This window comes from Eumetopias jubatus, unplaced genomic scaffold (assembly GCF_037043125.1).
Source record: "Eumetopias jubatus isolate StellerSeaLion01/CBP00866 unplaced genomic scaffold, mEumJub1_p1.0 scaffold_1, whole genome shotgun sequence".
Taxonomy (NCBI): domain Eukaryota; kingdom Metazoa; phylum Chordata; class Mammalia; order Carnivora; family Otariidae; genus Eumetopias; species Eumetopias jubatus.
Window position 1 is genome coordinate 118,895,818 of NW_028274807.1, and position 72,089 is coordinate 118,967,906.

General features: G+C 41.2%; 3 protein-coding genes across 4 annotated transcripts in view; all 3 read right to left on the reverse strand.

Moving 5' to 3' along the window:
• Positions 1-2,976: 2,976 nt before the first annotated feature.
• Positions 2,977-32,092, reverse strand: GRK7 (G protein-coupled receptor kinase 7). The gene is made up of 4 exons (XM_028099222.1): positions 31,338-32,092; positions 29,522-29,959; positions 10,947-11,221; positions 2,977-3,460 (listed from the first exon to the last, which is right to left on the reverse strand). Exons 1-4 carry the CDS (start codon positions 31,947-31,949, stop codon positions 3,124-3,126), a joined length of 1,662 nt encoding a protein of 553 aa, XP_027955023.1. The 5' UTR covers positions 31,950-32,092; the 3' UTR covers positions 2,977-3,123.
• Positions 32,093-57,906: 25,814 nt separating this feature from the next.
• Positions 57,907-64,642, reverse strand: RNF7 (ring finger protein 7). 2 transcript variants are annotated; one of them, XM_088025985.1, is made up of 3 exons: positions 64,426-64,642; positions 60,404-60,451; positions 57,907-58,857 (listed from the first exon to the last, which is right to left on the reverse strand). In XM_088025985.1, exons 1-3 carry the CDS (start codon positions 64,591-64,593, stop codon positions 58,801-58,803), a joined length of 273 nt encoding a protein of 90 aa, XP_087882111.1. In that variant the 5' UTR covers positions 64,594-64,642; the 3' UTR covers positions 57,907-58,800. The 2 variants fall into 2 exon arrangements, with proteins under 2 accessions (XP_087882111.1, XP_087882109.1); XM_088025983.1 differs by having other exon boundaries at positions 64,419-64,642.
• Positions 64,643-69,048: 4,406 nt separating this feature from the next.
• Positions 69,049-72,089, reverse strand: part of LOC148165050 (uncharacterized) — a 39,758-nt gene continuing 36,717 nt past the window's right edge. The window contains exon 9 of the mRNA XM_088021058.1: positions 69,049-69,173. Coding sequence (XP_087877184.1) covers positions 69,049-69,173 — 125 coding nt within the window. The remainder of the gene's footprint in view (positions 69,174-72,089) is intronic.

Genomic DNA, 72,089 nt, shown 5'->3' on the forward strand with positions numbered 1-72,089 from the left:
TAAAAACTTTCCTTTTAAACTGCTCCCTGGGATGCAGCTCTCTTCTCTCACCTCCTTTGGACCTTTTAATTAAGGTGGCCAAGTTTAGCTCTTACTAGTGTGTTCCCTGACCTAGAATCATTTGACCTGCTGCTACTTACTCACTATAGTCTTCAATTTATTATGCCCCTACAGTACGCAAGTCATGTGCTATGTGCTTCATATACATTATTTCTAGTCTTTGCTACACCCCTCCCTGAAAAGCTGTGTGACCTTGGACAAGCTACAGAACATCTCTGAGCTTCAGTTTCTCATTTGTTTAAGAAGATTTATTTATTTATTTCAGAGAGAGAGGGAGTGGGGGAGGAGGGCAGAGGGAGAGGGAGAGAGAGAATCCCAAGCCGACTCCCCACAGACCGCAGAGCCTGATGCTGGGCTTGATCCCATGATCCTGAGATCACGACCTGAGCTGAAATCAAAAGTCATACCCTCAACTGACTGAGCCACCCAGGTGCCCCAGTTTCTCATTTAAAATGTGAATAATACGGCACCTGGGTGGCTCAGAAGGTTAAGCGTCTGCCTTCGGCTCAGGTCATGATCCCAGGGCCCTGGGATCAAGTCCCGCATTGGGCTCCCTGCTCCTTGGGAGCCTGCTTCTCCCTCTGCTTCTCATTCTCTCTCTCTCTCCCTCTGTCTCTCATGAATAAATAAATAAAATCTTTAAAAAATAATAAAATAAAATGTGAATAATAACAATGACAGGAGTCTGCATTCTACCCTACACCATATAGCCTCTCTTAGACAGTTGTCTTATTTCTCAGTGGTGTCCTCCAAATGTCCAGGATGGGGCTCAATGTGTAACTTAGCTCAATACGTATTTACTTGGTGATTGTTTGAATATAGTTATCTTACTCAATTACTTTCCTGAGTTAGTTCTAAGAAATGAAACACAGATTTGTATTAAAGTTTATCAAAAGCAATAGACATTCACATTAAGGAACCAATGCAATAAGACATTACTTTGAAATGTCTAATTATAAAACTAAATACTAAGACCTCTACTCTTGGAATGCTCTGGTTAGTTGGATTTCTGTTAACTGTGAATTTGTTTTTTGTTACAAGAGACGTGTTACGAATTTCATCAAATTTTAATCTATTTCCTTGCTTAGGAAAAGAATCTGCTGGACACACCTGTATCTGCTTTGATGACCCAGGACTCTGCAGTATCTCCAGGGCAGGATTTGGAGTATCAAGAGCTTGCTGGGGATAGAGAATGAGCAGGAAGGTGAGTAGCAGGTGCACTAACCCAGGACTCAAGTCTGAGATGATTTCGTACTTCTTACTTACTGTGCAGGATATGGCTAATGCTGTCTTGTAGTTGAGGATTAATGTTGGCTGGGTTCCAGTTAACCAAATATTTTTTGACTAGTGTTTTTGCAACTCTTGGCTCCTGTACTCAAGAGATAAAACTTTTAAAATGATTTCAGCCAGGTTTGTCACCACTGGCACGAGTGAGATTTCCTTATGCACACATATATCGTTTTTTATCCTTTCTTAAAATTTCATTTTATTATTATTATTTTTTCATAAGCTCTGTGCCCAACATGGGGCTTGAACTCAGGACCCCAGATCAAGGGTCACATGCTCTACCAGCCGAGCCAGCCAGGTGCCCCCCCCTTTTTTCTTTAAGTATAATCATCTCAGATTTATAATTGTGTCCAGAATATTTTTTTTCACCCTTAGAATTTTCACTTTGGCTGTGCTCTTGAGAAGTGCTAATTCTACAGGAAAGTGCTGGCTGGGCAGCCACTTGAACTGAGGACTACCATTTGTTCAAATCAGCTGCCAAAGGCCATATTTCTCCTTCAGGTCTTGAAATAGCCAAGAGTCTACTTCACAAGATATGTGGGAAGAACTAACGTGTACAAGGACAGGAAAGTCTACAAGATGAATATAGATGATGTTCAGTTTCATATATACTGCAATTGCCAAAATTACATGTTTTTTGGGTATTTGAAAAGTTGCTGTCAAATGTATAATTGAAACTTTGAGCAACCAAGATAGGAACCCATACATAACAGCATTTCAGCCTACATGGCTCTGGTTCTCAAACGTGCCACACATCAGAAGTACCTGGGGAGCTTCTGAAAATCTAGATGCCCAGGCTGCCTCCCCCAGATCAATTAAAATATGGGGGTAGGAGTCAGATATTGGTATTTTTAAAAGATCCCTAGGTGATTCTAAAGTTCAGCAAAGTTTGGGAACCAATGGCATGTGGAAAAATACATGTAGCATGTAGCTACATTAAAATTTGTGGCATGTTACCTAAAGGACTCAACTTACAGAATACCTTAATTCACAGATCTCATGAATGTTTCCATTTAAAATACTTCAACATTATAATGGTAAAATATTTCAAAAATATGAAAAAGAGACTCTCGGTAAATTAAAAATTATTCTGTAATTTAAAATACTGCCAGTATATTACAATCCACTCCTTTTTAGGGGGAGAATATCAGGAACATTTATTTCCAGCTTCCAAATCCTTTTTATAAGTACAGAAGCAGAAGAAATACTGAAAGATGAAGGGAAGAAAGGATATAAACAAAGAAAAACTAAAATGATTATTTACCAAGAATTGCAAATGCTCATTTTCTGAGTATACCACAACGTTCCATTCTCTATTCCTAGGACTTTGTGTAATTTTCAGGGACGTGATGGTGGAGGGCTCATGCTTTTAGTTTATCAAAATAAACCTGAGTGTTCCTTTTCCCAGGCCTCAGTGAAAACTGAGACTTTACTCATCTTTATGAAAAAAGAGAGAAAGAAGAAAGAAGTAGGGGGAAAGAGAGAGAGAGAAAGAAGGAAGGAAAGAAGGAGAGGAGAGGAAAGGAGAGAAGAGGAAGGGAAGGAGAGAGGGGAAAGGAGGGGAGGGGGGAGGAAGAGGAGGGGAGGGGGGAGGAGGGGAGGGGGAGGGGAGAAAAATGTGTCCTAGTGGTGAGCTCACCTGTCCTTTGAATTGTTCTATGGTTGAAATGCCCCTCCTGATTGATCAGTCCTCATTCAACAGATTTTCATGTGTTAGGAACATTCGAGGATTATGTCAGCTGAGATTCCTGCTGCCTATCTGGTGGAGAGAACAACTTATAATAACAAACACACACCAGACTTGGATGAATTACCATCACCACAACCTGCAGGCCTGTTGGGGTCGTTCAATTCTTCAAACAGTCCCGTTTCTATAATCTCTTCCTGCCATGCTATAGGGACAGCACCTGTTGCAAATCTTTGGAAGAACATCTTATCTTTATCATCAAATTCGATTCCCCGAACCTCAGAGAAATCTTCAATTTCAGCGATGTCTTTGGCATAAACCACTGAAGGGTCTGGCACAAATGGGGGCTCAACTAGGCCAGCTTCCAGGCGAGCAAAATTGATGGTTTTGAAGAAAGGGTGTTGCCTGGGATCATCAGACTTTTCTCTGTGAAGAAAGGAGATGGTCAGCCTGAGACACAGTAACAAACCAAAACAGGAAATGTTCTAACAATACAAAGTGTCTAGCATTCTTTTCCTGTAATACATTTCATTTTAATTGCAAAGACAATATAACGACGTAAAGAATAATTTGGAAAAATAATAACTTTAAATTTCACCCATAATTTAAAAAAATCATTCCATCTTATGCAGACAGTAGCATTTTCATTGTTTGCAGATAACCTTCACATGTCTAATTTTTGGAGTCAAGTAGTTGACATGACTTTTATTCTTAGTGTTTTGTGGAAATACAAGCAAAATTCAGTGGGGCCAGAACCTGCTTCCCTGCAACTTCCAGTCATTGCATTTTGCTAGACCCTTCAGGGTCACATAGAACAAGGGAAGCATGTCTATCCACACACAGCCCCACTCACATCCTAAAAAACAGCACCCATATTGTCTCAGTCTTCATATGACATGATTATTAGGAGCTCCACCTACCTCCCCCAACAGCCACAATACTTTCAAAGACTTTAAAAAAATCCATTAGTAATTTTTAGCAGCATGAATGAGCATACATTCAATGCTCAAGACTATGGTTATTGGTTACCAAGCCCTCTTTCCTTGTGCTAGAAATTATGCCAGTATTTGCCTTAGAATAAGAGGGGGGAAAATGTATGTTCCCAATTGTGTAACCTCTTGTATTAGTTATCTATTGCTGTGTAACAAACTGCCCCAACATTCAGCGGCTTAAAACAACAAACATTTATTATCTCAGTTTCTGTGGGTCAAGAATCTAGAAATGGCTTAACTGGGTGCCTCTGGCTTAAGGTCTTTCATGAGGTTGTTCATCAGTGCTGTGGTCTCATCTGAAGGTTCAACTGGGACTAGGGGAGGAAATCTGCTTCCAAGCTCACTCACATAGTTATTGGCAGGTCTCCATCCCTCACCACATGAGCCTCTCCACAAAGCTACCTTATAACTTTATACCTGGTTTTCCCCTGAGCCCAAGATAAAAGGCACAGTCTTTTTACTACCTAATCTTGGAAATGACATCTCATCACTTCTGCCATATTGTTAGAAGCAAATGAATAAGTCCATCCCACCCTTAAGGGAAGGGATTACACAAGAGTGTGGATAACAGGAGATGGGGATATTTGGGGACCACACTAGGGACAGCCTACCACACATTTCTCTTGGTTCCTCTTAAGTCCAGGTTTTTAAAGAAATAAAAGGGGGCTGTATTGTGGCATCAGATTCAAATGATTTTTTCCTTTTTATGTGAGTAGATATGTTGGTCTGACAAAAAAAAATGTCTACCTTTAGGGGGGCACCTGGGTGGCTCAGTTGGTTAAGCATCTGACTTTTGATTTTGGCATGGGTCATGATCTCAGTGTTGTGGGACTGAATCCCACCTTGGGCTCTACACTCAGCAGGGAGTCTGCTTGAGATTCTCTCTCTTCCTCTCTCTCTGCCCCTCCCCCTGTATACTCTCTAAAATATATAAATAAATCTTAAAAAAAAAAAAAGAGGGGTACCTGGGTGGCTCAGTCGGTTAAGCATCTGCCTTCGGCTCGGGTCATGTTCCCAGGGTCCTGGGACTGAGCACCGCATCGGGCTTCCTGCTCAGCGGGGAGCAGTGCTTCTCCCTTTCCCTCTGCCCCTCCCCCTACTCCTGCTCTCTCTCACTCTCTCGCTCTCTGAATTAAATAAATAAAATCTTAAAAAAAAAAGAAAAAGAAAGAAATGTCTCCCCTTAGGGAAAAGTCAATTTCTGTCATAAATCAACCTTGATAAAAATTAATCACATTCATAGGTTTCCTTTACTTTTATTCCAGTTATCAAAAACTTTTAGGAAAAGAATTGAGGATTTCTCCCATATGCCCCCTTACAGATTCCCTACTATGTCAGATAATTACTGCAGTGGACTCTATCTAACAGTTCTAAACACAGTAATGACATTACTAATAATAACAGTGGGAATAACTGGCATTTATCCAGAACCTACTCTCAGCTAACACAAAGTTAAGCTCTGCACTTATGTTATCACATTTAACCATCACAATAATGCCTGTCTGTCTTTTCATTGTATTTTTAACCTCTTCACTTGCTTCTGTATTCATAAATGGCTGTGCATCTGAAAAAGCCAAACATGGGTGAATTTTTCAAAGGAAAATTGTAATCAAATATTATTATGGAAAAGAGAAATCCAGCTGTAGGCTTCTGATGTCCAGCCATTCCCTGGGTTGTTCTGTGGTTCAGGCCTAGCCCCATCCAGAATGATGCAGGACTCCTTGGACTTATCTCATTATGACCCAGCTGAAAAACAGAAATGGAGAACTGTATCATGAGATACTACAAGTTGTCTCTTTTTTCCCCAAAGCCACCAAGTCTCCATCAATTTAAAGGAAGGAAAATGCAGGCTTGCTATCTACTAGAACCTACTGACCGATGTCGGAGTGGTTTACATCCTGTAGAGTCAGAGCCTCGAGGGAGGGTTACTGAGATAGCTTCAAAGCTTCAGAGATGAATTTTTCTCTTAAGTTAGGTTTATTCAGGTATAATTTTCACAGCAACATTCACCATTTTAAGGTATCAGATTTTGGTCGTAGGGAGGGTATCAGATAGAATTTAAATGTGGCAGAACAAGGATAGAGGGGTGCCTGGGTGGCTCAGTCGGTTAAGCGTCTGCCTTCGGCTTAGGTCATGGTCCCAGGGTCCTGGGATGGAGCCCCTTGTTGGGCTCCCTGCTCAGTGGGGAGCCTGCTTCTCCCTCTCCTCCCTGCTCCTGCTCTCTTTCTTTCTCGCTATCTCTGTCTCTTTCTCTCTCTCGCCAATAAATAATTAAAAAATTTTTAAAAAAGAATTTAAATGTGGCAGAACAAGGACAGAGCTAGAATTCCATCTATGTAAATCAGGAATAACCCCAAGACTCTGTGTCTCAAAGAAAACAAAGGAGCTGGAATGGGACCAGGTGCCATGAGGAAGGAGCTTGTACCACCCTGATGGCCACCAGCAGGCATGAACACAGTATCCCACAGGTCAAGAGAGCAACCTAAACTCACTCTGAGCAGCTTTAACTTGGATAAACAAAGAGTGCCCAGGGGCTCAGTAACCTTGAGAAACTTGCCAAGCCAGTCTTGACATCAGTATGAACAGTTCTCAAGGAACACCTCAAGCAACAGGCCCAAATGGCATTGGTTTGCCCAACAGGGATGGCCACTTCAGCCCTTTTGCAACGAGCTGCAAAGGATAAGGGAACAACAGGCCACTAAAGGTTTTCTTTATGTTCCTCAGCACCCTGACTAGATGACCCTGGAGGACAGGGCCTATGCTTTAATGCCCTTTCTCACTAAGTGTCTGTGGTTGCTGATGCTAACAACAAAAGATTAGGCTTTCCCCTATTCCTTTTACTCAGTGTCTGGACCACGACAAATTTGATCACTTTATCTTTTGCACTAATGACTCTTACCTCAGTTCCATAATTAAAAATAGCCTGGATGTTATTTTACTCTTGGATCTTGCCGGGCTGCTTCATGCGGGGATCTTTTGGCCCATCCTTAGGCAGTGCACTTTGGACAAATAAGAGAGGCTATTGATGGGGGCAACATCTTCTGCCCTAGCCAAACTGGCAGCTGCAGGAAGACTTCTCCTGCTGATTGGAGTAGGTTCTATTTCAGAGCATTTATAGGAGCTTTTGTGTTACTGAACCCTACATAGAGATTACAATGGATTTTCTTATAATAGTCAATGAAGTAAAGATATCACCGGACCATACATGAAGACCACTCTGTGGGGTTTGGTCTGCCAAGAACAGTATCTTTAGTATTGGTATGAAATTATGTGTTGGAGAAGCACTTAAGTCAGAGACTTGCATGATTAGTTGATCTTGTTCTGCTGCACTGACTGATCAGAAGAAAACCTGCAAAATGCTTAAGTGATCTTCAGCTTTTATTTTATTAGAAAACATCATAAACTCTATCTGGAGCCCTTGTGAGATGCTCAGAAAAGCTTGCAATTTATTTTTTTTTTAAAGCTTTCAACTTCTCTGCAAAACAAAATTAATTCACAGACCTATGAAAACAAAGGAGGAGATCCTTCCATTGATGTCTAAAGAGGGAAAAGGGTTTTAAAATTTATTTCAAATGTTTGTGAATGCAAGAGGGAGGGGGCACTTGACCTCTCTGCTGTGTAACATGTTGAGTAGGCATTGCTTGGCTTTGAAGGACACCACTAGATTATCTCATCTGAATTAAAAAAAAAAATACAGAGAGTTGAAATGAAAATGTTGGAAGGTTTTCTCTTTCACCGAACAGCTGGTTTTTATATGCCTTTTCCCTAATGTTGTAAACAGTTTTATTCAAAACAGTCACAACAACAGATGCTTTATAAAAAGGTTTTGCTTGATGGAACAACCTCAGGCAATGATCCAGTGCTTTAAGGTGGCATTTTCCTGAAGAGGTTTGTCAATATTTCATTTTCTATACCCAAAGTGTGTTTACAGAGTGTCAAGATAGATTTTTCAATCAAACATACCAAGCGGGCAAGTTGTCTCTTTTCCCCAAAGCCACCTTCAGGGAGGTCATCTGAAGAGACGGTTCTCTTTCTTTGCGGCCTCTGCCTCTGTTGGGATGCCCTCTTAGACTCCCTGCACTTGAGAACCCCGGCAGTAGAGATGGTCAGGGGTCACCATTTCCGGTTCTCCTCTCCTCCCTGGGCACAATGAAGACAGCACTAGCCAGACCCTTGGACCTTGCGCAGGGCAAACACAAGTGAGTGTAAGTGATGCGCGAGTGGGTCACTTCCGGCCAGTGGCAGTACGAAGCTCCCCGAGGTTGTCTATGCTCTCGTCTGCTACAGCGACTGGAAGCCACGAGTTCCAGTGGAGCTGTCAGATGGATGCAGCCTCGCTCTCTGAGTCTCTGCTCCGAAGGGAGGTACCCGAAGGGAGTGCTGCTGCACCCATAAGGCACTTTGTGCGAGGGAGAAAAAAATTCTCTTCATTGCAAGCCTCAGAGACTTTGTGATTTGCTTGTTATCATGACGCGGCCTATTCTGACCACACTAATGCAACAACGTTGGAATCTACACAGGAAAATCAGTTCCACGTTTTCCTTCGCTTAAATGTAGAGTTTCTGTTAAATTTCAAAATACTCATTTCTTAGTTTGGTGTCTGTCATGCTTTGAAAGTCATTACAAATGGATCTTGTTTCGCTATTTAAAATAATGAGGTCGAAAATTAAAAGCTTACCTCCATACTCTAATATTTTTAATTAAGGCAGCCTTGTTCTAGAGCCTTCACTAGCAGCTACTTGGAAGATTGAGGGTAATTTTACTGCCCATGTTCTGGGGTAATAGTAAAAATCAGTCATATTACTTCATGTTGTAGCTTTCATATTTGTATATATTTTTAAATTTTGAAAATTCAATCTAAGAATTTAAGACATTCAAGCTCATAGTTCAGTCAAAATATTATCTGGTATCTCTCTTAGAACAAATTAGTAATAATTGCTATCACTTACTTTATATATATTATATCTAAACCTCAAAGTTTCCCACTGTATAAGTCAGGGTTCTCTAGAGAAACAGAACTAACAGGATGTTGAAAGGGTCCAGAATGTACCACGGTAGCATAAAAATTATTTTGAGCTGAAGGCATTTGCGAGTCAACCGATACAGGTTTTGAACTCCCCTTATCTGCCTAGAAGCAGAGACTCCCCCCAAAACTCAACTCATAAATCTTCTCTCTGGGAGTTTTAGAACCGGGAAAGATTGACTCTTATCACCAGTGACAGAAGTCTGCTCCACACCTAAACAGCCACTGCCACAAAACTATCGTACCTCCCATCTCTTCTCCTAAGGGCCCGTCTCTCTCTCCTAAACGTCATTGGTTCTCCTATAAGTGCCGTTCCCCCCCAGCAATTCTAAGAAATTATTTGTTTTCATGCAAGTACCCTTCTCCTCCTCCCCTTCCCCTGTTAAGATGGTCTATAATTCTAACTGATCCCAGTCACATTTTTTCTGTGAACTCTTGTATAGGTGCATAAATAAAAGCCTGTCTTTTCTCTTACTAATCTGTGTTTTGTTAGTTTCGTTTGCAGGCCTCTAAGAGGGTAGAGGAGAAGTTTTTTCTCCCTGACAATATGTGTGCATGTATATGAGAGAGACATGGAGAGAGAGAGAAAGAGAGATTGAGGGAGGGAGGGAGGGAGGGAGGATGGATGGATTATTTTAAGGAATTGATTTGCACAAGTGTAGAGGTTTGGCAAGTCCAAATCCTGCAAGGTAGGCCGTCAAGCTGGAGACCCAGGGAAGAGTTGCAGTTCAAGTCCAAAGGTGGTTTGCCTGCAGAATTCCCTCTTCTCCCAGGGAAGTCAGTCTTTTTCTGTGAAGGCCTTCAACTGACTGGATGAGACCCATCCATGTTATGAACAATAATCTCCTTTACTCAAAGGCTACTGATTTATATATTAAGACTATCTAAAAAATACTTGCACAGAAGCATCTAGAATAATTGATCAAAAATCTGAGTATGGTGGCCTAGTCAAGTTGTCATAAAATTAATCATTATACCCATAAATCCCCCATTTTAATACATGAGAATATTGAGACTCTGAGAATGTAATTCAATTGCTTGAGGTAAAAGGACATACAGAGCTGGGATGGGAGTCTATGTCTGCGAATCTAAAGCCCTTGGTTTTTTCTCTATATAACAGTTACCCACTGCCAAGGGCCTTTTTACAGGTCAGCTTTTACTTATTTTGTTTCTTCTAAAATAGCTTGATCTTATTATTCCCTGTAAGCAATAAAACTCGACTTTCTTCAAAAAGAAAGTGCCCTGGTACTGATGGGATTTATTTTAAGTTTTAATTGTATTCATTTTTTAATCATTCATCCACAATTCAAAATTCAGGAGATAATAGGGTTATAGAGTAAAAATCTTCATTTACGTCCCTGTCACCTGCCCCTAATTTCTTTTTATTAGAGACCATCAATCATATACATTCTTTGTATACTCTGCCCAAAATATTCTATGCAACTATTTGAATTATAGATTTCTTTTCTTTTCTCTTCTCTTTTCCCCTTTCCTTTCTCTCTCTCTTTCTTTCTTTCTTCTTTCTTTCTTTCTTTCTTTCTTCCTTTCTTTCTTTCTTTCTTTCTTTTTCTTTCTTTCTTTCTTTCTTTCTTTCTTTCTTTCTTTCTTTCTTTCTTTCTTTCTTTCTTTCTCTCTCTCTCTCTCTCTCTCTCTCTCTCTTTCTTTCTTTCTTTCTTTCTTGTATGCTGTTTTGCACCTCACTTTATTTTAAAATATATCTTGGAGATCATTCCACATCAAGTGCTCACAGTGTCTGAAAATATCAGAAACACTTAACCATATAATATGCAAATAATAATAGGAAAAATAATAATACTTAAGCCCAAGTCCTCGTCATCAATCCAAACCTGTGGACAATGCTGACACTGCTAATTACCTCTGTTATATGGTAGTTTACCTGCTTCCTAAACGTTGCTCTGGTTTCTTAGCCAAGAAGAGTCTGCAAATATCTTTTGCTTCCTCTGTGAAGTTATCATGTTGGAATCTGACCTCTTCTTTCAGGGTTCTTTGCTTTAAATCCTCTTTACTGACTTTCTCCTTGTAATCTTTGAATGGTGTTCGTCCAGCAACCATTTCATAAATACTGCATCCCATTGCAAACCAGTCCACAGGATAGGAATAACTCACTTTTTCCATTAGGATTTCAGGAGCCATATAACCATTGGTTCCAGCCTGTAACACCCCAAACAAGAAACAAAACAAAACAAAAACACTAATGTGAGTGTAACAGATGCTGCTGATTGCCTATCCAATACCCATTCTCCTTTTCTTTCTTTGTTAAGTGAATCCTAAGTATTTGGGGTGGCAGTGTGTCTAACCTATTCTAGTCTCTGCTTTCCTAGCATCCTCTGGGGTAGCTGGGGTAGGCCATGTCATCCATTCTAGCCAAGAGGATTTAGCTGGAGTGCATTATAAAAGGGACAGATGAGGGGTGCCTGGGTGGTTCAGACAATTGACTTTTTTTAAAATATTTTTTTCAGTAAAGTAATGACAACCTATCATCTTTAATGAAATCACGTACTTTGTGTTTTTTTTCTTATGGATATAATTTAATATGTTATTTACTTATTTATTTATTTTTTATGACGTTATGTTAGTCACCATACAGTACATCATTAGTTTTTGATGTAGTGTTCCAGGATTCATTGTCTGCATATAACACCCAGGGCTCCATGCAATACATGCGCTCCTTAATACCCATTACTGAGACAACTGACTCTTAATCTCAGCTGAGGTCTTCTCAGGGTCGTGAGTCCATGCTGGGCATGGAGTTTAAGAAATAAATGAATAAATAAATAAATAAATAAATAAATAAATAAATAAATAAAATAAAGGGACGGATGAGGCTGCTCTTGAAATGAGTTAGTCACCTAGCCCCTCATTTCATCATTAAGGTGAAAAGTTCAAGTGGATGTCTCTGTGATTCCCGTAAGCTCTGCCTCTGTATTTTATTCACAGATAATAGAAAATTAGATGCATGGTTTTAAAGGTGGAACACTTTATTGCTAATATTGAATGTTCATATATTATCTGGTCTGTGATTCTTACTCTATTTGCTATATAACGATATTAATATCACACATCTCTGCCTATCCCTGCACTGAAAAATTAGCACAGTCATTTTAATCTAAAAAATTCCACACATGAAAATTCATTTAACATGCATGACTATATTTTGTAGGCACATTTGTACTGACAATACATACCAAATGACCATTGAGTTAAAAAATATATATTTATACATATAACTTAAAATTTACCATCTTAATAATTTTTTTAAAGATTTTATTTATTTGATAGAGACACAGCGAGAGAGGGAACACAAGCAGGGGGAGTGGGAGAGGGAGAAGCAGGCTCCCCACCGAGCAGGGAGCCTGATGCGGGGCTCAATCCCAAGACTCTGGGATCATGACCTGAGCCGAAGGCAGACGCTTAATGACTGAGCCACCCAGGCGCCCCCCATCTTAATAATTTTTAAGTGTACAGTTCAAGAGTATTAAGTACATTCACATTGTTGTGCAACCATAATCACTTTCGATCTCCTTTCATCTTGCAAAACTGAAACTCTATACTCATTAAACAACAACTCCCCATTGCCCCCACTCCCTAGGCCCTGGCAACCACCATTCTACTTTCTGTCTCTACTAATCTGACTACTCTAGGTACCTCATGTATGGGGAATCATGCAGTTATTGTCTTTTTGTGAATGTGTTATTTTAATACATTCATTAATTTGACAAATTTTTGAAAATATTTTATATACTTATTTGAGAGAGAATGAGAGTATGTGTGTACACAAGGGGAGAGGCAGAGGGAGAGGGTGGGGGAGGAAAGAATCTCAAGCTGACTCCAAGCCAAACATAGAGCCCCACACGGGGCTTGATCCTATAACCCTGAGATCACGACCTGAGCCAAAATCAAGAGTTGGACACTTAACTGACTGAGCCACCAGGTGCCCCCAATAAATATTTAATGAATACCTATAACATACCTTGTAATTATAAAATATACATATATATACATACACACACACACACACACAAACACACACACACACAAACACATGGTTTCCAAAAACTAACTTGTTTTTGGTTAAAGTATAATGTATAATCTCTGCAGCAATTAAAAATTCAAAGAACACCTGGGGTGCCTGGGTGGCTCAGTTGGTTAACTGTCTGCCTTTGGCTCAGGTCATTATACTGGGGTCCCGGAAGTGAGCCCCATGACAGGCTCCCTGCTCAGCGGGGAGTCTTCTCCCTCTGCCCCTCATCTAGTTCATGCTTTCTCTCTCTCAAATAAATAAATAAATAAATAAATAAATAAATAAAATCTTTAAAGCAAAAAAAAGGAAAAATTCAAAGAACACCCTAAAATGACAATAGGCTTCTATTAGTACATAAAAATGATCATATAAATTATTGGCAGAGTTGTGAAAAACAGATGTGCTCTACAAATTGACCCAGACTTTTAGGAGAGCAGTAAGATATAGAGTCACAGAAAATAATATGTACCAACTGTTCCTCTCCTTCAACCAGGTTACTTCATCTTGGAGTATATACCTCCAAGAAATGACTCAGAAGAAAGAAAAAGGAATCTACATAGAGATGTTCATAGCTCCATTATTTATAATGGTCACAAGCTGGAAACCTCCAAAAGCCCGTCAATAAAGACAACAGACTAGAATCTATTGTTAATATATATATATATGTATATGTATACATATATATACATATATATATATAAAATGGATATCACACACTGATTACAAATATGCATTCCAGTACATCAAAAAAGGCTGGAAAGTGTTTTTAGTTTTTTATCGGGTGATTTTTTTCTAATTGCTTAAGTATATATTTTTATATGCATTATATATATAATGCCATAGGAATATTAAGTTTCATGGTTAATTTCTACATGGGTAACAGTGAAAAGCATATATGACCCAAGCACTAATGAGAAGTAATTGGCCTATTCTGGAAGTGACTGGGTCTGACAGGCCGGGCATGAGTCAGCATGGTACTGCTGTTTTCATAGAAGCTGATATATAATTTGGGTGACCATATGTTCTGGTTTGCCCAGTACAGTCCCAGTTTACATCTGTTGTCCTGGCACCTTGTCTAGTTTTGCATTTATCCAGACAGAAGGGTCCTGTAGGTTCCCCTGAGGCCCAGGATGTAGTCTTACTCGACTTTGTATCCAAACTAGGAACTTACTATAGGGCCTCATGTGGTTCATACCCAACAAAATGTTTGTTAAACAACAGTAAAGATGGTAACTAGATGTTTTCCACTCACTATGCAACCAGTATTGAACCATGCCCTGCAGTGAGTTCTAGGGATGCCAAGACACATGATACCTGGCCGTTGCCCTTCAGGATTTACAGGCTGATGGAGACAGGTCGAAAGGTTAATTAAATAGAGTACAGTAAATGCTGTAATGGGAGTATAAAAAAAGCACAGGGAGGTGAGAGGGTGTGTATGTGTGTGTGTGTTGGGGATACTTCACTGAAGAGTGATAGCTGAGCTGAATCATGAGGGAAGAATCTGTCCCCCAGAGCAGGCTAGCCAGCTAATGAGCATGTGCAAGAGATGGAGCCAGAAATAATGTGGGGTGTTCAAGGAGCTTGAAGGAATTTGGCATTTCTGGAACCCAAGATCTGTGGGATGCAATGGTGGGAGGGGAGACTAGAGGAAGAGATGTAGATGAGACTGAGAAATATTGTATGCCAAAATAGCAAAAATTTATTCCCAGTCCCCCTTTTCCCTTGTACCCCTCTACCAGAGAGGTCAGAAGGCTGAGCACTCCATCTTTCAGCTTCCTTTGTACCTAAGGCGACCATGTGATATGAGCTTTGAGAGGTGTGCAAGGCAAAGGTGCTGAGGGTTGTGGAAAAAGGGGAGTAAGCCTACTTAGAAATACATAAAAGATATAAGACAAATTAATGGATCAATAGAGGGATGGAGAGACATGTGATAAAGTGAATCTAAAAAAATATTAATGATATACAATGGAATATTGTTTGGCCATAAAAAGGAATGTACTAATACATGCTACAGCATGGATGAACCCTGAAAACATTACACTAAGTGAAAGAAGCCAAATACAAAAGGCCACGTATTGTGTTTCCATTTATATAAAATGTCCAAAACAGGCAATTCTATAGAGCCAGAAAGTGGATTAGTGGTTGCTTAGGGTTGGGACAGGGGGAGTGGGAGTGTCTGCTAAAGGGCAGGGGGTTTCTTTTTGGGGTGAAGAAAAGATTCTAAAATTGTGATAATGTTTGCATTGCTCTATGAATATACTAAAACCCACTGAATAGTATACTTTAAATGGGTCAATTTTACGGTATTTAAATTATATCTCAATAAAGCTGTTCAAAATGTTCATGGTAAGCAGGTAGGTAGTGGGTATACAGGTGCTTGCTGTGAAATTCTTTCAACTTTCCTATATGTTTGAAAGTTTTTATAATAGAATGCAGAGGGAGGGGGCCCTTGGGTGGCTCAGTCGGTTAAGCGTTGCCTTTGGCTCAGGTCACGATCCCGGGGTCCTGGGATCCAGCCCTGTGTTGTGGGCTCCCTGCTCAGTGAGCAGTCTGCTTTTCCCTCTCCTTTTGCCCCTCCCCCCGCTCGTGCTCTCACTCTCTCTCTCAAATAAATAAAATCTTAAAAAAAAAAAAAAAAGAATGTGGAGGGGAAAAGGAGTGAGGGAAGGGGATGCGATGCCAGGCATTACCAGGTGGCTGTTGGTCCATCAGGCACAATAGAATCTTCTAGAAGGGTCATAAAGAAGAACTACAGGGGAGAGTGAAGAAGAGGGAATCCATCTACCCAGCTCCCTCCCATCTCCTATTTCCATTAGTCAAGGATTACCCAAAAGCTAAATTGTCTGTATTTCCAGATATCATCCAGACCTTCAGCAGCTTGCTAGAAACCAGGATTCACATTGCAGTCTGATATTTCCTCCAATTCTAAAAGAGGAGGTACAAGTCAGCCTACAAGTGGAGCCAACAGGGTGCTGTCCAGGAGACAGAGAAGAGGCAGAGAGGGACTGTCAGAAGGTGTGTGAGGTTTGTGGCCCAGTACACCAACTTGATGAAATTTCTCCACGATGTACTTTGGTATGGGGCTTTTTTCATTTGTGATGCTGGCTACTGGCAGGTCACTCAATCCAGGATCTAATGGCTGTCAGAATCAGGAAACTTTCTCATAATATTTCTTTGATCATTTTCTCCCTTCCATTTTCTTTCCTCTCTTTTTGTTTTTGGAAATCTTGAACATATCCCCTATGCTTCTTATCTTTTGCTTCTATTTTCCATCTCTTTGTCTTTTTCTAGGATTTCCTTTTTTTATTTTTTCTAGGAGAACTTCCTCTATTTTTTCCCCAACTCTTCTATTTTTTTTAAGTATTTTATTATGGGAAATTTCAAACATATACAAAAGAGAGACTAGAATAATAAACCCAGTATATGCTACACTCAGCTTCAAGAATTATCAACAAATGGTCAGTCTTGTTTCATCTGTGTCCCCTACCCACTCCCACTGGCCCAGACTCTCCTAGACATCATCATTTATATTTCACTATGAGTCTCTAAAAGGTAAGGCCACTTAAAAGCAAACAAACAAAACCAAAGCACTACAATATCATTATCTCGCTTTAAAAATATCAAAAATTCTTTAACATTATCAAATGTCTGGACATGTTTACACTTCTCCAATTGTGCTATAAAATTGTCCTCTAAATAGTTTGCTTAAATTTGGATCTAAACAAAGTTCACACAGTGTCATTGTTTGGTATGTCTCTTTAATCTCTGTGAATCTATAAGTTCCTCATCTGTCTGCCTCCCCAGCCCACTGGAAGATTTTGTTGGAAAAGCTGGCTAAATTCTAGAGTGCCCCAGGTCAGATTTTGCTGACTGCCTCCCTGTGGTGTCATTTAACATGTTCCTCTATTCTTTGTATTTCCTGTGAATTAATAGCTAGATCTAGAGGCTTAATTCTTCTACTGAAATTTCATTTCTGCAAATGTTTTTTATTAAAGTATCATTAACATAGAATAGTGTGCACAGGTCGTAGATGCTCAGTTCAGTAAATTTTGATAATTGAATACACCCACATAAATACCACCCAAACAAGATATAGAACATTTCATCCACCCAGAAAGTCCTCTTGTGTCTCTTTCTAGTCCATTCTCCTCTCTACTTCCTGCGACCACTTTCTGATTTCTGTCACCATAGATAAATTTTGTCTGTTCTTGGATTTCATGTAAATGGAATTGTATGGTAGATACTCTTTTGTGTCTGACTCCTTTTTTTAACATAATGTTTTTGAGATTTATCCATGTTGTCCTGCAAATTTATTGTGAATTTTTTTATTTCCAAATGTCCTTTTTCTTCTCTGAATGTTCCCTGTTTTCTAGCATCTGTTCTTGCTTCATGGATGCAATATCTTCTCTTAAATCTCGTAAGATATTAATTATACATTTTTAAAAAATGCTACCTTCTATTCATTGCATTGTTCCTACTTTCTATAAGCTTCTCTCTTCTGTTTGTTTTTGCATAGTCTTTCATTTTGGAGGGTTCCTTCAAATAACAAGTGATCTTTGACTACTTGTATTTAAGAATGTAACACCAAAAAGCTGACAAGAAGCTTGTCAACTGATGGACTTCACTGTAGAGTGATCTGACCAAGCCATTTCAGTGGGGCCCCACCTGTGAGTACCCACAGACCTTTTGTGTTAGGCTACTCCATTTCCTCGGAGAGAGATATGCTCCAATACCCCACTTGAGAGGGGTCAGCCTGCTTGCTGTCATTCTGGGAGCTAAGGTGGGGAGGGGACTGAGGGTCTCCCCATGTCACATAGTATTTCATGCTCTACAACTCTCAGTTGGACTTTATGTTCCTGCGTCCAGCTTCTCTCTGGTTCAATCTCTTCTGCTGGAGTGGGAGAAGCAGGGAGAAAGACTACAAACAACATCCAGCTGCAGTTCAGACAGTGGTGATTGGTAAATTCTACTTAGCAACACTGATTGTGAGTTTGCTCTGTGTGTGGCACCCTTCCAATGAGCAGATTTCAGAAGCAAGTGACTTTAGTGATTAAAATAGTTAACTGGGACACCAGATAAATATCAGTTGCTCAGTAGAAGGTATAGGGTGAAAGTGGAGAACATGCCTTGTCCTAAACAAAGGATGTGAGACGCAGCTAGGGGAAAAATTGGAAATAACAATGTAAAATGCTTATTAAGTGCTCATTACATGCCAAATACTTTCTCAATTGCTTTATGTGAATTTCTTGTTTCATCTTTATTTTTTTAAGATTTTATTTATTTATTTATTTATTTATTTATTTATTTATTTATTTATTTATTTATTTGTCAGAGAGAGAGAGAGAGAGAAAGAGCACAAGCAGGGGGAACAGCAGGTACAGCAGGCAGAGGGAGAAGCAGACTCCTTGCTGAGCAGGGAGCCCAATGCAGGACTCGATCCCAGGACCCTGGGATCATGACCTGAGCCGAAGACAGACACTTAACTGACTAAGCCACCCAGGCATCCCTTGTTTCATCTTTATGATAACCCTATGAGATAGAAACTATTTTTATCTCCCATTTTACAGATTAGAAAACTGAACTACAGAGGGTTTAAATCTTGCCCAAGGTCACCCACCCAAGATTCACACAGAGCTCTGCACTTAGAACCACGACATTACACTGCCTCTTTGGAAGTAGGTGATGTGGCTTTTTCTTACCCTTCCAAGTTCCCTTCAGGATTTTTTTTTCTCTCCTTAGAGTCCTCTCCTTCCATCTCCCCATCTACCAAGGACCAAGACCTCATCTTGGTCCATTCCTGCTTAAGTTGCTTCCCTTCCCCTTTTCCCAACATCCTTTGCCTGTATCTCTGCTAATCAGGCTGGCTGGGCTGCTCCACACTACAGAGATTGCTAGGAGGAGGGAACCAGATCCCGAGCCATGCTCCGGGACCACCTTGCTCCCTCCCCAGGGAAATAAATGAAGAATCAGCTTGCCATCTTTACAGCACTATAGTCTCTTGGTGTAATGGAAAGAGCACAAGACAGCATGCAGGGTAGCTTTAGATCCCTTCCAAATAATTTTCAGGACTAAATTTACCTCTTGGCCCTAAAGACAGAAAATGTCAGTGATGGAATTTTGAAGGGCACCACCTCCTTAAGGAGTGGAGCTATTTCACAGAGAAGAATGGAATTAGAGGCACACGCCAGACTCTAAGCACCCAAATTCCATCGCAGCCTCCAGCTGAAAAAATTAATTGCCTGCCCTTTATGCCATTTGTCTTCTGCATGTGAACTGCCTCCTCAGAGTGGGGTAGGAGGAGAGAACGGGCCAAGCAGCATGGGGCAGGGTCCAACCACGCTGACCTCTCACAGCTCAGTTTAACTCCTGCAGTTACAAAGGGCCTCCACGCATCAGTCTCTGTGTCATCAAAAAAGTCACTTTCAGTCCATGTGACCAGAACGGCCATTGTCAGGGCTAGAGGGATCACTCAAGTGTCAGCAGCCACAAAACTCTTAGAGGAGGTTTCTGTATATATTTTTTTGTTCTGTTTCCTTCATTTTGTTTTGCTTTTGTTTTATAGTGCCTTTTGATGGACCCACATAGTCAACACCTGGTCAGGCAAAACAAGGTATACCCAACATTGCAGGGCATCAAGCATCAGACCTCACAGGGTTTAGGAAGCCAGTAAAACGCCTCCTTCCATATTGCCCCCCAGGGGGGCAGCAAGAAGTACAACTACTACAGTTACCGCGTGTGTATTGCTTAGGCCCATCAGGACCACCGGACACCTACAAGTGCTGAAACTTTGAGGAGGATGAACACCCTAGGGTGGGATCAGGATCGGAGCCAGCCTGTCCGGACCCATGCAGACACCCCTTACATTGTTCTTGCTGTTGGATGCTGGCTTCCACTGACCCTGTAGCTGTTGTCATGCTTACCCCTGGGCCCATGGGAGCCCAGTGGCAAGGCCAGGCTGGGTGGATTCTGTCCTCTGAACAGTCCCAGTGTGACTGTGGGCAGCAGTGGACTGTGACCTTGGCAGTGCTGAGAACAGGGAGGGGCCTTTCAGAGGGACTGAGAGGGCACAGTTCACATCTTAATAGCTTTATATATCCATGAAAAAGTGTGTGTGTGAATTCGTGCAGGTGTATGTTGCCAGTCCTTCAAGGTCAAGGTCACCAGTAAGCCTCCGGCTCCCACTGAATCTGAAAAGGTGGCAAGCTTAATTAGAAGAAACGGCAGCACCATGCCCCCGGTGTGTCCAGGCCAAGCTGGATTTGATGACCAGGCGGGGAGAAAGATGCAGAAAAGGAAGCTCTCTGCGTTTGTCGGTGGTGGCCCAGCAAACTGGCCAGCGGAGCAAGAAACTGCCCACGGTGCCTCTTCCCCCCAGCTCATCACAAACCAGATCCACTCGACAGCACAATCCAAACAGAAGAGGGAATCAGAATGTACATCTTTTGTTTGCCGTGGCAGGAGAACTGTTGAGCAGAGGAAAAAAACAAGCTGAGCTTAGCGCTATCAGCTGTTTCCTGGGGCTCGCTCCTTCCTTCCTCCGAGGGGGGCCTGGCCGCTTTGTTCTTGTTCCCAGCTGCTCCTCTGCGCCTTTAAGCGGTGGCCTTTGCAGACCTCAGAGGAATGCGGCCTGAGACCCCAGGGGATTTAGCTGCGAGGCTCCGCCTGCATGCTCAGCCCCAGGCTGCAGCCTCCAGAGGGCTTGCTTTTGCTCCCTGTCTGCTTTCTGCCGGCCACTTCCTAGGTGCAGCAGGAACCTCACCAGATGCAGCTTCCTGCTCTTTCTGACACCCCTGGGAGGACACCCATGCCAGAGAGACCCTGCAGGGGATCCAAAAGAGAGGTTTCTGCAATACTGCTTTCCACAGCCGTCTAGCCTGGCGTCATTCGGTGGTGGCTCAACCTCTCTGAGCCTCACAGCTCCTACTCCACAGGGCCATGATAAGGATTAAAGCGATAAAACACAGAGTACCTCCCAAAAGCCTGGCACACAGTGGGCCCTCAACAGGTGTTAGAGACCATGGTCACTAAGTCTGGGTTCCAGGTGTCTCAGGCAGGAGAGCTACACAAGAAGAAAAACTCCAAAGCCTCTAAGATTCCGTCAGATTGAAAGGCAGGGCCTGGCACGTGGGCAGAGATCAAGAGTTGTGTGCTCTTTGGTGGTTTCATGTTCCCCGTATCTCTCCGGCAGCGGGCTGAGGCATATTTTCCATGGTGTCTCTAAGATGTGAGAAGCAAGGCAACCGCATGTGCCTGCCTGGCTCGGTCAAGAGGGGAGCTGCATGCCTCCCACCCCACTGTATACACTGCAGCCCTGGGGTCCTGCAGGCTCCCTGTGCCTGTCAGAGAGCAAAGCACAGGTGCAAAGGTCACCTGAGAAGCTACAGTGCTGACAGGTGAGGCAGAAACAGTGCAACAGAAGGGATTGTGACCGAGGGGTCTGGTACTTGGCTTCGTAGAATAATCAGAGCAATCATTCTTTGAGTGCCTACCAAGGGCTGACCCTCTGCTAGGCATTTATCTGCCTTGCTTCTTAATCTTCTCATCAAACCTCAGAGGCAGGCGGTATTAACCAGGCTCACTGAAGAGGCATGACTTGCCTGGGGTCAAGCGCAAGGCTATGGCCAGACTAAGTGGCATGTCTGTGCCAATTAATGGAAGGCACTCTGCATGGCTTGGCATGTAGAGCACGAGTTGGCCCTCAGTCCTCAGTGTCCCTAGGGCCAGGCATCCCACGAGAGGGGTCAGCCTGTGCATCTGTCCCAGCAGCCACAGGAAGGGGCAGAGCCAGGACTGGCACACACACTTCTTCTCTCTGGTTGGCCCTGTGGACCCTGAGGACCGTATTTCATCAGCTGCACTCGATCTGGATGGATGCTCTGAGCTTCCAACATGTGTCCATACCAACAACGATGATGCAACTTTTTGGTCCCTGATCATATCATCCTGCATGACAGTCCCCTCCTGCCGCCCCCGGAGCCTCTCTCTCCTCGCTCTTACAATTCCCTGGACAATGTGTTGCCAGGGCCCCTCCAGGTCCCAGGCCCTCTGCCTCACTCCCTCCTGTTTACTCTCATCCCGGCTCCTTCTTCCTGAGTGTCCTTCCAAAGCTGCTTTTGTCATTTTCTTGCCCGAAAGCCTTCAGTGGCTCCCCAACACCCTAGGCGCTGAGTTGGAATGCCCTTGTTGGACTCCTCCAGCCTCCTAGGGACTGACATCTGCTATACTCACCGGCTGTCACCCCCTTCCAACCCTGTGACTCTGCATTCTAAGCAGCTGCAGAGTCACTCTGTTCTGTGCCTGAGTGCTAGGCCTCTCGTTCCAGGCTTTTAGCTGGGCAGGATTTTTCAACTGTGACAGTATGGACATTCTGGGCCAGATGGTTCTTTGTGGTGGGGGCTGTGCTGTGCACTGTAAGATGTTTAGCGGCATCCCTGGCCTCTACCCACTATATGCCAGTAGCATTTCCCCCATCATGACAACCAAAATGTCTGCAGAGATTGCCAGAAGTCCCCTGGGGGCCAGAATTGCCCTCAGTTGAGGACCACGACCTATGCTGCTGACCCTCTGCCTAGCCCATTCTCTTTCTTCCTTACCTGCCTAGCTTCTGTTTGCCTTGTACATCTCAACTTGGTTGTTATTTCCTCCAGGAAGCCTCTCCTGACACCGTGATCCTATGTCACGCTGGGTGCCCTTCCTGTGCACCCAACATGGACAGCTTTGGTCACGTGTATTTTTACCACCCTTTTACTGTCAGTCTCTTTCCAGTCCTGGGGCCTTCTGGTTCCCTGTACTCAGGTACTTTGCACTGGCTCTGCCACCTGGAGTGGAGACTGTGGTACTCTGCCCAGATCCCCTCTGCAGGTGTGGCCTCCCTTGCTGCTGGGATCGGGCCAGTCTGCGGTACAGCTGAACCATGCCCTGTGCTCAGCAGTAGCCCTGTGCTCAGCAGTAGCCCTGTGCTGGGGTTCGATGCTGTGTGGGAGCTGTCTTGACACATTTCTGAATTTGGATCTTGGATCTTGTCAGTTAAGTCCAGTGAGATGATAGAGCATGCCCCTGGGATGGGGAGCCTGGCTCACACACAGTCCTGTCTCCCGCCACATTTCCACCTCCTAGCCGTGGGCTCCTGGCTGTTTCCTCCACTGTCTCTGCTCGGCAACTGTTGTGACCCTTTGCTGCTGTGAGGGGCCTGGACTCAGGTGCAGCGTTGGGCTCAGGGTTGGGGTCAGGCACCTGCTTCTTCAGGCCCACCCGTTGGGTGGGGCCCTGATGCCTACGAGGGTCTTCCCTTACTCCTATCTTTCTAAGCCTAAAGGAGTGTGACATTGAATAGCAAAAACCACCATGACTTTCAACAAGATTAATCATGGAAGAAACGAGAGAGCTTTCTGCCAGCATTTGAATGAGGGTCCCCCACGTGCAATTCATGAGGAGCCTAGAAAATTATGTAGCCAGCCCTGGCTGGGACCACTGACTGCTGATGGCCCACAGCTGCACCTCACCCTGGGACCTGCTCTCGGCCCCAGGCAACTGCCTAGCCTAAGCTGCCCCCCTGCTAGCAGCCACACAAAGCCACTGACTGGCCCATGGGGGCATACAAAAACCTAAACTCTGACCCCTATTTGGGACAACTCTGAAGGGCCATCCCAACTCAAGAGCTTGTTGAAGGACTGACTGAGGTCTTGGTTCCACTTCACTGTGGATCAGCTTCTCCCTCTGCCCAATCCTGCCTTCCTCATGGGGAGATCTCCTGAGAATGCACCCTAATAAGTCTTCACATGGAAATGTGTCTCCAAGTGTGTTTCCAGGGAACCTAGCCTAAGACACTGCTCCAGGGACTTTGCTGATATCCCTCTGATAGCAAGTTAAATTGTATTTCCCTTATGGTTAACGCTTGGATTCTCACAAATTAAGTCAAATCCTCCTTGGAGAGCCCCATGTACCACATCTTCACAACATTTATTATAATTGACACTTTATATTCCTGTGAGTGATTTTTAAGTTCTATTTTCCCTAGACTAAGTTCCATGAGGGCAGGAAATCATGTCCATTTTTTGCTCATCTTTCTATCCTTTAGGTTTAGCACAGTCCTGGCATGTGGGAAATGCTCAATACATATATGGTGAATGAAGGAGTGAGTGAGTGAATGCCTTTTTTTTTTAAGACTTTATTTATTTATTTGAGAGAGAGAGAGAGAGAGTGAGAGACAGAGAGCACGAGAGGGAAGAGGGTCAGAGGGAGAAGCAGACTCCCCGCTGAGCAGGGAGCCCGATGTGGGACTCGATGCCAGGACTCCAGGATCATGACCTGAGCCAAAGGCAGTCGCTTAACCAACTGAGCCACCCAGGCGCCCAGAGTGAATGCCTTTTGAATGAAGAGATGTTAAAAATAATTCTTAGGCTGGGTGCCTGGGTGGCTCAGTTGGTTGGGCAGCTGCCTTCGGCTCGGGTCATGATCCTGGAGTCTCGGGATCGAGTCCCGCATTGGGCTCCCTGCTCAGCAGGGAGTCTGCTTCTCCCTCTGACCCTCTTCCCTCTTGTGCTCTCTATCTCTCATTCTCTCCCTCTCAAATAAATAAATAAAATCTTTAAAAAAAATTAAAAAAATAATTCTTAGGCTTTAATGAATATTTTTGAATGCCCTTAATAGTGATAAATACTTTCAGAATGGATTGGATGGTAGTGGTCAAAAATTACTAGGCACTAAATTTAGTTAATGACAGTGGTTATAATTTTGGTGGAGACCAATGTGTGACCAAGAAGTAACCAGAATTCCACTCCTATAAGGCTCTTCCACTGTTTCTCAGAAGTGAATTCTGAAAGAGAAAGAATTTTGGAGCAGGGGCATAATGATCGTGAGGTATGAAGGTGTTAATTTTGATGAAACACATTCTGAGATCTTTTCAAAATCACTTCTTCAGTGTGTCTCTAGCACTGTATTCAGGACAATAGAAGCTTCAGACTAAATATAATGCCCAATCTCTGTCACCCATCGTCCCTCTGAATGTAAGGAGTTGGTCAGAAGCTTCAGAGCAGGACAAGGTAACCAAACATGTCACGAGCCTTTGGCTCACAGTTCTAACTTCGTTCCCACTCCTGACAAAAGAACACATCTTAAGGACCCATGTTCCATAAAATCTGAAGGTCACTGTTCTCCACTTAGAATAAGGAATTTGAAAGTCCCAGCATGAACCCCACTGCCCAATGTTCCTATTATATTTTCCCAGAGTCTCTAAAAAAGTGATGTGAATTAGTTTTATTGTATGCATGTAGATATCAGCTGAGAAGAGGCAGGAGTGCTTATCACATTTATTAAAAGTGAATGCAGAGAGTGGCTGGGACCATGTTTATTTACATTGTGCCTATGTGTGGGAAGCTGGCTCTGAGACATTAGTCACATCATTCCTGTAGGTGGGGGTGCTCCTTTTTGAAGTCTTAACTCTGTAAGAGGTTCAGCTGGACTTCTGGTTGGTATCCATATCAGACCAGCCTGAGGAAGATATGCTAATGTCATCACATATACTTATTCTGAGTTTTACTGGAGAAAAGTCTTTTATAGCATTAAAAACCTAGGCCATGTCCTGCTCTCTGTGTGAATTTAACAGGGTAGAATCAAGACTGTAAGTGCCCTTGAATCTGATGTACCTGGGTTCATATCACATATTAGAAATGTGACTTTGAGTGGGTAACTTAACCTCTCTGAGTCTCAATTTCTCCATCTGTAAAATGGAGCTAATAATATTCCTACCTCATAGAATCTTCTTAAAAAGGATCTAGATCCCATCATCTCTTAAGGGGTCAGAAAGCTTTCAAACTTTTCAAACCATGGAGGTAACAGCAGTTACTAGGGGTATCCACTCTTTTTGCCTAGCTGACATCCATTTCTCATTCTTTTCCAACCTGATTTTCCTTTGGAGAACACATTCTTCTGATGTCAGTCCATGAGATTTAGATGGCACAGACCTTCTCCCTGGCTCCTGGGAACAGAAGTGATCTCATCCTGGTTAGTGGAACTGGTTGTGGTTGGGCATGTGACTTGAGTTGTCCATTGAGAGTGTTCCCTGGGAAATGTGAAGGAACTGTTTATAAAGAAGTGTTTTCTTTCCATGGGGTTGCTCAGTTGGTAGGGTATGTATGGAGATGCTGGTGGCCTTTGTGCAGGGATCACCCAAGTGAGAGTGAGGCTAACACTGAGGACACCAGAGCAGGGAAACAGGAAGAGATTCTCAGGGAATCCTCCACTGCTCAGAGATTCTCAGGGAATCCACTGCTCAGGCACCTGGATCAAGCCAAGCCTCTGAGTTTCTTAGGTATGAAAACCATTAATTTCATTTCTTAAATAACTTCCTTTTGTCCCACAAGAACCCTGACTGATAGTCTAGTAAATCATAGTAACTTATTCCATATGTTAATCTTTTGAATTTATAAGTCTTTTCTTCCAAATAATTCAAAGACTCTCTCAAAGACGCTTAAAACTTGGAGATGAAGGAGGCCTTAAGGCCTACCTAAGATGGCAGACAGTAAATCAGTGACACAGCTGGAATAGGGACTCAGGTTTTCTGCCTACCCAGCCAGCACTCTTAAGCATCCCTGCCTCTCCTGGTATGTCTGCCTCCATCTTTCTCACACCTGAGCAGAGCCACCTGTGTCTTTCTTCTCTGAGGTGCCTCCTGTCACCATATTCTAAGAAGGGTTCTGTGCTTGGGCGCCTGGGTGGCTCAGTTGGTTAAGCGACTGCCTTCGGCTCAGGTCATGATCCTGGAGTCCCAGAATCGAGTCCCACATCGGGCTCCCTGCTCAGCGGGGAGCCTCCTTCTCCCTCTGACCCTCCCCCTTCTCATGCACTCTCTCTCTCTCAAATAAATAAATAAATAAAATCATAAAAAAAAAAAAAAAGAATGGTTCTGTGCTTTTCTCATCCCCTCCACTGAGGACAGCCATGTTTTAAGAGAAGGAAGTCCAGGTATGGGTCTTTTTTTTTTTTTCCTTCAGGTGTGCGTCTTGATGGAGCCTAGGTGAGAGGCCAGGGGGGCTGAACTGTGGACACAGGACTGCTCAGAGCCCAAGGCCTTTCCTCAACCCACATCACCTCATGTGTGGATCTTTTCAGTAGCTGCTTGTGGGTCCCCCACCCCCAGTCTCTTTCTTCTTTAATTCATCTTACACAGTGTCCAAATTATTTTCCTGAAGAATCACTCCAGTCATGCCACTTTCTTGTTGAAAAACCTTCAGTGGCTCCCTATTGCCTATAGAGCAATGTCCAAAGTGCGTCACCTAATATCCCCCAATAGCCTGAAAGGGCCTGTGCCCCTTCAAGGACGACTAGCTCCTACCTAGGGAAGAATTACCCACTTGGAAGAATCAAGTCCAGAGTTTCAAATTCTATTACAGCCTAAAGTTCTATTATAATAGACGGTACACATTCTGAGCCCTGTTGGAAAGGAAAACATTGTCCCTCTCACAATGTCTAGCACCTTACTATCTTTTTGATTAATTTTGATGCTATCATATGAAAATCTTTCCCCCAGCTACCTTCTATTAACTCACAGTTCTGTAGGTCAAAAGTCTGGGTACAGCATGGCAAGTTTCTTTGGTTAGGATCTTACAAGACCCAAGTCAAGATATCTGCTGGGTTGCATTCTTACCTGGAGCTCAAGATTTGCTTCCAAATTCAGATGGTTATGGCACATGGAAAAGGCCAAAATGCCAGAGATATTGATCTCATCATCCTGCAGCTGCTGAACTAATACCAGAGCCACTAATCTCCACACAATTTGTTACATAAGGAAAATAAACCCCTGTCTGATTTAATCCACTGCTATTTGGGTTTTCTATGATATGCTGCTGACACAGCTCCCATGAGTATGCCATTCCTATCTCTCATTCTATTTATTTAACCTAACCTCTTCAAGGCTCTTCTTCCACATCCCCTACACATTGATATTCCCCAGCTGCCATTCCTAGTCCTCTTCCCTCATTATTTCCCATGTGACTCAGTGGTGCCTGAAGCTTCCCAAGTCACAGTGACTCCAAATCCCAATATCTAGCCCAGACCTTTCTCCATAGCACCAGACCGACAGGTCTAAATGCCCAGGGAACATCTCTACCTGCCTGTCTCATATACAACACAGTCATCACTGACTGAATTTGCTAGCTTTTCCACAGTTCTGCTCTTCCTTCCAGTGAGTGGAGCTAGAGACCCTCTCTGTTCCTCACCATCATACCCAGCTGGTCTTGATGTCCTGGTCTCTTTCCAATGGCACCAATCTCCTCCCACATCTTTAATCCTACTATTTTCTACAAGTACCCACCATCTCTTCCTGGGTCACTGCATTAGCCTCTTAACTAGGTCCTCTGCCTCCCATCTACAACCCAAATTGGTCTTTTAAAAATGCAAATCTACTCATGTCATTCCCCTTCTTGAAAGCCTTCAATGGCTCCTTGGCCCCCACAAGAAAGCATTCCAGTGACTTTGCATGATCTGAACCCTACACATCTTGTCAACACCCCTTATATTACAGCTACATAAAATCACCTGCACTTTCCCAAATTTGCCACGGTTTTTCTCACTTCATTGCCCGATTATCCTTTCTGCCTTATAAGTTGGAAACTGTACAAAAACAAAGTTTCAAGTGAATATTTAAGAGCCTGACTTAGGCCCCTGTCTTCCTGAGCTTTCTCCCACCTTTGTGGACAGAAACGCAGTGGTAAAGACCTGCCAGAATCAAAGAGAGTTTGTATTGTTTACTTAAATACTTGCTAAATTAATGAAAGAATTAATACCCTTTAAATTAAAGAATTCTCTGCAAGCCACTTCGAACCAGATTGATCAAAATAAATATCAGTTGCCTTTGTTCTCTTCTATACATTTTCATTCAAAATTTCACCTTTATCCAAAGTAAAACATACCCCCCGCACCCCCCACCCCGCCAATAGGCACTCAGTGGGAAAAGAGATATTTACTTTAATGTGCTAAGTATTAGGGGTTTCTTCTTTTCCTTATCCTATTAAAGTTTACCTGCCAGGATCCTGGAATTTTAGGACCCAGCCTCTAAAATTTTCCCGAGGAGGAAACCAAGGCTCTATTGACTCAGGATCATGGCACTGGGGAGGTGGTTATTGGTGGAACATACTAGATGCTCACTATGGATTCAGCTCTTTCCATCTCACCGTGAAAGCACAGACCATCTCCAACTCACAAAGAAGGCTCCGTGTCTGCCAGAAGAAGAGAGCAAAGTAGCCCCCAAATAGCCAGTTAAGCTAATCCTCTTACAACACTCCACTCAAGGCAAGATGACAGCATAATGGCTTTAGGAAGAAGGAAATTAGAAGAATTATGCCCAAGGCTCCGTTTGCAAGGGGAATAGATCAGCCCTCTCCCCTTCTCTCTGACTCTGTGCCCCACCCTTAGGACCGAGGAGAGCCACTCACCCTCTGTGTGACAGGCTTGCCGTCCTGGATCTGCACGGCCAGCCCCAGGTCAGACAGTCTGCAGTTGCCGAGGTCATCCAGAAGCACGTTCTCGGGCTTCATGTCCCGGTAGACGATGCCGAGGGAGTGGAGGTGCAGCACTCCACAGGTCATCTGGGCCGAGTAGAAGACCACCCTGCTCATGGCCAGGCCCCGCGTGCCCACACTATAGATGTGGAACTTGAGGTCTCCCCCGTTCATCAGGCTCATGACAAGGCAGAGATGGGACTTGCTCTCAAAGGCATAGGCCAGAGAGACGATGAAAGGGCTGCTGACCTTTTCCAAGATTTCCTTTTCTAAAAGAGCCATTTTCTCACCATTTTTCTTCTTCAGCCGCTTCTTGTCCAGTTTCTTACAGGCATACATCTTACCAGTGTTTTTCACCTGGACAGCACACACCTTAAGGGAAGAAAGAAAGGGAGTGGATGAGGTAGAAGTAGGAAGCACTGGAGAGTAAAGGGAGTGAGGCTGATTCAGGGTGTGGAAGGGCAGAAATCAAGGGAGGTAAAAAGATGGCGGGCTTCTGAGAAAAAGAGAAGCCGTGAGTAATAGGGGTTCTTCAGGAAAGAGCTGGGACCACCATGAGGTACCACTGTACCTCCCACTAGGAGGACCATAATGAAAAATAAAGGGGAAATAGCAAGTGCCAGCAAGGATGTGGAAAAACTGGAACCCTCATGCCTTGCTGGTGGGAACCTAAAATGTGGAAGATTTTGGTGGTTCCTCTGAAAGTTAAATATAGAATTGCCACATGACCCAGCAATTCCATTCCTGGGCAGAGACACAAGAGCAATGAAAACAGGTATTCAAATACACGTACATGGATGTTCATAGCAGCACTGTTCAAGACAGCCAAAAGGTGGAAACAATCCAAGTGTCCAGCAACAGATGAATGGATAAGTGAAATGTAGTATCCCCATACAATAGACTAGTCAGCTCTGAAACGGAATGAAGTACTGGTAGACCTATGATGTGAATGAACCTCTAAAACACTATGCTCAGTGAAAGAAGCCAGATACAGAAAGTCACATATCGCGTGACTCCATTTACACAAAACATCAGAGTCGGCAAAACCACGGAGACAGAAAGTAGACCAGGAGACACCAGGGGCTGTTGGGAGGGGGACAGAGAGTAACTGTTAACAGGTACAGGGGTAATGGAAATGTCTTGGAACTACGTAGGGGGGATGGTTACACAACATTAGTATGAATGTACTAAGTGCCACTGAATTGTATACGTTTTTGTTGTTGTTAGTGGTTAATTTTACGTTATGTGAATTTTACCTCAAAACGTCTTTCTAGTGCTCGCCTCGGCAGCACATATACTAGAAAATGTTTTTCTACTTAAAAAAAGAAAGCAGTGGTATAAAACTGATTCTAGACTTTACTTCAAGATAAGTGTTTTCTCAGATACCTGAAGTTTTTCTCAAGTTACATCCATTACCGCAATTAAAGGGAAAGGGAGAGCTCCCGCTGTTGTGTGTTGCTATCATTCTCCAAAGCATCCGGGGCACTTCAGCGTGCTTCTGGTGTAGACCCCATGATAAAGATTCTTGGCCAGCTCCATGTTTTGTTTGTCTTTCCTATGCCACTCTTATTTTATTTCACGTGGTGACCAGAAAAAAGATGTGAGAGTGAGCTAGGAATTCTCCACAGGCAGCACTGAAATTAGTTCTAAGTAAGTTCTCTTAAGATTTTTTTTTTTTTTTTAAAGGCAAAACAAACCCCTTTTATGCTGTGTACTTCCCCTTCCAGTCTGGCCATTCTGAGACACTTACCTCCCCAAAACCACCTTTCCCCAGGACTCGGAACTCATTGAAGTACTTTTCTGACACCGGTTGCATCTCAAAGACTTTCCACTGCAGAAACTTGTCATAGAAGGGGCTGGCCAGGAAATCCTGGAAGGGCTGGTCCTGCAGGAAGGCCATGACCTCGGCCTTGGCCTGTGCTACCAGGGCTAGCTGCTCTTCCTTGGCGGTGGCTGCTTGGCACTTGGTGGCCAGCACTGGGCTGAGGAAGGGGTGCGGGTGCCCTGGAGCAGAGGCAGCCACACAAGTGGCCACCAGCCCCTGCAGCATGCTGCCCTTGACGGGGCCCTCCTCAGCCAGCTCCCAGCTCTGCACCTCCTCGAGGAAGGCCACGGCCTCTTGGTATGGGGGCACCGTGGCTAGGAAGTCCCGAAAGAGACGGCGGCCGATGGGCTGCTGCTCGCAAAGGCTGTTGAAGTCCTGGGGCAGGGACTGGCGCAGCTGGGTGCAGCTCTGTGGCCCAGGCAGGGTCAGGCTCCGGCGTCGCCGCTGCAGCTCCCTGCTGTCTCCATCCGAGGTCTTCCGGGCCTGCAGGTAGGCCGTGTTGGCGATCAGGTTGTCCAGGGCCCCCATGTCGACCATGGCTGAACACAGGGTATGCTCCCGGGAGAAGAAAAGGAAGGCTGGAAGGCTGTGGTGGGGACCTGGTCAGCTCTGGGGGCCAGCTGGCTGGTTTCCCTTGCCAGGTGCAGTAGCTTGCAGAGGATTTACAGCGAGGCTTCTAGTCTGCGGGTGGGCCTGGTGGAGGGTACAGAAAGAGGTTTCTCTGGTAAGAAGCTTTGCTGGCTAAGTATAGCAGGCCAGGGAAGGGCACAGCACAGGTCATGCTCCCGTCCACCGAGAGGAAAACAGCCTGACACACCTGCGGGGGCTACTTGTTCATCATGGGGGCCTTTTCCATACGTGGCTGCTCCCTGAATATGCAGCTACCACTTTCCAAAGGAAAGGAGTCATCATAAGGTGATATACTATTTGTTGCTCACGGCATTATTTTACTAAACTGTTTCTAATTTGACACGTCTCCTACCAGGCTCAAGCTATGTAAACTCCTAGGAATGCCAGGTCAGGAAAAGGAATGGTGAGAAGCAGGAGAGGTTTTCTTCCTTGTCTAGCAGCCCGACTCAGAGCAGGTTACAGAAGGGGATGCTCTGAACTTTGAGTCCTGAGATGTGTTCCCAGAGGCCCTCGGGGACTCATGTTGTGGCCCTTGGAGTGGGCGGTGGCTTTCCCACAGCCAGTTCCATGCTGCAGCCTGCAGAGATTGTCCAGTTGTGGCTTTCCTCGTTCCCAGGAGCCTGGGACCTAAAGTGCTAGGCTAAGGAAAGGGGCGGGGGGTGTCATCTTGACCCAAAACATCCCATCAAGTGACATAAGCAGAAAAAGAACACCACTTCACCACATGTGGTTGCAACTGTCCTAAGGGCACAATCTATTGAGTGGAATCTGAATGTGAAGGAGCCTTCTGTGGTTGAGACCGAGGGCAGGGCACTTTCAGGCGTGGCCCCTCGACATCTTTGCCAACACTCCCTCACGGAGCCAGGAAGCTTCCCTCCATGGAGATCACTCAGAGCCGCCCCAGACCACGACCTCACAAAGAACAGAAATTGGTTTAGACAGAGATCAGGCTAAGAACCTCTGCTCCAAAAATAACACTTGTGTCCTACAGGGAAAGAGTACTCAGGCTTTTTCTTCACAAAGCAAGGCTAAGGCAGCTTAAAAACAAAGTCATTCAGTATTATGCCAGAGTGTTTAAAAGGGAAAACGAGAAAGAGAGAGAGAGAGAAAGGAGGAGGGGAAAAAAAGCCGGTAAGCCTTTTTCCAAACAAACAACTTCTAGCACACACTCTGTCAAAACATCATCATGACCGCCTCGGTCTGCCTGTCAGAGCCTGCCCACCGTTCCCCAGAGCAGATACACGCTTGGCCTCATGCTACCAAGAATTATGTAATGAACTCGTGGGTGCCCTTTGGCTTTGCACTGCTGCGCTGTGAACCATCACGCCTATGGTAGAGATGGGTGAGCCACACCAGTGACCACTGCTCAGAAGGAACCACACCATCGGCTTTGAATCTCACACAAGAAATGTTGGTACTTTTTTTTGTTCTTGATATGTCATCCTGGGGCCACATTTCTGAGTAGTGAAAAATCAGTCTGAGAATCACTCTTCAGGAGGAAATGCCTTTTCCTGTGGTTCTTATGAATACAATGGCAATCTAACAGGGCAGAACTTTGAGAAAATGGTAGAATTGTCATCCCATGGATATTTAACCTTATCACCGAAAAAAAAAAAGAGTGCTTTTCACTGATGAACATACATGCTATGAACTGCTTGATTCCACTTGGACTAGTCATCTAGTCATCACTTCACTGTCCAATAGAAATATGCGAGACCACACATGGAATTCAAGGTCTTCTAGTAGCCACAATAAAAAAGGTAAAGAAAAAAATGAGTGAAATTAACTTTAATAATTATTTAGCCCAGTATATGTAAAATATTATCATTTCAACATGTGATTGATATAAAAGTTGCTAGTGAGACATTTTACATCCTTTTTTACGTCCTGAGTTTTGAAAATATGTTTGTATTTGACACTTACTGCACATCTCAATTCAAATTATCTACACTTCAAATGCTCAGCAGACACATGTGTCCAGTGGCTACCTTACTGGACAACACAAAATTAACCCTTCCTTACCTAGTTTTGTCATTAAGTAAGAGAAATTGTTTTTAGGTTTGTTTGTTTTCTATTTAGTAATCCCACAGACCATCTGTGTAAAAAAAAAGCAAAACTCACTCTCTTATTCACTAAAAATTATCTGACTGATGAGAACACAATTTAGATAATATTTGAACACCAAGTTTAAAAGTTATACAATGACTACGTGTTGCCTACTGGCAATTTAAAACAGAATATCATTATTTTTAAGTTTTACGCACCTGGAAAAAAAAAAGGTCTGTTTAAAATGGAACACTTTATGTGATTACTAACAATTAGGGTCCAGGGCTGTTCCCAACTTGATGAAACAGTAACTGTAGATCCAATTAAAGAACAGCACTGTATCTTTAGCTTTAGAAGCAGAGCCAAATGCTGGGCACATTCAGGATACCCTGTGCCAATGGGGAAAAAGTACCAAAAAACTTGGATTGGAGATGTGACCCAACGGTTACAAGCAGTAACTCCAGCACCGCTTGGGAGAGCTGCATCTTGGCTCTAGGGAGTCCTAGCTGTGTGATATTCAGCAAATTACTTAACTTTTCTGAGCTTTGGTCTCATTATCTGAAAACGGAAATAATCAGTGTTGATTCTTGAGTAGGTTCTTTAGAGAATTAAATGCCAAATAGTGCTTGGCACAGTGAACTGTACTAGCTTTTAAATGATGACTATCATCAAAACTAAATCTAAAATTATGCTTTTCTGATATGCAGAGAGGAGGTAGGAGACACCTAAGCAATGTAGAAGAAGGTGGGCTTCTGTGTGCAATGCTCACCTAGCGTAGAGCAGCCAACTCAGGGTTTCATGTGACCTTGGAAAGCTGCGGGGTCTGGTGCAGCTGGAAGACAGAGAGAACAGATTCGTTAAGTGACAGCACAACTTCTAACAATAAACTACTGCAACGAAATGATTTACGACATTCTGCCATAAACACAGAAGATTAAACTCTGTCATGTGAAAAGAGGAGATACTTCATTTTGAAAGGAAAATAAACTTTTAGGATGGAGAAAACAATGAAAATATTTTACTATCTTTTATGACTAATTTTATAACCTAGAGAAAAGAAAAAAAACCTCTTTACCCACATCTTCCATTACATTTTGCAGCATGTGGCTTAAAGCATTACTTCTGATATATATGTTCTTTTTTTTTTTAAAGATTTTATTTATTTATTTGACAGAGAGATAGACAGAGCCAGAGAGCACAAGCAGACGGAATGGCAGAGGGAGAGAGAGAAGCAGGCTCTGCACTGAGCAAGGAGCCTGACGCAGGGCTCGATCCCAGGACCCTGGGATCATGACCTGAGCCGAAGGCAGATGCTTAACCATCTGAGCCACCCAGGTGTCCCTGATATGTATGTTCTTAAATTTTAAAATGCTCTGATGTCATATGACATTTGAAACTCATAGAACATAAATAAAAATTAGGTTAAATTAGTAATATGGTAGGCTTGATTTGTTTCTCTTTCTAAGGATTTTTAACATTGAAAATACATCCTAGGATAAAGCAAATAGTAAAGCAAGGTTTCTAGAAAGAACATGACCCTCTTTTACAATCCATAGTTCTCTGCATGGCCCAATAGCACATGTATCGGAGGACGGAGAATTATGAAATAATACAACTTGATATGATGTGATCTCAGAAACAAGATCTTTTGTACACTGAATGTAAGTTCTGAAGTAGATTAATAGTTTAGCATTAGGATACCCAAAGAAGCCAGATTATTCCTCAACTTCTGACTTAAATCTTTCCATAGTAAAGATTTTGCTTTTTTCTTTTAGTAGAAGCCCTCTACTGGAAGGAAAAGCAAAAGGGTCTTTATCCTTCCAACAGCAGCTAAGCACACTTTATATTTTAATGATTTGAGGAAGTCAAGGATATCTTAACTTAAAATTTGTTGAATAGTAAACAGAGAACCTAGGGAGCTAGATAAATTGTAGACTACTGTTTCAATGTGGTTATAGAGTTTTCTCGCAAAAAATTAGTCTTCAAGCGCTTTGTCTTTTCTGTTGAAATACTAAATAGTAAGACCATGGGTGGTCCAGCTGGATTTTCTGCAACAAAGTTCTAGAGACATCTGAAGTTTTCTTAGTGAAATAAGAAAGGAGTGATACACAAGGTATTTTCAGAGAACTAAGTATAACAATCATACAGGAGATGAAAATCACAATTTTATCACACCGTTTTTAGAGATATTTTTTTATGGAAAATTTCAAACATACATAAAAGTACGGAGAATAGTAAAATGAATTTCCCCATACTCATCACCCAACTTTATTATTGGCAGTATTAGCATTTTGCCAATTTTCTTTCACTTTCATCTAACACCCTCTTGTTTTGTTTGTTCTTTTTTTTTTTTTTTTTTGAGAGAGAGAGAGCATGAGGGTGGGTGAGGGGCAGAGGGAGAGGGAAAGAGAGAATCTTAAGCGGGCTCCACACCTAGGGCAGAGGCTGATGCGGCCTCAATCCCACAACCCTGAGATCAGGACCTGAGCCAAAATCAAGAGTTGGACGCTTAACCGACTGAGCTACCCAGGTGCCCCTCTTTTTTTTTTTTTAACAATTTAATTTTTTTAGATCAGTTTTTGATTCACAGCAAAATTAAGAGGAAGGTACAGATATTTTCCATATACTCCCTGCCCCACACATGCAGAGCCTCCCCCACTATCAACCGCCCCCTCCCCTTCCAAGTGGTACATTTGTTACAATTAATGAATCTATACTGACACATCATAATCACCCAAAGTTCATATTTTACAGTGGGGTCTTCCCACCACCCCTTTTTTTCCTGCTGGATTATTTTAAAGAAGATCCCATGTCATTATATCTGTAAATACTTTGGTATTTATACATACCACATATACATACATGTTTGTATACATACATATATACACACATACATATTATATATTTATATTTTATAAAATATAACAAGCAGGGGTTGTTGAAGCAGCTTAGAGATTAGCTCTTGGCAGAAAGCTGCTCCCAACCCAAGGACTGGAAGGACAAAGGGAAGATGAGGTGTGTTACTAGAGCCCTTGGGCCACAAATGCTTAATGACCCACAGAACCATGATGGGCTGTAGTGGGTTGAATGATATGTTCAAGTCCTAAATCCCTGTACCTGTGAATGTACCTTATTTGGGAAAAGGGACTTTGCAGATGTAATCAAGTTAAGATGTGGTTATACTAGATTGGGGGTGGGTGGGTAAATAACTGGTATCTTTATAAGAAAAGAGAGAGATGTGGATAAAGAGACACATAGAGACTAGGCAATATAAAGATGGAAGCAGAGATTGGAGGGATGCATTTACAGGCCAAGCAATGTCAAAGATTACCAACAAGCACCAGAAGTTAGGAGAGAGACGTGGAATGGACTCTCCCTCAAAGCCTGCGGAAGGACCCAACCCTACTGACACCTTGCTTTTGGACTTCTGGGCTTCTGAACTGTGAGAGAATAAATTTCAGTCATTGCAAAGCACCCAGTTTGTGGTAATTCATTACAGCAATCATAGGAAAGTAATACAGGGGCTGTGTGGTAGAAGCTGGGGCCAGGGAGGCAGAGTTTGTCCAGCGGGAGCTGAGATGTCAGAGAAGATGCCACCAGAGATGCCACATGAACCTGAGAGAGACAGGAGAGAAACCCTAGTATCCTGTCGTCATAGCCAGAATCTGGCCAGAAGCTGGGAGGCAAGTGCTAATGGGCTGAAATGCGTGCCTCCAAATTCATATGTTGAAACCTTAACCCTCAAAGCCACTGTATCTGGAAATGGGGCTGTTATGAGGGAATTAAGATCAAACGAGGTCATAAGAGTGGGGCCCTAATAGAACTGATGGCCTTATAAGGAGGGGAAGATCTCGCTCCACTACCCACACACCTGCCATGTGAGGACACAGCAAAAAGGGAGACTCCAAACCAGGAAGAGTGCTCTCTTCAGAACCAGCTATGCTGGCACCCTGATCTTGAACTTCCAGCCTCCAGAACTGTGAGAAAGTAAATGTCTGTTGTGTAAGCCACCCAGTCTATGGTAGTTTGCTGTGGCAGCCAGAGCAGGCTAATACAGCAAGGGAGGACAGGAGGTGAGCCCCCAGGGATACAGATCAGAAAAGGGCAAAGTCAGAGAAAGTATCTGTGAGCAAATAGGCCAGGGATCAGTGTAATGATCGTGCCATTATTACCCTTAATACAATTACCAATATTCTTTAATATAATCTATTATCCAGAAACAAACCTGTATGTGTTAAGCCTTGACATGTAGGGTTTTTTTTTTTTATTATTACCCAATCCAGTTTAGCTTATCCTAAAATTGTTTATAACTTGGTTATGTTACTACTTCTTCCTGGCCAAGGGCTGTCTGAAAACATTCACACATGTATTCATTCACTCAGAACACTGAGTGAGCACCTACTGTTCATCAGAGATCACAACCAGGGCCTGCGGCTACAATGATGAATGAGAGCCCTGCCACTTGCCTTCTGTCTTCTTCTCTTCAACATGTCTTTATTGGGGTCACCTACAGGCCTGGCATTGTGCTGGGGCTCTGGCCACAGGGGGGAGCCAAAGCAGATGTGGTCCCTGCCCTCATGGAACTTGTCATCTAGTGAGGAAGACAAAATTAAACGTGTGATTTTCCATTTGTGTCAGGTGATCCAGCAGGGTTTATGTGATACCATGACCAGGCATGGCAGGGGAATTGGCCAGGCAGGTCAGGGAGGGCTGAGTGTTGTTCTGAAGGGGAGGAACATTTCCAGAAGCAGGAGCAGCCCATTCAATGCCAAAGACCAGTGGAGTATGATGAACGAAGGGGAAGATATGCGGTACCAGACAAGGCTGCAGGGACAGCCACGAGTCAAACCATCCTTTTAAGGATTTGGTCTCTGTCCTAAGAACAATGGGAGGCCATCAGAGTGTTGAACCACATAACATGGTTATATTTCTGTGAGTTCTCATGATCAAGGATATTTGAAGTCACTCGGTGTTGTGCTGCATATTCTGGGGGTGGGGGTTGCCAGGGAGAGACAGTTAAGGTATTATTGGTTAACTGGTTAAACGTGCTATTTTAATAAAATATTGAGACTCAAAAAAGATTTAGCAATTTGGAGGTCACTAGGGAGCTGGACAAGAGCAGTTTCAATGGTGAGGTATGATGAAACCTTTATTAGTATGTTCAGTAGTGAATGGAAGAAGGTAAACTGGAGGCATGGGGTCAGTATAAGCTAGTCTTCTGAGGAATTTTGCTCAAGGGTATGATCACTGGAGTGAGTGGCCAAGGTTGGGGGCAGGGGGATAAGATTGCTGGAGGAGAGGAGGTCAGGGAATTTAGAAACCAGGGTACTAGAAGCATCATCCATGTGAATATTGAAATCACCAAGAATTACCCAAAGGGAAGTGATGGACGAACTGACAGAGAGCGGGGCTAGCATCTTCAAAGAACAAAGGAGAGTGACTGGGGCCACAGGAAGACTGTGCTGAGTGGTGGTCTAATGACCTGAGAGTCAGAGCTGGGTGTTTTTAGGGAGGGAAGCAGCAACAGAAAGAAATGAAGGTATCTTGCACATTGACAGCTTCAGCGATAGGAGGGAGCAGGAGGTTGCAGAAGCAGCCGTGTCCTCAAGGGAGGGACAGGTTTCAGTGAGAATAAGAAAGTGATGGATGAAACCAAGAGATAATTCTTCGGGAAAAGATAAACAAAAACAGGTAAACCTTTAGCCAGATTCATCAAGAAAAAAGAGAGAGGACCCCTATACATAAAATCAGAAATGAAAGAGAAGTAACAACTGACACCACAGAAATACAAAGGTTTATAAGAGACTACTACAAAGAATGTATATGCCAACAAATTGGACAACAAGAAGAAACATAAATTTCTAGGAACATAAAATCTTCCAAACCTGAATCAGGAAGAAAGAAAATCTGAACAGACCAACCAGTAATAACAAAATTGAATCAGTAATTAAAAAGCGACCAACAAACAAAAGTCCAGGACCAGACAGATTGGAATTCAACCAAATACTAAGAAGAGTCCATGCCTTTTCTTCTCAAACTATTCAAAAAAATACAAGAGAAAGGAAAGCTCCCAAATACATTCTTTTTTTTAAGTGTTTTATTATTTTTTAAAAAATTTTATTATGTTATGGGGCACTTGGGTGGCTCAGTTGGTTGAGCGACTGCCTTCGGCTCAGGTCATGATCCTGGAGTCCCGGGATCGAGTCCCGCATCGGGCTCCCTGCTCCGCGGGGAGTCTGCTTCTCCCTCTGACCCTCCCCCATCTCATGCTCTCTCTCTATCTCATTCTCTCTCTCAAATAAATAAAATCTTTAAAAAAAAAGAAAAAAATTTTTATTATGTTATGTTAATCACCATACATTACATCATTAGTTTTTGATGTAGTGTTCCATGATTCATGGTTTGCGTATAACACCCAGTGCTCCATGCAGTATGTGCTCTTTAATACCCATCACCAGGCTAACCCATCCCCCCCCAGAACCCCCAGTTTGTTTCTCAGAGTCCATAGTCTCTCATGGTTCATCTCCCCCTCCAATTTCCCCCCTCCTTCATTTTTCCCTTCCTGCTATCTTCTTCTTTTTCTTTTTAACATATAATGTATTATTTGTTTCAGAGGTACAGATCTGTGATTCATCAGTCTCACACAATTCACAGCGCTCACCATAGCACATACCCTCCCCAATGTCTATCACCCAGCCACCCCATCCCTCCCACGCCCCACCACTCCAGCAACCCTCAGTTTGTTTCCTGAGATTAAGAATTCCTCATATCAGTGAGATCATATGATACATGTCGAAATACATTCTAATGAGGCCAGCATTACCATGATACCAAAACCAGACAAGGACACTAAAAAAAGAAAAAAAAATTATAAGCCAATATCCCTGATAAACATAGATGCAAAAATCCTCAAAATAGTAGCAAACCTCATTTAACAATATATTGAAAGGATCATTCACCACCATCAAGTGGGATTATATTCTGGAGATGCAAGCACAGTTCAATATTCACAAATCAATCAACATGATACATCACATTATCACAATGAAGGATAAAAATCATGATTATCTCAATAGATGCAGAAAGGCATTTGACAAAATTCAACATCTGTTCATGATAAAAACTCAACATACTAGGTTTAGAGGGAATGAACCTCAACAAATAAAGGCCATATAAGAAACACACAGCTTAGGGGTGCCTGGGTGGCTCAATCGTTAAGTGTCTGCCTTCAGCTCAGGTCATGATCCCAGGGTTCTGGGATCGAGTCCCCCATCGGGCTCCCTGCTTGGCAGAAAGCCTGCTTCTCCCTCTCCCACTCCCCCTGCTTGTGTTCCTGCTCTCGCTGTCTCTCTGTCAAATAAATAAATAAAATCTTTAAAAAAAAAAAAAGAAAGAAAGAAACACACAGCTAACATCAAAGGTGAGAAACTGAGAGCTTTTCCTTTAAGATTGGGAGCAAGACAAGTATTCCACTCTCCCTACTTTCATTCAGTGTAATACTGGAGGTCCTAGCCATAGCAATCAAACAAACAAAGCAAAAAAGGAATAAAAGGCATCCATATTGGCATATTGGTAAGGAAGAAGTTAAACTGTCACTATTTGCAGATAACATGATACTATACATAGAAAACCCTCAAGATGCCACAAAGCAGCTATGAGAACTCATAAACGAATTCAGCAAAGTTGTAGGACACAAGATTAATACACAGAAATCGGTTGTTTCTATACACTAATAATGAAGTAGCAGAAAGAAAAATTAAGAAAGTACTTCCATTAACAATTGCTCCAAAAAGGATGAAATACCTAGCAATAAACTTAACCAAGGAAGTGAAAGATTGGTACTCTGAAAACTATAAAACATTGGTGAAAGAAACTGAAGACAACACAAACAAATGGAAATATGTTCCATGCTCGTAGATTGGAAGAATTAATACTGCTAAAATGCCTATACTACCCAAAACAACCTACAGATTCAGTGCAATCCCTATCAAAATACCAAAATACCAAAAGCATTTTTTTCCCAAAAGCATTTTTCACAAACTAGAACAAATAATAGCAAAATCTGTATGGAAACACAAAAGGCCATGAATAGCTAAAGCAATCTTGAAAAAGAATAAAGCTGGAGGTATCACAATGCCAGATGTCAAGGTATACTACAAAGCTGTAATAATTAAAACAGTATGGTGTTGGCACAAAAATGGACACACAGATTAATGGAACAGAATAGAGAGCCCAGAAATGAACCCATAATCATATGGTCAATTAATCTTTGACAAAGGAAGCAAGAATATACAATTAGGGGGGTGCCTGGGTGGCTCAGTGGTTTGAGCGTCTGACTTCAGCTCAGGTCATGATCTTGGGGTCCTGGAATTGAGCCCCACATTGGGCTCCATGCTCAGCAGGGAGTCTGCTTGTCTCTTTCCTGCTGCCCGTCCCCCAGCTCATGCTCTCTCTGTCTCAAATAAATAAATAAAATCTTTTTTTTTAAGAATATACAATTAGGAAAAGACAGTCTCTTCAGTAAATGGTACTAGGAAAACTGAACAGCTACATGCCAAAAATGAAACTGAAGCACTTTCTTACATCATACATAAAAATAAACTCAAGACGGATTACAGACCAAAATATGAGACCCGAAATCATAAAACTCCTAGAAAAAAATATAGGCAGTAATTTCTTTGACATCAACCATAGCAACATTTTTCTACAAATGCCTTCTCAGGCAAGGGAAACAAAAGCAAAATGAGCTACTGGGACTACATACACCAGCACACCTAAGCTTTATCAAGGGATCTGTCACTCACAACACCTCAGTTCCAGGCCATCTGTCCTCAAAAAATTAAAAATAGAATTACCATATGACAACAATTCCACTACTGGCAATTTGCCCAAAGAAAATGCAAACACTAACTCAAAAAGATACATGCAACCCTACTGCAGCATTATTTACAATAGCCAAGATAGGGAAGCAACTGAAGTGTCCATCAATAGATGAATGGATAAAGAAGATGTGGTATTTATATATAGTAGAATATTAGTCATAAAAAGGAATGAGATCTTGCCATTTGTGACAACATGGATGGATCTAGAGGGTATTATCTTAACTGAAAGTCAGACAGAGAAGGACAAATACTATTTGATTTCACTTGTATGTGAAATCCAGAAAATAAAATGCATGAATAAACAAAGAAAAAAAGGCAGAAGCAAACTCCTATAAATATAAAGAACAAACTGGCGGTGGCCAGAGGGGACTGCGGTGGAGCACTGGGCAAAACAGGTGAAGGGGAGTGGCAGATACAGGCTTCCAGTTATCAAATCAGTAAATCATGGGGCTAAAACATACGAATTAGGGAATGTAGTCCATGATATCATGTATGGTGACAGATGGTAGCTACACTTGTGGTGAGCCTAGCATAATGTAGAGACTTGTCTAATAACTATACTGTACACCTGAAACTAATGTAACATTGTGTGTCAACTATATTTCAATTGGAAAAAAAAAAAGCGAAGGGAACTTTCAGAGAAGGTTGAGGATGGAGGAAATTTTGTTGGTATAACTACCAGAGGGCACAGAGGAAGTTTCAGAAGTTGGGAGGAGTGAGAGAAGAGGAATATAAGGGGATGTAAAGAACTACTTGGAGTTAGATTTGAGAGAATGTGAGATGACCTGGAAAGTATAGGTTTTTTGTGTTTTCGGATCTAACTAGGGATGAAGAGCAAGATGAGATTGAGGGCTCAACAACTCAGTGGTGGTGGCCAGGCCCTGAGATTTGGGGCAGGGAGGGGTGTTGGCCTGGTGTGGGCACGCAGGATGCTGGAGCTGAGACTACTGGACCCACCTGACCACTGAGTTGTGGGAGGTCTTATGGAGAGTACTTGGGCACCCTCCCACCTGCTCCATGCACGTGGAGCTCACAGGGGGGTGGTCTGAGCTGAGCTGGAAGGATCTGGGGCATTTCTGTGGTTAGATGCAGGTTTTAGGGCTGCATCAGGACTTCAAGGGTAACTCCTTTTACTTTGCATCCACCTAAGGACCTAACTGCAGGGCTACAGTGGAGATGGGAGGGCTCCAGCACTCCCAAGCTTTATCAAGGGGTCTGTGCATGCTCACTCGCAAGACCCAGTTCCAGGCCATCTGTCCAACAGAAACCCAGCACTACAGCCTCAGGGCCTTCAAGAGCTTTCGAAAGCAGAAGGTATGGGAATGACCCTAGTCCATATCTTTTATCCTTAAATTCTAAGCCTATTGTTAGAAAAATTCTGAGTCGGTGTTGTTCGGTGAGGTGTTCAGAGTTCAGTGAGGAATTGCAGGGTACACTAAAATTTCCACCTTATGACTGATAGCAGCTCTAAGACTTTGTACACTTAAAACCCTGAAAAATATTTTAGAAGAGAGCTGAGATGAATAAAACATCTTCCCTTTTAAAAAAAATACCTCTTCCATTACTGATTTCTTCTGCATTTTGATAAACTTCTTGAAAATGAAACACTTCTAATGAACTCCAAGGAGCTTTCTCAGATTACCTCCACAGGGAACCAGAACAAGATCAGAAACACAATTATTTTGATTTGAGTGCTTTCTTGAAGAGTTGAACAATAAGACAAATGGAACAACCATTAATGCATTTTCTTGTATTTTCCACTTAGTGGCAAATATGAAAGGGTGTCGGTTGTGGTCTCAAATAATAATACCCCCTCTGTCTTTTTAAAAAAACATTCAGGTTTATTTTATATAGAATAAAATGTAGAGAATGACTGGTTTTGACAAATGTATGCACTCATGGAACCATCACCCAAATCAATATATGCAACATTTCCATGGCCACTGAAAGCTTTTCTAGTCAATATCCACAGTGAGAGGCAACCATTCTGATTTCTGTAGATTAAATTTGCCTGTTCTTGAACTTCATATAAATAGAATCATACAGCTAAGTACTCTTTTGTGTCTGGATTCTTTTGTTCCACATAATGTTTTGAGACTCATTCATGTTGTTGCATGTATCAGTAGTTTGTTCCTTTTTTTTCTTTTTACTGCTGAGTAGCATTCCATTCTATGAATATACCACTATTCTTCTGCTGATGGACATGTGGGTTGTTTCCAGTTTGGGCTGTTACACCTACAAAAATTCAGCTTTTGGGCGCCTGGGTGGCTCAGTTGGTTAAGCGACTGCCTTCGGCTCAGGTCATGATCCTGGAGTCCCAGGATCGAGTCCCACATCGGGCTCCCTGCTTAGCAGGGAGTCTGCTTCTCCCTCTGACCCTCTTCCCTCTCGTGCTCTCTATCTCCCATTCTCTCTCTCTCTCAAAAATAAATAAATAAATAAATAAATCTTTAAAAAAAAATTCAGCTTTGAATATTCATCTACATTTTTTGTGGACATAAGTTTTCATTGCTCTTGGGCAGATATCTAGAAACAAAATTGCTGGGTCATAGGGTAGATGTATATTTAACTTTTTACGATACTGCCTAACTGTTTGGCTGTTCCAGTTTTCATTCCCGTCAGCAATGTATGAGAGTTCCAGGTCCTCCACATTCTCACTGAGACGTGGTGTTAACAGCCTCTTTAACTTGAGCTACTCTAGGGGGGTGTGCAGAGGTATTTTGTTGTAATTTTAACTTGCATTTCTGATGAGAAATGTTAGGCTAGCCTCCTTTTCATGTTTTATTTATTTATTTATTTGAGAGAGAGAGAGAGAGAGACACAGCGAGAGAGGGAACACAAGCAGGGGGAGTGGGAGAGGGAGAAGCAGGCCTCCCGCGGAGCAGGGAGCCCCATGCGGGGCTCGATTCCAGGACCCTGAGATCATGACCCAAGCCGAAGGCAGATGCTTAACGACTGAGCCACCCAGGCGCCCCTCCTTTTCATGTTCTAACTGCCTATTTGTGGTCTTCTTTTGTGAAGTATCTTTTCAAATCTTTTGCCCGTTATCCAGCTCTTGAAGCTTTTCTTGAGAATATGGCCTCATCTGGCAGTAATCTGTTGACTGCTCACGTTCTTTAGTAGAGAAGCTGTATGCTGTGCAGACACTGAGGTAGCAATGGCAGAAATCAGATAAGCTGGCTAAAAGCATATTTGGATCTTTCCAAACAGTTTAAATTTCCCAGGACAACTGTAGAAGCAACCATTTTATCTGTAAAAGGCTCCATGTGCTATTTCAGTTCTGTTTCAGAACCCAAAGAACAATTACTCTCTAACTTCAACATAAAATTAGGTTGGGGGAAATATCTAAAAGTAGTGTCACAGTCTATATAACATATTTTTTTCCATATGCAGTTATATTTTGAAACATAATTTTATTTGATTATCCAAATTTATGTCACAATGAACACATGCTAAAGGCTCATTGAAAAGTTGCTTTACAAGTCAGCATTTTAAAAAATATAGACACAAAGATGTTGCTTCAGAGATAAAATGATCTGTAAGATCCTTTCCAATTCTAAGAGTTTATGACAAGGAAGTACACGTAGCAGCACCTCTCCAAGTATTAACAGTTGCTAAGTTAGTCATTAATACTAATGGCAGACAATAATATAGGTTGATTAATTCAACACCTGTTTACAATCATTGTTCCTCTTTTCTTCCTCTACTATAAAAGCTGGAAAGCCAGGGGCACCTGGGTGGCTCAGTCGGTTAAACGTCCAACTCTTGATTTTTCGGCTCAGGTCATGATCTCAGGGTTGTGAGATTGAACCCTGTGTAAGGCTCTGTGCTGGGTATGGAGCCTGCTTAAGATTCTCTCTCTCCCTCTGCCTCTCTACCCCCCACTCCACCGCCTCTAAAAAAATAAAAACTAAAAACTGGAAAGGCAAATACTTCACCTCTTACTTCTTTTGCATCCAGAAGAGGCTCTGGGACGTAATTCTGACCAATGCGGTATAGACTAAAGACATCAGCGAGGGCACCCTTTCCAAAGTAAAAGTCATTCTTACTAAAGAAAAAGGAATCTTTTAGCCCCTCACTTTTCCCCAAGAAGGTGAATATGAGACTTGAAAATATAGTAGCCATCTTGGGACCATGAGGGAGAGGGTATGAGAACAAGGCTTCACGCTGAAGATGTTGAGACTAGAAAGAAGGAGCATGGCTCCCGAGGGCATTACTGATCATTGTACTAACCCTAATCTTCCTAGACTTCTTGTTGTGTGAGACAATAAACCACTAGCTTATTAAACCAGTGTAGTCAGGCCTTCTGATATTGGAAGAAAAATGTACTGCCAGCTAGTGTTTAAAAGAAGGTATCATACCAAACATGAAATTAACTCTTTGTATTATGCACCAACATATTCCTGTTGAGCCTGGCTTTATTAAGGATATAACTGGTTTTCCTAGGAACTCCAAGTATTGAGACATAATTATACTTTTATTTAAGCAGAAGGGGCTTAACATTTTTCACCATATTATCTACTCTAGGAACCAAATTGAAAAAAAACATTGCTAAATTTATTGATAACCTGCTCTAATATTGTTTTAGCATTTATAAAAAATATACCAGACATTTTATATTTTTCTTTACCAGTGGTCTCTTCATATGCTTCTATTCTTTGAGAACAAACATAAACTACCCTTTCAGTGTATGAATGTTTGAATTTAGATCATATGTGATAGTAGTATGCTAGAACACAATGAAATGGTATAAAACACAATGAAATGGCTTGGCCAATAGTTGAAAACACAAAATATACAGCTGTAAAGTACAAGTATAAATGAAGAGGTTTGTGTATAACTTTACAGAACTAAAAACAGATGTATGTGGACAAACTTCAGAAAAGCAATCTTGGAAGAAAATATGTTCAAATAGGTATTCTATTAATACAGTATAAGCTAGCAGTGAAGAACATGGATTCTAGAACTAGACTGCCCGGGTTTATATTCTGCTTTCCATTTACTAGTTTTATAAGCTGAGGCAGATGCCTTGGTTCAGGCTGCCATAACAAAATGCCATCAACTGAGTGGCTTAAATAACAGAAATTTAGGGGTGCCTGGGTGAAAGCCTTATCTCCAAATACAATCACATTGAAGGTTAGGACTTCAACATATGAATTTGGGGGAAGGCGACACAATTCAGTCCGTAGCAGTAGGTTACTCAGTCTCTCAATGTCTATGTTTCTTTAGCTGTAAAAGGAGTTGATAACAGAAAAGGGGTTTTGTTAAGATTAAATGAGTTAATACGTGTAAAGCTCTTAGAGGATAAACTGGTACCTAGTAAGTGTTACATAAGTTTTATTATCATTACCGACCATATTTCAGGAAGTTTCTAAGAGAGAATTCCAACTTCTCAAAAATATGCAAATGTATATAAATTACTGTTAATCATGGTTTCTCAACCTCAGTGCTGCTGACATTTTTGACTTGATAATTCTTTATTGTGGGGGCTGTCCTGTGCACTGTAGGATGTTTAGCAGCATCCATGGCCTCTATCCAAAAGATCCTAGCCCTCCTACCAGCTGTGACAACCACAGATGTCTCCAGACATTGCCCAGTGTCCCCTGCAGGGCAAAATCATTACCTGGTTGAGAACCACTGCTATAAATCTATCAAGGATACAAAAGCAGCTACACAGTTTCAAATTTATGGTTTCAAATATTAAGTCATTTTGAAAACATAAGAAATTCTTACAAAATATAAAGAACAGGAAACTATGTCAATAACCCTTTTTTAAACTGAGGTGTTTCAATATAATTTTGGATCTTCGTATTTGGGTTAATTTTTTCCCCCTAAGTGTAGTGAACTGACCAGTTAAAAGTGTGTAATTCTCTTTGTCAAGGATAAGATTTAATTAGTAAAATAAGGCTCATGTTCAACATTCTAGTTTCCAAAGATAATCTTTAAAAGGAAGGTGGAAGGTCATTTAAATTTGATATAACTGAGGACTCCATGATTCCTATATTCTGATAGAATAGGCCTTAAAAACACGTGATCTATACCAGCACTGTCCAACAGAACTTTCTTCCATGATGGAAATGTTTTATTCTGTAATGTCCAATATAGAAGCCATTATCCGCATGTGACTATTGAGCACCTGTAATGTGGCTAATGTGACTAAGGAACTAAATTTAAAATTTTAATTAAAATACAAATGTAAATAGCCACATGTGGCTAATGACTACATTATTGGATAGCACAGACCTATACCCTTCAAGAAATGATTTTAAATGTTATTTTCTTCCTTCGGAGGCTTTTTTGTCAGTGGGGAGGCCCCCTTCTCCCCCTGCCCTATACAGAAGGTTACAAGCAGGCAAATATGAGAGTATGTAAAGTGCTGAAGGCAAGGTAGGCAGGTGAGGGAGTGGAAGCTATGTGAACAACTTACCTCAAGGGGACACATGGACACATAGCATTTCTTTCCCCAGAAATGCTATGGAGCATATACATACCACATATTGTTAAATAGCGTAGGAATGGATTTTCATAATCCACACAAGAGATGGTCTTTGGAATCATATACTGTATATACTGCAAGTGAATGTGGTTTGTCCCTTCGACTTCCCAGGCACTATGTGTCTCTTAAAGGTTCATTACATTACACTTTACAAATCTGTGGTGAATCTAACATTCCCTAACAGACCCTGCAGTCTCTGAAGATTGGAAACTTACTTGTATTCAAATTCTTTCTACCATTAAGGCAAAGCCTCATATATAGGAGGCAAGCAGTGAATAATAAATATTATTAAATATATAATTTCTATAAAGGTAGAAAAAGCAGAGCAGGAGTTAGTATAGGAGATGTTAATTCACAAGGAAGGTCCAAGAATCACCACTAAAGAGTTAGATGACAATTGTATTATACCAACCACACAAAGCTTGTTCTATACTATGTATTTTTTTGATTTATAAAGTTTTCCCCCAGGTGGTCTGACAAGAATTCTGATTATTTTATTACATACAATTTGGGTACAAATAATTTAGTTGGACTTCTTATATAAGTCTTAATAAATCTAGTTAGTAGGTAGCTCCTTAAAAGCTAGGATAAAATGCAAATGCCATAGAACATTTCATCTGCACTGAAACAGTTCCAAAAGCTTTTAACTGAGATTTTCATCCGGGCTGTTTTTTCTAACTCTCCTCCCTGTCTGGTTTATACACATACACTTCTTTGAAAACCACTGTGGCAGAGCCCATTGCTGCTGATGGGAATGTGCTTTTCAGACTGTCTTGGAGTGGTTTTTAAACAGTTGAAAGCCATTCTCCTAAAAACTCATACTGGCAGTTGTGCACAGGTTGTGAGTACACACAAACATCCTAATTCCTACAAGAATCATCACTGAAAACAAGATACCTTTTCTCAAGGCCATTCTCGAAGGCAGAAATCCACAGTGGCAATACTGATCTATAATAATGGCTACTATTTATTGAGTGCTTAGTATATTTCAGGCACTGTTCCAGGTAGTTAACATGTATTAACTCATTTAATCTTCATAGCAACTCTGTGAGGTAGGTAATATTGTTGTTCCCATTTTAGTTGAGGAGATAGGGACAGAGACGTTATGAACTTGGTACAGGATCACACAGGTAGTAAACAATAGATTCAAGATTCCAAGCCAGGCTGAGTGACTCCTAAATTGCAGTCTTTCTACTATTCTATACCACAGCTACACTCACCCAGAGAAAGCCTGCTTGCAGCCCACTTAGGAAAAGCAGGTTCTGTTCTGATCACTGACCCAGGTTTATTGAGTGCAGAGACAAGAAAAAGCAGCAGGCTGATTGTAAGACTTAAAGTAGGCTATGAAGATGAAAACTGAGGGCTTAAAAAAAGGTAAATTTTCTAAGCTATAGGGGTTTCCTGCAAAATCAAGTGGTCAAAAAATGTACCCCATATGCTTATCTGCAGCAGCCAGTAAAATATTTCTACTAAGATGGAAAACCTAAAATTAAAGTGAGAGCTCAATAGTTACAAAACCTTTTCTTAATATAAAATCTGGAAATCGTGTTGACCCCATGATTAGAAAAAATGTGACAGGCAAGTCATTAAAAGCCTCACTAATGACTCTTCACAAAAGCTCACAGTGCAACAAATAACCTGTATTTACAACAATTAACTTTTTCTTACAAAATTTTTGAGAACAGTTAAGAGTGCCTTACCCCATAACTAAAAATACATTATTTTTTAAGTGCCGCTTCTATTAGAGGAGCTTCCAAAATTGACTAAAATGAAGTAACAGTGGTACTTAACTGTTCTCAGCATTTTACCTGTGTATGAATTCACTTAGTCTTCAATTCTCAAAACAATCTAGTGAGGAAGGTACTATTGTTATTTGCAATGTATAAGAGAAAATGGAGGTAAGTGACTCACTCAAGGTCACCCTTGGTGGAGGTGCTGGGACTCAGATTCAGGTATCCTGGCTGTAGAGTCAGCTCTCAGCCACTAACTGAGTGTCAAAATGCGGAGAAGATACTTTTCCCGTAAGACACTATTTTGTTGAACAAAACCTAACCGTGGCAGAAACAGAATGACATAAAAGGGCAAAAGAGGAACTTCCATACAAAATTTGTCATGTGTTTTGTTATATTGTTCAAATGTTCAACATAAAATAGCTTAAAACTTCAAATATATTTGTACTTTAATTCTAATTTTCCTTGTAATTTTTCCTTTAAATATATTTTTTTTAAACTGGGCTTACTAAACTAAACATGGAAATTTTCTAATTTTCTTTTCAGAGCATTTTCCTGAAAAGCTAGCCCTTGAGAGTAACTTTAAAAAGGAAAAAAGCATTTTTAAAAAAGTTACCTTTCTTATCAGATGTCTGCTAAACTTCTAAAGGAACACTTAAACTTTTTTTTTTATCCTAAAGACTTTTACATTAGCTTCAATTAAATAAAACAATTTTGAGCTTATTCTTTAGGCCTAGAAGACTGCCAAGTGAATATTCACTAACCATGTCACTGAAATGTCCAACCATGCAACTAACATGTAAATCAAAAGACTGTACATTGTTTTGTTCAGAGTTTTACTAAGCATGATCCATCATTTGGGCGGGAAAGTTCTTACCATCAGTGGAAATGCTCCCACGTTACGGAGTCACGACAGTCTGCATTACTGCTGTCTATATGTAGTGATGACACATACACACACATCCAGACATGCATCAGCCTACTTCTTTACGCCTTCAGGTGTAACTATGCCCAAGTATTTAGATACTGAAATGCAAATACTTACAAACTACTTTCCCTTTATTTCCATATTATATTATCTTATATTACATATTTAGATATTACAATTAAGTCATTATACATATTTTAATTATGTGTGGAGACATTTATGAATTGCACTTCAGGATAGTAATGGGAACATATTGTATAAGAAGTAACAGGTTTCATGGAACACTACATCAAAAACTAATGATGTAATGTATGGTGATTAACATAACATAATAAAATAAAATAAAAAAAAGAAGTAATGGGTTTGATGGGGTAAGATTTACTGATTTGGATGTCAGCTGTAATAGACGAATGCACCTTGCATAGACAGAAAATTACGGAGCTAAAGATGACAAACATATTTCCAATATACTAGTAAAATAAATTTCAACATTGTTTAATCAAATGGAAAGAAAAATCTGTTCAATGCTTAACTTTTGCTTTGGTTCTCATAATTAAATGTCACAGTGTGTTCTTTCTGATGAAACAATATGTACTAAACCTTCAGACGGCTATGCAGATGAGTTGATATCATCCCAGGATGGGTAGGATCAGTGCTGCTTTGTCCCAGCCCCTCCTCCTCTTTTACCCTCAGATGCTGATGTGTAGTAGAAACAGAGCTTTGTTAGGCGGTGGGCCGGTGGTTTTGCTGTGTGGAAAATCTACTTATTACCACCATCCTTCACATTTTATTTATGTACTGTCATACCAACTAAAATAACTTGACATTCTTACTATTTCTCTCTTCACTGCAAAGCCAAATATTTGGTTCACATTTTATGAATACATCCTTTTAAAAACATCAAACAAAAAGCTACTCAAATAGCTCACTGTACAATGATCAACATTTGAGTGGTCAAACATATTTGTGTATTGTAATAAATTTTTAAAAATCTATTATTATTTAATATGCATGTAGTACATAACCAGGATTATGAAAAACATGAAAGAAAATTCATTTCTAATCAATACACAAATGTTTTGATATACTTTACAAAATCAACCATATTAGCAAAGTTATTACATTAAATATGTCCTAGAAAAGCATCTTCAATAACAGAACTTGAAAAAGGACACACACACACACACACACACACACACACCCCAAACTAAAAAGCCTAACTATAATTTTAAAGAAAAACTGAAAAAAATTATTTGTAGGTGTTGTCATTAATTTACAAAAAAGGAAAACAATCTGGATAAACCACGAAGGTGGGGGCAACACTCTTTCCAACTGCTACTCAAAGCTGAGACAAGGTGCCCCCAAAAATCCCAAACAAGGATTTTGGTTGGAATCTGTTAAAATGTTACTAGGTCCGTTCTCTTGACATTTTAGCTCTCTTGACTTTCAAATAAGGACAGTAATAACTTGTCATTCAAAAGTATGTTATAAATGCAAAAGAGTCAAATCTATTTAAAAAACTTAAAAGTGAGACATGATGTCTAAATTATGCACACTAAATGGAATTAAATATAAATATAAAATAATCTATACAAACTCTTTCATAATTATTTCTACTCCCTTTACAGTAACTTATTTGTTAAATATAGTAACACTGATCTTACTGTAAATGCCCAACTCCTATGTAACTATCAGACTAGTTTTGTTAGATTAGGTATACTGTTTGAACACATTTCTGCATATATTATTTTTGTAAAGAATTATTAAATATAGATATCTGATTTCTCAATGTCTACTACATGGTAAAGGATGTCTTTCTTCCCCATTCTTTTGCTCACAGGGCTTTCCTCAAGCTTTCCATCCATTTGCCCTTCCCATGTTATTTATTGTTTTTCTTCTAGAAACAGATATTATGTTTCAGTGCCTTTCTCATCAATTTCCACTCAGTCACCCCACTATCCGAAAACTCACTACCGTCCTGCCTACAAGTATGTTTTCTGATTGCTGCACAGGGTACACACATTTTCTAGTTGCAGCTCTAGTAAATTCTTATAAAACAAAAATATCCTTCAAGGAGTTTACTTTTCTGATTCTTTTATATACCCAAACAATGAGAACAATGAGTTAAAAGCACATTAATGAATGGACGTATACATGTGTCATACTACATTTACACATCCATACACAAACATACGCTTGAAGTAAGCCAAATCTAAGTTCAACAAATTTGAATCAAAATATGCCTTGTTTTTCAGCAGGGGAGGGATTTGAAATGGAATCCTATTTTCCCATTGTGAACCAGTATATTTATAACTGTATTAACTGGCTTTTGTGGAGATTTTTTTTTTAATTTCAGCCATTGCAAAAAGAATGACTCCTGTTAAGAAAAACTAATACTTATTTTTTTTCTAGATACAGAGAAAATAAATAGTATGCTGGACTGTCTCCTTGGCAGATCACTACTCTGGAAATGTAAGGCTGATGCTCACTCATCTGTGAGAGAGTAATTTCTGAGCTGCTTGACTAGTACACATTCCAAATCTTCCTCTGCATCTACAGAACATGTGCCTAAAACAGAATGGTCAATGTCAATATGAGTTTACTAGGAGGAAACAGCATGACTAATAACTTCCTCAGAGGGAAAAAAGAAATAGCAGTATACAATGCAAATTTTAAAAACGCATTCAGGTTTTACTCTCTAAATGTATCCCTCATTTCAGACGCAATGCAACATCTTATTCAGTGTTTATTTTCTTAGCATATTGTCTCAACAGTTACCATGGGGCCATTAATCTTTGAAACAATACCAAATGGTAAGAAGAGACGTATCAGCTTCAATGTTTCTCTAAGCAACAGGTCCTATCGCAAGGAAAAAGCAATATTATCTATCCATCTATCTACATTTACTTATAATACACTATACTATATATATTGTACTACATATAATTTACTACCTATAAAATTACAAATCTGTACTAGAAGTATAAAATCTACATTCTATGTATTGTATACACTATACTATATCACAAACATTTTATGTGCTACTTACTCTAAAATTAAATACTCTAAAGAGGAATGCAATATAACAAAATTTTATCCAGGGCCGCCTGGGTGGCTCAGATGGTTAAGCATCTGAACTTAACCTTCGGCTCGGGTCATGATCCCAGGGTCCTGGGAGGAACCTGCTTCTCCCTCCCTCTACTGCTTGTGCTCTCTCGCTCTGTCAAATAAATAAAAATCTTAAAAAAAAAAAAAAAAAGCTTAACATAGTCAGGTTAGCTTGTTCCTATATATCCTTAAAAAATTTTTTGTCCATCTTTCACATTTAGTAAATTAAATGTCTTTAGGTAATATTTTCTAATCTTTTATGATGCAATACTATGTTTCTCTAGGTTGACTATCATTTTTTTTGAAGATTTTATTTATTTGACAGAGAGACAGCGAGAGAGGGAACACAAGCAGGGGGAGTGGGAGGGGGAGAAGCAGGCTTCCCGCTGAGCAGGGAGCCTAATGCGGGGCTCGATCCCAGGACCCTGGGATTATGACCTGAGCTGAAGGCAGACACTTACTGACTGAGCCACTCAGGCGCCCCCACTAATGTTATTTTTTTGCTTTATTTTCATTCTTCTCTTAATATTGATTCTTCAGGTGAAAATCCCCGAAAAAATAAGGGTTATGTAGAATGTGTTGTGATATATGGTTTGGGGCAGAGGTAGTGGCTTGAAATAACTACATCTCTGTAGGGGGATTTTCCCACTTTGTCATTCCTCTAGGTCTTTACCTCCATATTTACCCTTAAATCTGCTCAATTCTAAGGCTTCAACAGATGTTCAATGAAGCACTTACCATATAAAACATTTGTAGTAACTTTTTAAGTCTTTGCTAGTAATATACTTATAGCTCTGTCAGTTTTCTATAAGATATGATGTTAATCACATGGCTGTTTTCTACAAAAACAAAACAAAAACAAAACCCAAACCATTTATTAACATGATGTGTTATGAATCAATTTAATGTTTGTTTAGGTTTACCTAAGGCAAACAAAAATCTATTTTGAAGGTCTGAAGTGTAAAAGATCATAGCTTGAAAAGCAACCAGCTAGAACTTGATTCTAATGTTTAATTTTGTGTATATTAGTATGTTGGGAAAGAAATTCTGGTATGCATATACTAAGAATTTTTGGAGACCTCAAAATGAGATGTTGAAAGTGTGATTAAACTTTGGGATTTAATCTAAAATGTGTTAGGAATATATTGCTTAACCTGTTTTCCTTGTATTTCTTTTTCATCCCCCTATCATTCCGTACACAGGTATCATTAGAAAATGGTGTTCTATCCAGAGTAGTCTAAGAACCCTTCATTTCCATGGAATTGGTAAGTTTTAATTTTTCCAAAAAGACTCTTCACTATTTACTGATATAGATAAGTGATTAAATAAATGGAGAAAAGATAAATATCCAATGCTAAAGAATTCCAAATAATGGAATACTCTACCCTCAAAAAGTAGAAGCCTACCTCCCACTCCTTAAGTGTTATTTGCACTTAGTGACTTTCTCCCAAAGAATGCAGTATGGAAAAGGGAAAAAGTAACTCTACAGGAAAGATGCCTGACTGGGGTCCCCAGATGTCTCAGGTTAAGTGTCTGCCTCTTGGCTTCTGCTCATCATGATCTCAGGATCCTGAGATTGAGCCCAGTGCTGTGCTCCGTGCTCAGCATGGAGTCTGCTGGAGATTATCTCCCTCTCCTTCTGCTCCTCCCCTACTTGTGTGCTCTCTAAAATAAGTAAAATCGGGGTGCCTGTGTGGCTCAATCGGTTAAGTGTCTGACTTCCGCTCAGGTCATAGTCTCTGGGTCCTGGGATTGAGCCCCACTTTGAGCTCCCTGCTCAGGAGGAAGTCTGCTTCTCTCTCTTTCTCTCTCCCCCTCCCCACTGTGCATTCTCTCTCAAATAAATAAAAAATCTTTTAAAAATAAAATAAAATCTTGGAAAAAAAAAAAAAGCTTGACAATCCAGCCAAGTAATCTAGGTCAACATGAACTTCAATAAATCATGTCGATAATATTACCCTTGATATTATATAGTAAAATGCTTCACCCTCACATTGTAATTAATTTTTTCAGTAAACTGTGAAAAAATACATAATAAAGCTTAACAGTAGCCAATATGAAAGCCTGTGAATTCTTAGTTTTTAACATTAAGTCTCCGCATTCCTTAGATATAAAAAGATTCAGATTGACAAACTGCAGAAGTGGATGACAAAGTTTTTAAAGACTTCAGTTTTTAAAATTCATAGCTGTGGTCTTTACTATGGAAAAATTCAAAATAAACTTGTGGTCCATAAACTGTTACAAAATAACCTCCATTAAATGTGAATGAGTTTGATAAAATTTTTTGTTTTTTTTAAAGATTTTATTTATTTGAGAGAGAGAATGAGAGAGAGAGAGAGCATGAGAGGGGGGAGGGTCAGAGGGAGAAGCAGACTCCCTGCTGAGCAGGGAGCCCAATGCGGGACTCGATCCTGGGACTCCAGGATCATGACCTGAGCCGAAGGCAGTTGCTTAACCAACTGAGCCACCCAGGCGCCCGAGTTTGATAAAATTTAAGTATTTTCTCACACTTAATGTTTCCATGTAATAAACCTTAAACTTTTTAAGTTTTATTATTACCAAATAAGAGTACATGAATTTTTTTTCAAATTAAGTAAAATCACTCACTTGACATATTAGTTTATCAACATGAAGTTTAAGGTTGTGCATAAGACTGTAATAATGACAATTCAAATGAAGTAAACAGAATAAACCATTTATTAAAACATCGTGTAATAAAATAAACTTTTTGATCCAATGCTACAGTGGTAAACATTTTCCCCTCATTAACACTCCACCTAAAACACAGTTTAATTACTACATAATCTGACCAGAACTTAAAAATACTTCTGTTCTTTACTGCTCAATGATTGAACAGTGAGGTGAGTGTAGATTTAGGTATTCTTGATGAGCCAAAGACTGAGGATGATAGCCTAAAAGACAATCGAAATTCCATATGCCCAAAGGTTAAATTTATTTACCCTGTTCACTGGTCCAAACTTAAAATTTTCATTATATCAAGTAAAGATTTCATGAATCACCTCCTCCCAGCCAAAAATAAATATCAGGAACAAAATAAGGATAAGAGTTGGGTTTTAAACTGCACTTTATTTGTTACTATAACTTTTTTTTTTTTTTTTTTAACTGATCAACTATAAGCATGCAACAAGTTCTCTTCTGAATGGAACTGCTTCCACAGCCCCTTGGATACCAATAAGTAAATTATAAAGTCATTCAATTTGTAGCTCTCTCCTCCTTTAAAGCACTTCTAAGCAGTGTGTGTGACACATACCACAGAGGTAGGAAAGACCATCTTTAATAAATTATCTTCTTAATTGTAGAGAATTTCTGAAAATAAAACTAACAAAATGCTAAACCATGCCTCTGATGAGTACCAAAAGACCACAGAGGCATCTCCTCTTATTTGAAGAATTAGTTCCCTGGAGAGTTCTGGCCTTTGTAGGGCACTTGATAACAAGATCCACCAGGGCTCCAAACAAATGCACTAAGAAAGCCTTCCACCACTCTCATTTGCCGATTCTTTGGACCACCCAATCTTGCTGGCAGAGAGGGCAGCGATTGTTCTGTTTCACCCACAGGGACATGCAGCAGTTGTGAAAGGAATGATTACATTCTCCCCAGACCACTGAAAGGGGAAAAAAAAAAAAAAAGATTATTTTGACATTACGTATTTTAATTTAAATTACTGAACTCAAATTATAGGTTATTTTATATTATGACGAATAATCATGGTTCATAATCTTGAATCAAGATGGCTAATTGGTCAACATTTTTTCTATCTATAAAGAAATAAAAACTTACCTGTGTAAATTACACTAAGAAGTGAGATGAGGCGCTGTGATTAGGGGACTTTCCATCATTGTTTAGAATCTGTGGGTGATGTGGTGGCCCCCAGTCCCTACACAACTCCACATGCTGTCTTCCTGAAGTTAGGAGATTAAAGAACTTGAGCCTTCCTTAGATCCCAGACCTTCTCAGTCATACACTGACCTGGAAACCTTTTGAGCTTTATTTTATTGCAAAAAATACTCCTGATTTTTATTTACCAAGATAATGAGTTTTTAATGTTTTCAGTTCATAGTAGTCTATTATAAATAGATGACATGCTTCTAAACATTATCAGCTGTACACCTGAGTTATTTTCTAGAAGTGGTGATGAACTGTGTTAAGTCATCCATAAGCAGTGCAATTCCTCATGTGACAAATACATTAACTTTTCAAAGTGGCTGGCTGGAAAGAGAGGTCCCTTTGTGGTCAAAGAAAGGTGGCCTGAACCTCACAATTTCCGTTAATATTTTTTAAACCAAGGGAAGTCACCCATAATCTGAAATACAGTCTCAAATGTGGGCTTTATTTGTCACTTGCTTGACCTATATGATAACAGACCAATGAAAGAAATAGGAAAAAACAAACAAACAACCACAAAATACCCCATATCTTCTTATGAAAATTATCTGTAGGAAGTAGGAAGCAAGGGGAAATCATTCTAAGTGTTTCAGGACGAAGAAACAGGATTTGATAAATACCACATAAATCATTATTAAGAAGCTGAATGTAAACCATGCAAACACAAAGTACAAAGTTAACCTTTCATCTTCAGAAAAGCTTTTATACATAGCAATCATAAAAACCTTTGAACTGCTTAAAACGTTTAGCCTAAGACAACTTTTGTAGCCCCAGACTATTAGCAAAATTTAATAGATTTCCATATACAAACTATATCTGAAAAAATCTTGAGACTTAACATTTTTTCTATGTTAGTTGAAAAGTTAAATACTGTATCATAAGAGTACTGAAAACTGAAGCACTTTATTAGAATAAAACCCTACCAAATCTGACCTACAATACAGTTAAATTTAAATGACATTTTGGCAAATTCCTTACTTTATAATTTTAATAGAAAAGAATAATTTCTTTTTTGAATATCAAATATTTACTACGCCCATGTCTAGAATATATAATCAATTCTTAATTAACAGGCAATAAAAGGACTTGCAGATTAATTCCATTAAGGCCTTTAGAGAACCAACACATTTTATATTAATAATGGATCACTGCTTTACAGTTTGTTTTTGTGTATTGATAAAGTCAATCTTAATTGCAAATTCAAACATCCCCACTGAGAGGAAAACCTTCAGTTGAAAAACCAAGAGAATGAAATTACAACATACCAACACAATCCTCTTGTTTGTTTTCAGCTTGACATCTAAGACAGGCATCTAAAAGTAAACAAATAGCAATTCTCATTCTGATGCTCAGAATGCAATTTTTAAAACCCAGACACTTCAAAGTCAAATAAAAGCCCAAAGGGTTAGAGATGGAGATAAGAGACTCATATTATTAATTTCTCATCTGAACATAACTGTTTAAAGATGAATAAAGTACAAGGCACTCTACTCATTTACCTATGACCAGGAGCAATTTCACAAGGGTCACTGACCCTCTATTTTCACAAGCTCTGATGAAAAGATGTCCCCAAGGTGCATGCAACCCCTAGAGAAAAATATGCCATACTCCATTATATACTGGACGTTCATATAGACTCACTAGGCATGATCACATAGATTAACCTTAGGGGCAGTTTATTTTCAAGATACCATGGTAAGTAAGCCATCCATATATACTGGTATTTGCTTATACACACACAAAGAAACTCTAGAAGAATACCCAAGTAATAAAGTTTACCAAAGAGGGGATGGGATGAGAAATTTTCATTGTATATTTTCTAAAAATTCTCAATTATGTGACTGTATGATCTATATAAAAATTAAACTAAAATTAATTTTTAAAGAACCTCTTAAGTACTAGGTTCTCTCTCTTTTTTTTTTCTTTTTAAAGAAAATGCTCCCTTGGGGCGCCTGGGTGGCTCAGTAGGTTGTCTGCCTTCAGCTCAGGTCATGATCGGATCAAGCCCTGCATCAGGCTCCCTGCTGGATGGGCAGCCTCCTTCTCCCTCTCCATCACTTGTGCTCTCTTGCTCTCTCAAATAAATAAATCTTAAAAAAAAAAAAGAAAGAAAAAGAAATGCTCCCTACATTTATAAATATGTCTGAGTCCAAAGCATTTATCCAACAATGGCAAAGTATTTTAATAATTTATTTGGGAGTAAATTCTAGGAAAGGGAACCTAAAGGGTAGACTAGCAGTTTTCAAAATTCACTCTGTACTACTATTTGCTTGACGAAGGAGGTAATATAGAATATTTTCGGGACCAATAAAATGGATTCATTCACTAGCTGGAAGAGGAGTCTGAGATGGGTAAAAGGAAATTCAAACCAATAGGAAAAAAAAATATCTTTTAACATAAATTGGAGAAAAAGAATTCTGTAAAAATAGATAACACGGTGAAGTTGAAGCCTGCTCCTCTTCTTACACTGGAGTATGCTCAGGCATTTGTTTGCTCCTCTCTGCATGCTCTTACCCTAAAACAACACACCACCCTGGCCTCTCTGGTGTGGATTAAAAACAACCAGTGCCTCCTAAGGCTTTCTTCAATCCCACAATTACTGAGTATCTACTCTGTATAAGGAGTTATGCACTGGGGACACCAAAATGACCAAGTCTGGGTCCCTGGTCTCACCAGGAAATGGGGAGGTAGGCAAGCAAACAAAATATCATAAGGATCATGATATAAGGGTGAAGACATGGCTCTGGTTCTGTATAATCACAAATTATAGTCTGTGATCCCAACTACCTATTTCACAAATTAGGAAAACAAGACTCCAAAAAGTATGTCAAATGTCCAAGTTAACATAAATAGCCACGAAGGATTACTCTGGCTCTTTAGAACTTTACAGAACTAGCAAACCTATTTTCCTCTTCTTCAACACTTGCTCTCTGTGCCATCTGCCCCTTTCAGAGTGAAGGGAGAGGAGCGGAAACCAAAGAGAGTGTTAACCACATCAGAACAGGCTGACAGGCAAATCTTGGATCAAGAAGTCATAATAAATAATTTAGGTGTATGAAATGAATTCAAAATATTAAGGAAATGGAATTCAGTGGGCTCTTCTGCACAATCCAGAAATCTCTGGATTACAATTTTGATTGCCTTTGATTTAGACTAATTATCAAAACCCAACCTAAACCTAAAAATTCCTAAAGTTTTAAGATAAAAGAAAAATAATTCCTTTCATGATATTCCTAAGATCTAAAACAACGTTTCAGGGCGCCTGGGTGGCTCAGTCGTTAAGCGTCCTGGGATCGAGCCCCGCACTGGGCTCCCTGCTCGGCGGGAAGCCTGCTTCTCCCTCTCCCACTCCCCCTGCTTGTGTTCCCCCTCTCTCGCTGTGTCTCTCTGTCAAATAAATAAATAAAATCTTATAAAAGAAAATAAAATCTTATAAAAGAAAATAAAACAGAACCTTTCTAAGGAGTACAATAACAGTAACACCTTTTAGAATGATGCTACTAAGGTAAGGCTTGGGAAGTCTGAAAAACAAACTTCCTTCTGCTGTCACCTGACCACCAAATGGATTTTAACACCTCATAAACAAAATACAGAGGTCTAGTCCAGAATACTTTTCTGAACTCAAAGGACAGCTGTTGTAAATCTGCAAAATTAATCCACAGTAGCAGAATACTTGCTATAATTAGAAGGTTAATATGAATGTGAATCATTTATAGCCCATACTTTGACTTACTCTAAATATCCCAGTAGAGTTTGTTTGTTGCAAGATTTCAACCATTACTTTGAATTCTGTATTTCTACTTACAAGTCTAAAACTTTTCTTTGGGGAGAAATATAAAACACACTTTCTGGAAGACTCTTCTTTTTAAACTAAAGAAAATTTAGAGGATAAAATACTTAGCTTGTCTTGCAAAAGAAGAAAAGATTAAGTTGCCTGGATAAGTTAACAATGCCACACAAACCGGAAAAAATTATGATTGTAGTTTAAGTAAGGGGTGGGGCAAGGGGGCTTTACTGCAGGCCAATAAACGAGGTACTTTTAAGACCTAATACGCAAAATAAGTGGATCATGTCTGAAATCAAGTTCTTTCAAAAATAAAAAATAAAAAATATTTGAACCCCATTTTTGTAAATTCTCTATGAAACAAGTCCTTATGAATAAAAAACAAAAGAGTGTACTAAAGAGTGTAAATTGAGAGTCCCTTGATTCTGATAGGTTTAAATTTCATCCCTTGAGAGAGCAATTCTGTTTATTTTCTCCAGTTCTCTCATTTTTCAGAGCAGGACACAAAGTTTTCAAACTATAGAACCTCAGTTTTTTCCACCTACCCCCAAGAGAGGATCTTACTCTCTCAGGATTTTAAATGCTCTATTTAAAAATATAACTTGCATTTAGATAGCATCTCTTTTTCAAGGTGGTCTGAGACCTTAAAACAAAGAGCATATAAAATATAACAGGATGAAGCTGCTCTGAAAGGTTTCGCCTGGTCTAGCATTTTTATTCAAAATATCACAGAAAGAAGTTAAGACTTTATTTGTGCAAGTGGGTTCTCCACAAAGGCCCGACACAGAGCAGGGCAGGATCTTCAGGAAATGGCATCCTATGATGGGGAACGGCCAGAAGGAGATGAAGTTTTTTATGTTTCTGAATAAAGGGCTTACATTCTTCAATTCCGGCGAACCCCAAATATTCTTGAACCACACTGTATCCCCTTCAAGACAAAGGCGTGCCATCTGACCCATCCTGAGGCATGCAGATTTAAAAGCCCGTGGAAGAGCAGTAGCTAATCCAAAAATGGCAATGGCTAGAACACTTTTCTTCCCTTCGCCTCTTAGGAGCGAAATGAGGGTGCCGTTTTTGTGGAAGATGACTCCAGAGCATCACTTTGGTGTAAGACCACAACCATTAAAGTGCCCTGCTTATTCAGGGCCTTTACTCTGACCCCTTTGCGGTTTGCTTTTAGAGATGGACCTGGCCACACAAACCGAAGTGGTTTCTCCTAGCTGCCATCAAATGACCCAGTTTTATTTCCTTGGCCACACCCATCACTACCTGAAATTACCTTAATTCCTCTGCTCACTGTCCGTTTCTCTCCCTAGAAGACCAGCTCCCGGGCGCCGGGCGCCTGCTGAGCCCCAGGCAGCGGCGGCAGCCCCCGGCACCCCTGCCCCCACTCCTCCCGACCCAAGTCCCTCGGAGCCTTCTTCCCCAGTCCCCCACGCCCAGAGTCGGCCCCGCGGAGGCCGTAGCGCGGCCCGGGCCTCGCGTGCAACGCTTACCCATCACCTGGACCCTGCAGATGGCGCACGTATCGCACTCCACGTCCCAGCTCCACATAGCCACCGCATTCCACTTTTTGAGAGAGAACATTTTGTCGCCTCCCGACTTGGAGCCTGCGCTCCCGGAGTGAGAGGACAGGGCGCAGGGTTCCTCGCCGTCTTCCACGTCGGCCATGGCGGCGACGCGGAGTCGGGGGAGGCGGGCGGCTATGGCGGCTCTGTGGGGTCGCCCGGCGGGCCACAGCGCCGCCTACAGGCCACGGGCCACTGCGGTGCCTCCGACAGGGGCCGCCCCGATTGGCTGGCGCGGCCCAGTGACGTCATCATACGTTAGCGCCCGGCCGCTTGTCCACGCCTGCACCCCCCGCTCGCAGGGGAGGCTGAGAGAGCCCAGGGCGCTTAGAGTGATTCCGGTGTGAAGCCTGGACGCCTTTTTGCTGAGTGTTCCTCCTCTCCCGCTCTCTGGAGCACTCTGTGCAGGCACCAGGTGTCCTACTGTGAGCCTTCAGGAAACTTACCACGCTCACAAATTAACTGTTCCCCGGGGGCGCCTGGGTGCCTCAGTCGTTAAAGAGTCTGCCTTCAGCTCAGGTCGTGATCCCAGGGTCCTGGGATCGAGCCCCGCGTCGGGCTCCCTGCTCCGCGAGAAGCCTGCTTCTCCCTCTCCCACTCCCCCTGCTTGTGTTCCCTCTTTTCACTGTGTCTCTGTCAAATAAATAAAATCTTTAAATATATATATATATATATTTATAACTGTTCCCCGCCCCCGGCCCTCCCCCATGTAAACCATCAGAGCAGGGACCATGTCTTCCGTATCTAGGAAACGTCTGGCCTCAGAAGGTCTTCTGAGAAACCTGGTTCAATGGTTCCCAAATTTTTGGGTTCAGCACCCTGTTAAGCTTAAAAACTATAGGACCTTACAGAGCCTTTATGGAAGATGTATATGTTTGCTCTTTAAGAAATTTAAATTGAGGGGACGATTTAAATGTATTCATTTAAAAGTAACAGTAATAAACTCATTACAAGTTATTAAAGCGATGGTGCCACATACAATGTCGCTTCTGGAAAACTCCATGGTACACTTCTAAGAGTGAAAAGAGGGAAATAGCTCTGAATATTGGCTTGCAAATAGTTTTGACCTGTTGGTCGCCTGAAAAGACGCCAAGAACTCTGGGGCTTATGCTCTGAGAAGCTCTGATGTGGTTCAACCTCCTCCTTTTATATGTACGAGTAACACCAGTGTTATGTGAAGGTGACAATTATGAAACCTGGGTTCTTCTATTGCTAGCCTGGGGTCATGTTCTTCTGTTTTCTCAAGCAAAGCAGACAACATCTTCCTTTTAAAAGATAAGAAATTTGAGGTACAGAATGCCTAAGGAGATGACTGATTACCGCCACCACCTAGTGGTGGACACCGGTAGTGTCAGGTGTGGGATTCCAAGCCTCCCTTCTCTTACTGGGCCTCTCAGCCTCCCCTGGCCTCCTAATGCCAGGCCCTGTGTCTGGATGGAGGCTAACCAAACTCAAGGAGTCGGGCAGAGGACACAAGGATGCATAAGTATGTAAAAATGGAAATATGGACACAGGGTCACATTTGGCTAGATGCTATGTGTGCTGCTTGTTGAGTGGAATATTAAGTGCTGCGAGGGACAGAGATATCCCTGAGGACTGATGCCATGAAGAAAAGCCTCATGGAAGAGGTCAAGTCTGAACTGGCGAGAGATGGGAGGCCCTCAAGACCAGGATATCAGTGAAGAGAGCACACCTCTCCAAGCTGTCAGCCAGAGCAGAGCAGTAGTAGTGGTGGCAGATGTTCATCTCACCACACTAACTTTATGAGCCAGATAAAAATGCCTATAAACAAACCCAGATGAACATACTCATATTAAATGACCACACATCTGACTAGAGATGGTTCTAAATGCGAGATATCTAACAAAGGAGGGAGGCCGGAACCAGATGAGGATAAAATGCATTCAAGTTGTTGGGAACGGGCCAGTTTGAAAGAGAAAAGGAAAGTCAGATGAAAGGATGAAAGCCTAGAGGATGCCTCTTTTTTTTTTTTCACACTTTAACATCTCTGAAACTGGACAGAACTTCCCCTACCTGCTCCAGCTGGACTGCTGTCTGCACTTAGAGAAAACTTACTCATCTTCGCTCTTTGCCAACATATATTCATGTACTCCCAGGAAATCACAGTACTTACTGTATTTCTTCCAGTCTTTTGGCACTGGGTCACATAGCAAGCAAAAAGTGCTGTTACTGATGTTTATGGAGCAATTTCAAGTTTTTAAAATTGACAGCTCATAAATGATAAAAATGTTACAATAGTAAAATGAGTATACAATGAAAAAAAGCAAGTGCTGTTAATAGACTTTCCAGAAATTCCTACATATGTACAAACAGAACTTATTAAAAAAATTTTTAAGGGTCACCTGGGTGGCTCAGTCATTAAGCGTCTGCCTTCAGCTCAGGTCATGGTCCCAGGGTCCTGGGATCGAGTCCCACATCGGGCTCCCTGCTCAGCAGGAAGCCTGCTTCTCCCTCTCCCACTCCCCTGTTTGTGTTCCCTCTCTCACTGTGTCTCTCTCTGTCAAATAAATAAATAGAATCTTTAAAACAAAACAAAACAAACACCATCATTATAAATATTGCCTTACACATGTGTGAGAGAATATTTGTAAAATAAATTTCTCAGATACCTAGGTCAAAAGTTATGTATTTTTCATTTTGATAGACAATGTCAAAAGACTTCTAAGGAGGCACACAGATTTTACACTCCCACTGAGTGGATGTCAGTGGCAAATTTCAAAAAGGTCTTTTTTTTTAAAGCAGGTACAATTTATCAGGAGGTCTCACAGACTGGATATATAAGTTCTGAAGATCTGTTATATTATTTCAACTCTCACACTCTGTTATTGTTTACTTTTAACATGTGAGGATCTTGTCTTCCTAGCTAGATGCTAAGATATTTAACGGTGAACATAATTTACTACAAACATACTCACCTTCACAGATAGTTTGGTTCCGCAGACGTGCCAGAACTTGATTTGTACGTAGTGTGAATGACAGTCTTGCCTTTTTTAAAAAAACATACATTCATTGCTTTCTTTATTTTTTATTTTGAGTAGGCTCCACACCCGAAGTGGGGCTTGAACTCACAACTCTGAGATCAAGAGTCACATTCTCTACCGACTGAGCCAGCCAGGCACCCCAACAGACTGGCTTTTTGTGTGGGTTTTGTTTTGTTTTGTTTTGTTTTTTACTTCAAAATGGAAAGTTCTTAAGTCTTTTTTTCTTCTTTTTTATTTTTCGTGTATAGCTTTTCCAAGTGAAATAACTGGAATCATTTACTTCTAACATGAACATAATAACTGCCACTAATATTTATATTTGAGCATGCATTATGAAACAAGTATTGTCCAAAAATACTTGACGTGCGTCATCTCATTCAGTGCTCACCACATGAGACAGGTGCTATTCTTATCTGTATCTTATCAGGGAGAACTGAGGCTCAGTGAGGTTAACTGACTTGGCCAATGTCACACACCTGGACAGCACCAGTTTTCCACAGAGAATTCCAGTCCAGTTCATTCCCCAGTCCATGCTTTTCATCCCTGAACCATATTTTCATGGCATATAACTTTCAACTAATCCAATTTATCATCCATACATTGGTCAACCACACCTCTTCTCTTTCCTATGGAGCAGACATATTCATTTGGTGGTGGTGGTGGGGTGGTTAAAGTGATTGATTAGAAGTTTCCTCATTTGGGGAAGATCCCCATTTTGGGGGATGTCGTCTTTCAGAAAGTGGTTATTTCCAAATATTCCTATTGTTCCCAACTATAGATATACTCATGAAAGGAGATTCTTTCTTTCTTAGATAAAGATCATGACTTCCTTCAAGTTATACATTTCACAAGCACGTAAGAAGCACCAGAGAAGAATCCTACCTATTTTTACTAAGGTCAACTTGTGAAACCCACATTTTAGAAAACGACAAGCATAGCAGGATTAACACTACTTTGAACTTTCATAAATTAGTCATCAAATTTTAGAATTTGAGATGGGCTTGGTTCCAGTGAAAACTATTATTATAGAAAAAGCTATATCTTTCTATACGTCTGGTTGGCCATGGAAATAGACAGCATCCATAAAGATCTATGGCATCCATCTTCAGTTTTTAGCCTATGAAACAATGAAGAAAAAATAATAAATTATAAAAAGAAAAAAGGAAGTTCAGCTTCATACAATAGGGAGTAAATATACATAGAGCATTACCACCTAATAGATCCCACATGTTTCATAAATAGTTTAGGTAAATTCACCATTTCAAATCCACAATAAGCTAACAGGAACCAGGATTTGGGGGGGAAGTGGGAAAGTTGAAGACAGGAGGCAAGGTTTGCAACAACATTTGAGGCAACTATGTTGTTTCCTACTACTTGTCCTTTGATACAATCATCCATCAGAATGGACTGATGGTTTGGGATACTATTACCTAGAACCAAAATTCTCATGATTTTATCAAGTGCAAAATCTGCTGAGGGTGGCATCTACACCAGTTTAGTGCCCAGGCCCCGCGCACACACTCTCCTGGCGGCTGCAACTCAGCAGACACAGACATTTAAGAACATACCTTTTTCTTCTTTCTACGGGTAATACTAGATTTCCTGCTATTTTTCCAAATAGATCTGAAGGTTTCTGAAGAGACTTGAGGAGTGACTATAATTTTTAAGATTGGGAGTTTACCTGAAAGGGGCAGAACATAATAGTCAATGGGTAGGATATCTCACAACTCCATTTGATGGATTGGGTCTTAGCTTCTGAGAGGGGCATTTTCCCACATTCTTATTAACTGAGCAACTTTCCTCTCACCTAATATGTTTTCCCTATATCTTCTTGATGTGAGTGATCCATAACAATTTACTTCTGTAATAACTTCTCACTCTAGTCCTTTCTTTTCCATTCCTACTGTCATATGTTTACCTGGATAACTGTAGTAGTCTTCCAACTGGTCTTCCTAGCTTCAGACTTCCCCACCCCCAAATCCATCCTGGAATCTACTTCCAAACTAATCATCTGAAAGTGAAATTCTGATCTTGTCATTCATCACTTCTAATACTTTGTTAGCTCTTAATCTTTAGTGGACCTCTCTTGGTTTTGCTTGTCCAGCTTGCATTTTAGCTTCTTTCTGAAACAGAAGCTTGAGTTTACTTTGGGGTTCTGCTCCCCTGTCCTCCAGGGGTGGATGGGCACACAACCCAGATCTGGCCAATTAGCGGATTTATTCTCCCTGGCACAGTGATTGGTTAACAGGTATGCATGTGACTCATGATGGTCCAGTGAAATCAGGAGAAAGGTTCTTTCTTATGACTTTTTTTTTTTAAGATTTTATTTATTCATTTGACAGAGAGAGACAGCGAGAGAGGGGACACAAGCAGGGGGAGTGTGAGAGGGAGAAGCAGGCTTCCCGCCAAGCAGGGAGCCCGATGCGGGGCTTGATCCCAGGCCCCTGGGATCGTGACCTGAGCCGAAGGCAGACGCCCAACGACTGAGCCACCCAGGCGCCCCAGGAGAAAGGCTCTTTCTTGAGATTAAACGGGTACAATGTAAACTTATGGCCAGTGCTGCCCAAAATGCCACTGTGTGGGAAGAACCTGCCTGAGAATAAAGTCAACACAAGGAGATGAAGGTAGGTAGTGTTACCAGAACCCCTAAATCCAGCTGGACCTGTAGTTAGAACCACTCTTGGACTTTTAGTTTTATAGGTCAACAATTTTGTGTGTGTGTGTGTGTGTACTTAGATCAGTTTGAGTTGGTCCTGTATCACCTGAAACCAAGATTTTTCACTGATCATCCTATAAAGGCCAGCAATATTGTGATTTATAAGAAATATATATTTAGAGTATTCAGATTTCTCATATATATTTGGTCTTTGTCCATGATTCCTGGCTCCCAAACCATTGGAATTTCCTGAGCAATAAGAGAAATGGGAGCATCTTTTGGTCCCTTAGGTGTGTGGGGGGATGGGTAAAATAGGTGATGGGGATTAAAGAGTATACTTACCATGATGAGCACTAAGTAATGTATAGAAACTATATTGTACACTTGAAGCTAATATAACACTCCGTGTCAACTACACTGGATTTTTTTTTTAAAGAAAACCTGAAAAATGTAATATTTGGTCCCTTGTTCTCAGTTCCTGAAAATGCCTTAGAGCCGTACAGGTGAAATGGGTGCCTTGTAATTCATAACAAGCCCCTTTCCATGAGACCTGAATTTATGTTAATGAGGAGACTTTTGGAAAGCTGGTTGCCAGGGGAACCAACCATCAATGAAGGGTTAGAACTTTCAGTCCTACCCCTTGATTCTCCAGGGAGGGGAAAGGGGCTGGAGGTTGAATCAATCACCAATGGCCAATGATTTAATCAATCATGCCCGTGTAATAAAGCCTCCATAAAAATCCAAAGGACGCGATTCAAAGAGCTTCCAGGTTGGGAAACCAGAATGCTTCCACATGCCATCATGCTGGGGTCCAAACTCCATGAGGACAGAGCGGCTTTGTTCGAGACCTCAGCCTCTGTATCTCTTCATCTGGCTATTGATTTGTATCCTTTAATATCCTTTGTAATAACCTAGCAATCTAGTGAATAAAGTGGTTTCCTGAGTCATATTAGCTGTTGTAGCCAATTAATCAAACCCAAGGAGTGGGTCATGAGAACCTCAGCTTTATAGCCAGTCAGTCAGAAGCCCAGGTAACAATCTGGACTTGCTATTGATGTCTGAAGTGGTGGTGGTGGGGAGGGGACAGTCTTGTGGGACTGAGCCCTTAACCTGTGGAATCTGATGCTAAGCTCCAGAAGTGAGTTGAACTGTAGGCCACCCAGCTAGTATTTGGGAATTGCTTGGTGGTGTGTGGAAAAACCTACTCCCACACATCAAAATTGGGGTCAGATAATAAGACTCAAATACCTAGCATGCCATTCGGAGAGCCTGTGTCAACCCATCCTTCTGTTATTTCCCATGGCACCTGCCCTTCTCCCCCTTTCTGTTTCTCATCTAGCCAGATGTCCGGGTCCTGCTTGTAGGGCCACAGGGGCCTCAAGCTGTAGTTTCTGGAGGTCAGGATACACCAGGAAGAGGCCAGAAGCAGAAAGGTAAGTAGGAAATATGGTGGAGAGGCAAAATAAGAACCTTAAAAATAGGACTGCATGTACTATAAATAAGTACTTAAAAATAGTTCTGCATGGGGGCATGGGGTGGCTCAGTCATTAAGCATCTGCCTTCGGCTTGGGTCATGATCCCGAGGTCCTGGGATCAAACCCCACATCGGGCTCCCTGCTCAGCCGGGAGCCTGCTTCTCCCTCTCCCTCTCCCCCTGCTTGTGCTCCTGCTCTCGCTGTCTCTCTCTCTGTCAAATGAAGGAGTGAAATCTTTAAAAAAAAAAAAAAAAGGACTGCATGACCCTCCAAAGGGTCAATTGAGGTTGAAACATGAAAATGGTTGTAAGGGTATGGGAACAAATCAGGCTGGGCAAAGTAAAGGGTAGTGGAGGGTAAGGTGGATGAATATGGGTAAGGGACCTGGAGGTATAAGACAATACAGTTTATAATTTCAGGATGTAGAAAGGGCCAGAAACTGTGTCACTGAGGGCTTGGGTAGTAC

What these genes read in the sequence shown, in the direction of transcription:
- GRK7 (XM_028099222.1), bottom strand. Translation starts at nt 31,949, where the DNA reads ATGGTCGACATGGGGGCCCTGGACAACCTGATCGCCAACACGGCCTAC. An exon ending in GGAAAGGTGGTTTTGGGGAG is followed by an intron (nt 29,960 to 31,337) that starts GTAAGTGTCTCA and finishes TCTTCCCTTAAG; the next exon opens with GTGTGTGCTGTCCAGGTGAA. An exon ending in GAGCAACGTTTAGGAAGCAG is followed by an intron (nt 3,461 to 10,946) that starts GTAAACTACCAT and finishes CTTTCTTCACAG; the next exon opens with AGAAAAGTCTGATGATCCCA.
- RNF7 (XM_088025983.1), bottom strand. Translation starts at nt 64,593, where the DNA reads ATGGCCGACGTGGAAGACGGCGAGGAACCCTGCGCCCTGTCCTCTCAC. An exon ending in CTGCAGGGTCCAGGTGATGG is followed by an intron (nt 60,452 to 64,418) that starts GTAAGCGTTGCA and finishes GTTTACTTTTAG; the next exon opens with ATGCCTGTCTTAGATGTCAA. An exon ending in CAAACAAGAGGATTGTGTTG is followed by an intron (nt 58,858 to 60,403) that starts GTATGTTGTAAT and finishes TTCCCCTTTCAG; the next exon opens with TGGTCTGGGGAGAATGTAAT.